General features: G+C 43.0%; 8 protein-coding genes across 12 annotated transcripts in view; 2 read left to right on the top strand and 6 right to left on the bottom strand.

The window, feature by feature from the left end:
• LOC115689897 (cytochrome P450 93B16-like) overlaps positions 1–2,145 on the bottom strand; it is a 2,447-nt gene extending 302 nt beyond the window's left edge. The window contains exons 1-3 of the mRNA XM_030616084.2: positions 1,412–2,145; positions 1,119–1,308; positions 1–349 (exon numbers count right to left, since the gene is read on the bottom strand). The exon at positions 1–349 is cut by the window's left edge and continues 302 nt beyond it. Of these exons, the coding sequence (XP_030471944.2) occupies positions 1–349; positions 1,119–1,308; positions 1,412–2,145 (1,273 nt within the window). The remainder of the gene's footprint in view (positions 350–1,118; positions 1,309–1,411) is intronic.
• A 19,973-nt stretch (positions 2,146–22,118) lies between these two features.
• LOC115689846 (RING-H2 finger protein ATL66-like) lies at positions 22,119–23,304 on the bottom strand. Its single transcript, XM_030616015.2, has one exon. The coding sequence runs from the start codon at positions 22,904–22,906 to the stop codon at positions 22,241–22,243; it is 666 nt and encodes a 221-aa protein (XP_030471875.1). The 5' UTR covers positions 22,907–23,304; the 3' UTR covers positions 22,119–22,240.
• A 127-nt stretch (positions 23,305–23,431) lies between these two features.
• On the bottom strand, positions 23,432–25,613 carry LOC115689845 (uncharacterized). Its single transcript, XM_030616014.2, has 2 exons — positions 25,464–25,613; positions 23,432–24,628 (listed from the first exon to the last, which is right to left on the bottom strand). Exons 1-2 carry the CDS (start codon positions 25,497–25,499, stop codon positions 23,708–23,710), a joined length of 957 nt encoding a protein of 318 aa, XP_030471874.1. The 5' UTR covers positions 25,500–25,613; the 3' UTR covers positions 23,432–23,707.
• Positions 25,614–38,999: 13,386 nt separating this feature from the next.
• On the top strand, positions 39,000–40,345 carry LOC115689898 (aquaporin TIP1-2-like). The gene is made up of 3 exons (XM_030616085.2): positions 39,000–39,207; positions 39,485–39,735; positions 39,832–40,345. Exons 1-3 carry the CDS (start codon positions 39,075–39,077, stop codon positions 40,204–40,206), a joined length of 759 nt encoding a protein of 252 aa, XP_030471945.1. The 5' UTR covers positions 39,000–39,074; the 3' UTR covers positions 40,207–40,345.
• A 524-nt stretch (positions 40,346–40,869) lies between these two features.
• Positions 40,870–44,412, bottom strand: LOC115689899 (uncharacterized). Its single transcript, XM_030616086.2, has 9 exons — positions 44,288–44,412; positions 44,077–44,162; positions 43,925–43,972; positions 43,420–43,508; positions 43,213–43,266; positions 42,322–42,389; positions 42,143–42,192; positions 41,898–41,995; positions 40,870–41,246 (listed from the first exon to the last, which is right to left on the bottom strand). The coding sequence occupies exons 1-9, from the start codon at positions 44,410–44,412 to the stop codon at positions 41,142–41,144; spliced, it is 723 nt and encodes a 240-aa protein (XP_030471946.1). The 3' UTR covers positions 40,870–41,141.
• A 3,087-nt stretch (positions 44,413–47,499) lies between these two features.
• On the bottom strand, positions 47,500–48,903 carry LOC115689840 (transcription factor MYB59). 2 transcript variants are annotated; one of them, XM_030616008.2, is made up of 3 exons: positions 48,658–48,903; positions 48,431–48,560; positions 47,500–48,288 (listed from the first exon to the last, which is right to left on the bottom strand). In XM_030616008.2, the coding sequence occupies exons 1-3, from the start codon at positions 48,767–48,769 to the stop codon at positions 47,769–47,771; spliced, it is 762 nt and encodes a 253-aa protein (XP_030471868.1). In that variant the 5' UTR covers positions 48,770–48,903; the 3' UTR covers positions 47,500–47,768. The 2 variants fall into 2 exon arrangements, with proteins under 2 accessions (XP_030471868.1, XP_056165243.1); XM_056309268.1 differs by lacking the exon at positions 48,431–48,560 and having other exon boundaries at positions 48,630–48,895.
• A 5,102-nt stretch (positions 48,904–54,005) lies between these two features.
• On the bottom strand, positions 54,006–54,452 carry LOC115689875 (transcription initiation factor IIB-2-like). Its single transcript, XM_030616059.2, has one exon. The coding sequence runs from the start codon at positions 54,450–54,452 to the stop codon at positions 54,006–54,008; it is 447 nt and encodes a 148-aa protein (XP_030471919.2).
• A 3,361-nt stretch (positions 54,453–57,813) lies between these two features.
• Positions 57,814–61,161, top strand: LOC115689848 (protein SOSEKI 5). 4 transcript variants are annotated; one of them, XM_030616020.2, is made up of 5 exons: positions 57,814–57,950; positions 58,104–58,368; positions 58,689–58,758; positions 58,877–59,821; positions 60,823–61,159. In XM_030616020.2, exons 2-5 carry the CDS (start codon positions 58,113–58,115, stop codon positions 60,860–60,862), a joined length of 1,311 nt encoding a protein of 436 aa, XP_030471880.2. In that variant the 5' UTR covers positions 57,814–57,950; positions 58,104–58,112; the 3' UTR covers positions 60,863–61,159. The 4 variants fall into 4 exon arrangements, with proteins under 4 accessions (XP_030471880.2, XP_056165034.1, XP_056165033.1 ...); XM_056309059.1 differs by having other exon boundaries at positions 57,932–57,954; positions 60,823–61,160; XM_056309058.1 differs by having other exon boundaries at positions 57,934–58,000; positions 60,823–61,161.
• The last annotated feature ends 8,483 nt before the right edge of the window (positions 61,162–69,644 follow it).

Raw genomic sequence — 69,644 nt, 5'->3', positions numbered from 1 at the left:
CCGGGCTGAACTCCAGGGGATTGGCCCACACCTTTGGGTCTCTAGCTATGGCCCAAATGTTCACAAACAGCAAGGTGTCTTTGGGGATTGTGTACCCTCTGATGTCGCATTCCTGGACCGACTTTCGCGCGATCATCGGGATCGGAGGGTGGAGACGGAGCGTCTCCTTTATGATGGCTTGGACGTACTGCAGCGATTTCATGTCGGATTCGTCCACTAACCTGTGACCGCCCACGACGGAACTTATCTCCTCCCTTGCCTTCTCGAGCACCACCGGATTGTTCATGAGCTCGGCCAGTGCCCATTCGATTGCGCTGGCCGATGTGTCCGTACCGGCAGTGAATATATCCTAGGATGAATTTTGTTTAATGTTAAACATCTCAATTTTACTTTTGTCAGTTTAAAATAATTTCTTCATATAGATAAACTGTACAGTTTAAGCTCAGTTACGCATGAATCAAGATGGCCATCCGGTTCTGATCATGCTACATGCATTCCGTGCTTCGCAGAATGCCCCCGCAATACATGCAAAGTTGGCTCAAAACGCAAAAGAAGCTTCGCTGCTTATCGGCATGTTTAAGGACGTCCTGAGGACTCGGCAAACACCGCATGTCGTCTGCTTTCACTAGTAAAACTCATTCTGTGAAACTACTTACGTCAGCCATCGTAAGTTTAGATTTCTAGGATGACTTTCTCTTTGATGCTGTTGCTTATTTGATAACCAAAACCCTAAACCATCTAGACGGAATAGTCTTTCAACCCTAGGACGTCTTCCTTCCCTCTCAATGCTCGAAAAAGTTTTATGTAAAGATAGTCTAAACTTTTCCTCGTTGAGCAATTAGAGATTCTAGTCCATTTGGCAAGACAAAACCAATTATGAATATGCAACTAAGTTAAGGAGAGGATCTATATCACGTGACATGTTGATGTAATGTCATTCATCTAACTAAATATTATAAAAAAACCTAAAAGACAATGATAATTGATCGATCAAATGACACCATCTAAGCATGCAACATAAAACCGTTTCATGAAAAAGACAAAGTTCAATCAACTTTTGGCTTTTCGAATCCAAGAGAGTTAATTACGAGCTAATTAAAGAATGGGTTTGCCCTTACCAAAACCAGTGCCTTAATGTGGTTTCTGGTCAACTTCATCTCCGAGTTCTCATCCTCGTAGATGTCAAGCATCATGTCCAGAAAATCCTTCACTTCTTCTTTCCCTCCTCCCTCCCCCGCTCTTTGCTCTCTCTTCTTCCTTCTCAGCTCCTCTCTATCTCCAATGATCTTCTCCAACAGCGCATCGTATCTGTTCATCAATCACAAGATGCGTGAACAAAATATGCGTGTGTAAGCATGTACAAGTATTTGTCAATATGATCAATTCAACTCAGATAGTGCAACCATCGTACCTCCTGTGAATGTCCTCGAACCGCTTCTTATAGCCCTGAAAATCGACGTTCTTGCAAAACCAGATGAAGTCGGACACATTAAATTCGCCGAAGATCTGAGTGACCTCCTTTATGAGGGTCCTCGCCTCGTCGGCCTGGCTGTCCACGCCCGAGCTCCGAATGCTCAGCATCATCTGAGAGATGATGTTGTTCGACAACTTCACCAACTCTTGCGTGACGTTGACACTCTTGCCGCTTAAAGATTTATCGTGCAAGACTCTGATGAAGTGTCGGAGCTCGCTGGTGCGGATGGGGAGGAACTGGTTGAGGGTGCGAGCCCCCAGGAGCTCGGTCTGGCTCAGCTTCTTGATGAACTTCCAGTACGGCCCGTAGGGCGCGAACGCGAAGGCCGACTTGTAGGTCAGGTGGTCGATGGCCGCGTTGTGCTTGCGCGCCGAGAACGTCAGCTCATGCGTCTTGAGGAGCTCCTGCGCGAGGTCGGGGGTTGAGGCCACGATGCACGGCACCGACCCGAGGCAGAGGCTGATCAGCGGGCCGTGGCGGGCCGCGAAGTTGCGGAAGGAATGGTGGATGAGGGGGCCGAGGAGGTGGAGGTGGCCAAGGACCGGCAATGCCTTGGGGCTCGGAGGGAGGTTGGGCCTCCTCCGCTTGAGGGCGATCAAGAAGAGGAAGGTGGCGACGAAGATGGGGACGATGAGATAGAACGGGGGCGTTGCCTCGAACAATGTCGTCATGCCGTTCCCAAGCGAAATATTTGTAGGAAATATGGTTAAAAGAGGACTATGGTAAGCTCCGACCCCTGAGCAGCCTGAGCTTGAGCCTGAGCCTTTATATAGTGCGCAAAGCCTACGATTGAAGCGTGTCTTTTCGGGGAAATGTGAGTGTTTCAAGTCAGGAGGTAACACTCGGTGACTCATTTCATGGATCAATTACGCGATGCTAAACATTGTGGGAAGAATTGGGAAACACTCGAGCGTGTGGGTAATTATAACTTGAGATAATTGTCTGGCAAGTCCTAAACACATTGTGTGACGGCAAATTTAGTTATAAACTTTTCAAATTGGCCATTTTAGTGCTCAACCTTTTTTGATGATTTGCCAAACATAATCCATCCGGCCTTTTTGATCGGAAGTCGCTGACGCAGACTCCAGCCGTCCTGTGTGACATGGCCGGCGCTAATCCCATATCAGATTTTGTTTGTCTATAAATCTATTGAAATCTTAATAAAGTAAATGCGTTCACATGACGATTTTATTCCATAAACGGGACAATCAGTTTATATCTTAATACCGTGTAAGATATAGATTGATCCTTTTAACTCGTTCGTGACACACTTAAACACGTTTAATGATGCATTTTTATCTATTGGCCGTATCAACATAACCTGTTCAGATATTTTAAACGTCTAAATTTGTTTTTACACGTTTATATGTAGAAGCTCAAACTTTGCATCATGTAACTCGCTTAATAAACGTGTCATGTTCGGATTTTAAAGTTATGACACGGTACATATACATACATACATATATATAGTACATGTATCTGTACACACATATATATTATATATTGCCTTTGGTTAGACTTAAATTTGACACGATAGGAGTAAATACGAACGCAAGAATTGGTGATTGACAAATGATCATTTCGCTCGTGATACAGCACTATTCTATATACGTGTTTTCTATATGATCAGGCGCTCGGAATTCTTACAAGAAGGTCAAAATTTGATTGAAATTTCTCTCTCCATGAATAAAGCAAGCCAACTGAACTATAACATAAGAGTTCTATCAAAAGATCACATGAGAGTCTATATCTGTTAATTACAATGAACTATAACCGAATTTTACCGTTCTCCGGATAGTATCATAGTCTAGAAGTGTCATAAAGAAAACAACAATGCTGCATATGCTTTAAGTCTCGATACCATATTAACGTGAATATATGTAGTCTCTTATTTTAGGGATAATGACACAAACAGTCATTGAACTTTGACCCAATATGCAATATTGTCCTTGAATTTTTAATGTATTCAATGTAGTTCATGAACTTTAACCTAATGTTCAATGTGATCCGTAAACTGTTAATTTGTTTAATATGGTCCCTGGACTTTTGATACATGTCAATATAGTCATTGAATTATATGAAAATGTTCAATGTAGTCCCTGAACTCGAATGAATGGAAGCACTATATTGAATATTTTCACATAATATAGGGACTAAATTGAACACGTGCCAAAAGTTCATAAATGACAATGAACAAATTAAAAATTCAGGGATCACATTGAATATTAGGCTGAAGTTCAGGGACTATATTGAATAAATTAAAAGTTCACGGATCACATTGTATATTAGGCCAAAGTTCATGGACTGTTTGTGTCATTTTTAAACAAACATCCAACAATTTTCCCCTTATTTTATAGTAACTTTTTTTTTGGCAAGTTTATAGTAACTTGAAATGATAATAAAGATAACAAAATGCACAACCATTTCCCGACGTCCAGAGCCAAAGAAGGGGGGGAGAGAAAAGACCTTGGCAAAGGGAAGAAACGAAATTGGCGAAGCTGCCAAGTCCGATTCTTTTCGGCCCAATTGGAATCAAGACAAGTGCCCAGGTGTCCTTAAAGTTAACTTAGGGTGTGTTTAGTAATCATTCTGTTCTCAAAAATAATTTCTATTCAGAAATAATTTTTTTTATTTCATGCCCGAGAGCAATTTCTAAGCATTTGAATGCGTTTGGTAACTGCCCAAAATTTCTATTATTGGAATAGAAAAAAACATAAATGTGTTTGTTAACCGCACAAAATTTCTTTTTATTAATAATATTTTAAATTTTCTAATATTTCTTTCTTTTTTCTTTTCTTTTTTTTTCTTCTTCTTCCCCTTCCTTGGCCATGGCCATGTCGCCGGCGCCCGTGAACGGCCACAAGCCAGGGCCGGCTCTATCGCCGCGGCCCTTGTGGCTCAGAGGGTGACGAGAGCAGCATTCGCCCAAGCCGCGAGCCACCCTCGCCCAGGCGGCAAGGTTCTAGCCCTCGCTCTCGGCGACCCTAGCCTGTGGCCGGTGACCGGCCACAGGCCAGGAAGAAGAAGAAAAAAAAAATTTCTTTTCCATTTTTTATTCTTGTTTCCAGAATCAAGAAGCAACTTCTTTTTGCTTATTGATTCTGTTCCAAAACTGATTCTGGAAACAAATTTGTGCAAATTTGTGCTCGGGAACAAAAAATATATCAAACGGATTTCTGTTCCAAAACTGATTATGGGAACAAAAGAATAGAGTCAATTACTATTTGGCCAGTTACCAAACGCAGCCTTAAAGCCAAATTTTGTACGCTGTTGACTTAGCCGCATGGCTTTTATTGGATAGGAACTCTATATCATTTATATTTCATGGTCGGATCCGGTGTCATAATCATCCTTAAACATGAATCTATGGTTTGACTTTGGTAGGTTTAGCAAACTCTCTTTAAAATTTCTTTCCATATTGGCTCTCGAGGAAGGGCTAGATTCTCCGAAATCACACCTCTAATTAGTGGGTCCCGAGTTATTCCGATCAAGCCTTCCGATCGCAATGTCCAATGTCATCCAAAAATTGACACCGTACCTTTCAATTACGGATCCAAGTCAAAAGAACGAAGTTTAATTAGTAAATTCTAAGAGTACAAAAACAAAGTTTAACAAAATAATATGAAAATTCCGTCAATGGTTCTTAGTTGACTTGTGGGTCATTCTCAAATTTCCGTTCCGTCGAATTTTTTCCTTTTTTCCAACTTGAATTCCTCATATCGATTTCTATAGTTGTGATTGCGGTTGTTAGCATTATTCAATTTAGCTCTGATTCTGACCCAAAAAAAGGAAAATTTAGCTCTGATGGAACGGGCCATGTGAGAAAGAGTTGACAAGAGATGATTTGATGTCACAATTATTTAGCAAGTGTCTGGCAAGTTTCATTAAAAAGAAGAACGTACGAGTATCAGATATTAAAGTTGCTAAATAATTTTCAAGTTGCATTTTTCTCTTATGCAAGTGTTAAATTTACTAATTGAAATTTGCCAATTCGATGTATTGCAAAGATGTTGCCCACGAAAGTCTATTGTTTTCTTATGCTCCATTTGTTTCACGGAAAAACAAATAATTTGAAAAATATTTCCCTAAAAATAATTATTTGTATCACTTAAAATAATTAGTCCAACAACAATTTATGTCTAAATATTTCCGTGGACAATAAAGACATTTTTTGTTCATTCACTTTTGTAAGCGATACAAGCGATAGTTTTTAGGAAAATATTTTCTGGGTCCTTAATTTTCCGTGAAACAATCGGAGCCTTAAATTCAATCTTCATCATGTAAATTAACAAACTATAGTAGGAAAACTTATTTTGCATAAAATTTTGAATAATATATATAGCTAATAAGAAATTAACACATATAAAATTATTATCATATATGGTTAGTACATTCTCCCTAAGCTTTTCAAAAGTAATGATTAATGGTATCTTGCAAGAAAGAGAGGCCATATTGAAATTTATAAATATTCGACCAATAAAAAATCTCATGAACACACATCACATCATAGCAACATAGAGGAAATTTTTTTTTTTGGGTCATAATAATTTAGAGAATCTTTTGAAAGAGTCTTTTGTTTCTGAGCTATCAGATGGATAGACCTTCCACTAGATCCGCTCCCAAGACGTATTAATCGGCTCCAATAAACAGAGAACCAACAGCTAAGCTAATCTCATTTACAAATGGCACTCATCCTAAGTTTCAAAAGAAAAATAAAAATAAATTGCCAAATGTATTGAAGACAGTATCCAAAACCCTTCTTATTCCTCTTGACCCCGGTACGAAATTCGGACCCAAACATAAAAAAAAGTTAATGGCTAAAATCAGGCCATGACAATACACTTACCCAATTGGTGGAATGTCTGACAAGCTTATAAATCATTGAGGCCGTCGCAATACAATTGGCTCACGAGGCTCACGAGGCCCGTCGATGGAGTACTTGACTGATGAGTTCCCGAAGGGCAGAGCTTAGTTAAAGTATATGAGACGGTGGCGAGGATTGATTGACTGGAAATATGCACATGAGTTGAGGATTAAGTCAAGGAGCAACCATGGATCAAGAAATAATGACTAAGGAATGCGGAGTAGTTACAAATCACCCTTAGAGTGAGGCACAAGTCAAGAAAGTTAAAAAGTTTTCAGAGAAGAATCAAAGTGCATAATGGAATGGCTCATCTAAAGAATTCAGAAGAATCAAGGAAGAACAATCATTGACAATCAAGACGTCACAAAATCACAACACATTAGACATAAATATTAAAAGATCATTCATAACATATCATTTTAGATTATATTATGTAACATCCCTGAATTAACTCACTCGAGATATTATCTGCTTTGACTTACAGATAGGTACTTTCCTAATAGGTCACCCATCCTAGCAGTTAGGGGAGAGAATGGTCCGGGTAAGCAGTTCCTATCATGGAATCGGGAACTGCCCACTAAGGACCGGTTATGAAAAATTGAAATCGAGAACCGCTTATTGGTTTTATGGATCCACTCAGAAACTAGATCGCTGGTCCGATCCGGTTCCTGGGTGAGTCCATGGAACCGATCCTACCAAGCTTCATGCAAATGGAGGTGACCGAGAGCGAGAGAGGAAGGTGATAAACGGCTGAAGACACAGCCATGAGTTGATGAAAGTTGAGAGTCGAGGTCATGAGTCGATAGGCGTTGAGCTTGAGAATTGAGACCATGAGTGAGAGATAGAGAGACGACTCAGACAAGATGAGAATGAGACGAGACGAGCACTTATTTGATAGGCGTTGAGCTTCAAATTAGGGATTTTAAGGTTTTCATTTTTCTTAAAAAAATTTCTTTTTTTTTTGTTGGAAATTTTTCTTAAAAATTATATATATTACCGGTTTAGTTCGGGTGGGCGGGTGGGCTATTCCATACCTAGAACCGGAAACTGGACCGGTACTCACCGGTTCTAGAAAATTGGAACCGAGAATCGCCGGTTTCGGACGGTTTCCAATTCCTTTGCACACTCTTACTAGTAGTGCTCTAACCTGAGCAGGCTTAACTTTGGAATTCAAAAACAAAGTTTGCTATTACGTAAAAAGACGCTCCCGAGAGTTAATTCTACTTTTCATATATATATTTATATTTCATGCACACTCTCCCTCTATTCAGTATATAATTTGGTTCATTTTCTGCCCTCTTCGCCATCTTAAAAGCTTGCTGAGAGCCACTCATTATTCGTGCCCTTTGGCACAAGCAACCACTCCCTGCTCTCGTCATACCGGATCGTTACATATTAGATTTTGCCTACAGTTTGAATTTGGATTTCGATTCAGGTTAAGCCTCGTTAATGCTTATGGCTACAGTTTGTTTGTGTAAGCGTGACAAATCTACCGGTCAGATTCCTCTAAAGAATTGTCCACTCAATCGGATGGCTTCGTCCCAACCCCTTTTGCCTTCTTAATTGTTCGAGGCGGAGGACATCGAAGTGTAATCCTTCTTAGTTCGTAAATATCGAGGATCATTGTTTCCATAGTCCCCACAATAACGACATACTCGTACTTTCTCGTAAATTCAAAAGAAAACGAAAACTCCTCTAAGAAATTCTCCTAGTTATTGATAGCTCGCATGTCCGGGCCATAAAAGAGCAATTTCATGAAGCATCTGAAATCACGTACCGTCAGCGACATAAAATGATTTAGAAGTATTTCATTAAATTTACTTACTCTTATATTTATTTTGTCCCACGTTACTTGAGAAGCTCTCTCCTGTTCTTTTTATTTATAGGACCACTTTACTAACTTGTTAACAACATGAAAAAAAAAAAAAAAGATGTTGAGTTCGCCCAAAAGAAGATCGAACTAAGGGTAAAGTTGGATTTGGCCTCGCCCGCGTGCGAAATTAGTCAAACTAGCCATTGTGATATTTGATCTGCGAACCAGTTTCGCATTACTTCTCCTGACAGTTACCTGATATTACTAGCTTTCTGTCAACCTATTTCTCCTATAAATATCTACCTTTTTTTCGTTGTTCTATACATCAAGAACATCATAAGAAACACTCCCATCCCCTCTCACTCTCTCCAGTGGTTTTACGCTTGTCGTTGTTCCCGTTTTGCTGAATAGTGAAGTGCACACTAATCAGGGCGTTATACCTTTTGCACTCCCCCGAATGACGAAAATCATTCATTTGGTGCTACTCTGAACATTCGCGACATAAATAACTTAATCCAATTTAACTTCAAATCAAAATTTGACCAAAAAAACAATATTCAGATCAAAAGAAAATGGACAGCCTTGCATTTTTTTTTAGTCAAGAAAGCCCAACTAGGGCGTTTTGGACCCAATTGCTATGGGTAACTGGCTCCGAAGAACTCTAGGGAGCCCAAATGGGACACAGGCAAACAAACAGGGAGTGGTCACTGAAAAAATCTATTGTTTCCTTAAATTCAATCTTCGTCACCTAAATTACTAAACAATTATAGGCACAATCATTTCGAATAAAAAAGTTATGAATGATCAATCTAGTTAAGAAGGAATTCTTACTTATAAGGCCTAATTTTGTTAAAAAGCACCAAATTTATGTTAGGTCCATATTCTAGTCGGAACTTTTTTCTGTCTAGAAAACAATCGCAAACTCCCAATCCGAACCCAAATCTTGGCCCCCTTTTTAGTTCCGTCCAATGTTGCCATTTGAAGGTCCCGCATGTCAATACCATGTGTACATCGCTAACGTGGATTTACGGCAATGTTCATCGTCATTGTCAATTTCACGTGTACATTAATTGAGTACGTGAGAAGTTGGGTTTGAAAAACACACGAGGCTTTCTTCAAAGCATTATAGGGCCGAGCCCTTATTTTGCGATGCAAGTTTTCTTGACACTGTTGATAGTGAAAATACACATAAATTTATGAAGCTAATATGGAAATTTTCTTTTTTTTTTCCCGACCAGTTTTTTTGATTGATGGGTTATAAGAATGAATATCACCTACATTTACACTTAGTTAATTTTGCATGCAAGCGAGGATCATCACATGAAAACTGCTAATTAAGCTGCGAATGATAACTATTCTATTTCTTTATTTCTATTCCAGAAATAGGTTTGGAACAGAAATCCGTTTGGTAACGCAATTTTAATTTCTATTTCTGGAACCAAAATTTATTCCAGAAATAGATTTGGAACAGAAATCAAAAATTAAAATTTTTTGCTTCTCTATTTTTGGAACAGAAATGAGAAGTTCAAATTCTTCTCATCGTTCGCCCTCGCTACAAGTCGGTCGTCCATCCGCCACCGACTTGTCGGCGATCGCCGCCCGCCGCCATCCGTCGATGGCCGCTGCCCACCTCCCACCGCCGTCCACCGGCCACCATCTCCCACCGCCGGCCGCTCTCCTCCCACCGCTGCCCGAATCCCCCCGCTGCTTGCCTCCCACCGCCGGCCATCGTCTCCCGTCACCCGTATCCCAACGCCGGCCACCATGGGCCGCCACCCGCCGTCCACCGGCCACCGTCTCCCGCCGTCGGCCGCCCTCCACCACCCGTTGTCACGCCCCGTACCCCACCAAGGATGAACATCCGCGTATAGGTCGAAATAAGATGCGACGCTCCCAGGTTACGTCACTGACCCGAAAACCCAAATCAGAGAAAACACGCTACATGCGGAAACGACGTATATATATATATATATATATATATATATATATACACCCAGACAATTTAAAAGCAACCATAAATAGCAACGAACAACAATATACAAATGATTAAAACGATATATACATTCATTGAAACCAGAGATACAACAAAAGGGCCACGAGTACAAAAAGAGATCGGTGGCTTAGGGAGATTGGCTAAACACTAGAGGGCTACAGTAAAAAGGTATCGGCCCTCGCTCCTAAAACTGAGGTCTACCCTAGGTATCCAGTTGGGGTCAGATCCAGACGTCTCGGAAGAACTCTCGGACTGCTCTGACTCCTCCTCTGAACTCATAGCCTCAAACTCTGTCTCGGGCTCAGTCTACTCATGGCCGGGGATCTGAAATGTCGGTTTTACCACAACCGTGAGAAAACTCAGCAAGTACAAACCACTAATCCTAAACTAGGCTAATGTGCACCTCCAAAAGGGTAAATAAAACGCATCAACCAATGAACCAGCACATCAACATAATTTCACCCGGGCTCACAGCCCAATACATTGTCTCATAGCCCTGCAGGTTAGGCATTTGACATTAACGCAAATCACGTGCAGTTATACCGACCCGAAGGCCCACAGTTGGAGATAACGACCCGTAGGCCCGACCCGAAGGCCACAGTTGATAAAATGACCCGTAGGCCCGACCCGAAGGCCAACAGTTGATAAATCGACCCGTAGGCCCGACCCGAAGGCCACAATTGATAAATCGACCCGTAGGCCCGACCCGAAGGCCAACAGTTGATAAATCGACCCGTAGGCCCGACCCGAAGGCCACAATTGATAAATCGACCCGTAGGCCCGACCCGAAGGCCACAATTGATTATAACGACCCGTAGGTCCGACCCGAAGGCCAACAGATGAAAATCGACCCGTAGGCCCGACCCGAAGGCCACAATTGATTATAATGACCCGTAGGCCCGACCCGAAGGCCACAATTGATTATAACGACCCGTAGGCCCGACCCGAAGGCCACAATTGATAAATCGACCCGTAGGCCCGACCCGAAGGCCACAATTGATTATAATGACCCGTAGGCCCGACCCGAAGGCCACAATTGATTATAACGACCCGTAGGCCCGATTAAATAAATCTCAGGTATGCACATTGTTGCACTCAATTCCCAATCAATCACAACATGGCATACAAATCATATACTCAGAAATTCATGCCAATACCCAAGCCAACATGCCGAACACACTTATTTACCAAGCCAATGAATTTAACACACCCTCGGCACCATCAATTTATCACTCCTCTAGTTCAATAAGTTCAACACTCATTTCCACGCATTCTTTCCAAAGTAACTCAATGCGCTAAAGGCCCGCCTTGGGCAAATCAATCTCGATAGTCATTCTCACTATTTCGGGGTCATTCAATAGGAATTTATACAAGTCCTAATCAACCCCTAAAAATGGCCAAACTCAAACCAATAGTCAATGAACCAACTAAGTCCCAATTTAAGCCATATAGTGCAATTCGGTTCTGGTAAACAGTACCAGAATAGAATATCCATTAGGCACTAAACCACACTTAAACAATCTCATTAGGGCCCAATCATATACCCTAATCATCCAACCACCAAATACACCTAATTAAGCCTCAATTAAGCCTAATTAGTCCCCAAAATGTCCAATTCAAAGTCCTTAGCAATTGAACCCAATTAGTGAAACACTTAGGCAAATTACACAATTTCGGTACTGTATGAACAGTACCAGGGCAGAACATACTTAGCCCATTAAACCACAATTAAACAACCTCATTAGACTCTAATCTCACACTCTATTCACCCAATAGCCAAGTACACCTAATTAAGCATTGTCCAAGCCTAATTAGCCTATAAAATGCTTAATTCAAGGCTTTAATCCATGAACCCATTTAATGTACAACTTAAGCCATTTTAATGCAAATTCGGTACTGGTGAACAGTACCAGGACAGAACACCAATTAGGCCATAATCCACCTCTAACTCACTTCATTAGGCACTAATTAGGTCCCCTAATCACCCCACACATGATTAGACCATGATTAGACCATGATTAAGCCTAATCAACCCCCTAATTACCCTCTAAAATGCACAAATAAACTAATTAAGGGTTTAGGGGTTTATACTCGCCTATTAATGACTCGGGACGACGATAACGGGCGGTCGATCACCGACGCACGGTAAGGATCGACGGCGGCGTCCCGGATGTAAGCCGGCGGTCACGGCGACGACGGGAACGACGATTCGCTGCTGGAATTTACTAATTGGGGCTGGAAACGGGGCTGAGGGTGGCTGATCAGGTGAGAGGAAGGTCCAAGGGTGTTGTGGCGACGGGCGATGGTGGCCGAGCGGCTCACCGGTATCGTGTTCGGAATGAACAGTGATGAGCGAAATGCCCACTACGGGAACCGAAACGGAAACAAAAAGGGAGAAGAATTTGGGGGAGCTCTCTGCAGAACAAGGAAATGAGAGAGAGAGAAGACAATCTGGTCAAATGGGTCAAATTTGGTCTTAGTGGAGTCCAAGTGTCTCAATCTAGTGCCTTAGGACAATTTTGCCCCTAATCCAAGGGCTCAAATTTGATCAAATCCAATAATTTAGGGGCCCTTTTGTCATTTGTCCTTAACCCAAGCTGACCAGACCTAGTTAAGCCCTAATCAACCTTGGTTAACCCCAAAATTTTGACCAAAATTCGGAATTAGCCAAATTAGCCCTAGGGGCATTTTCGTAATTTTTCGATCCCGAACCGAAATTCCAATTTTTATCCATACCGGTCCTATATATGCATGGCCAGCATAATACGGTGTCGGATCCTTAAAAATCACCCTTTAAGCCTTCGAAAATCAGTCCAAAAGTTTGGAGAGGCAAAACCGTAAATTCTCATTTTTCTCCCACCAAACGGCGTCGGATTAATTCCGATCCTTCACGGAACTTTCTCGCCATAAAATACTGGTTCCAAAAACCCAACTCGCGTCCCGAACCAGTCATCATAGCCCCGTGAACAGTAATTCACAGTGATTCGCAGCATCTGAACAGTAATTCGCAGCCCCTATTAATCCAAATTTCCAATAAATATTACCCAATTTAATTCCTAAGGCCCGCCATAAAATTTCCACTCCCCATTCACGTAATTCCGCACCTAATTCCATACTGATTTTGCCCAAAATCGCCCGTCGATACCCGAAGTCCAAAATTGTGTTTAGAGCGCGACTTACTAAAATCAAACGAGCATTAACATACACTTCATTGGTCCCGGTAACGGGTCAAAATTCAGGATGTTATAACTCTTCCCCCCTTACAAAAATTTCGTCCTCGAAATTTGTACTCTAAACTTGCTCCTCAAACAACTGGGGGTGTTGACGTCTCATGGCCTCTTCGCTTTCCCAAGTAGCGCCTTCTGCCCCGTGGTGCTCCCAGACTACCTTGACCATCGGGATTGTCTTATTCCGCAGTACTCGATCTTTCCGATCTTCAATTCTGACTCGTCTCTCCACGTACGATACCCTGTCGTCCACGTCTATTTCTTCATATCTTAGAACGTGTGTCGGATCTGGCTCATACTTTCTCAACATCGACACGTGGAAGACATTGCATACCTGGGACAAGTTAGGTGGCAGGGCAAGCCTATACGCCATATTGCCAACCTTTTCCAGAATTTCGAACGGTCCGACAAATCTCGGACTTAGCTTTCCCTTCTTGCCGAATCGTGATAACCCTTTCATAGACGACACCTTGAAGAATACATGGTCTCCAACTTGGAATTCCAAAGGTCATTGTCTCCGATCGGCATAGCTTTTCCGTCGACTTTGTGCTGTCTTTAGCCTTTCTCGGATAATTTCGACAGCTTCTACTGTCTGCTGGATTAACTCTGGGCAGTAATACTCCGTTCACTTTACTTCGTCCCAGCATACGGATGTCCTACATGCTCTGCCATATAAGGCTTCAAATGGGGCCATCTGGATACTCTGCTGATAGCTATTATTATACGTAAACTCCACCAAATGCAGCTGTTCTTCCCATTTACCCTGGAAATCCAGTACACAAGCCCTTAACATATCCTCGAGGGTCTGAATCGTTCTTTCTGATTGTCCGTCAGTCTGCGGATGGTAGGCCGTACTGAACTGCAACTTGATGCCTAAGGCCTCTTGCAGACTTTTTCAAAAATTAGCTGTAAATCTCGGGTCACGATCCAGTGTGATTGTTACCGGTACTCTACGCAATCAGATAATCTATTACATATACAATTCCGCACATCTTTCCAACTCGAAGTCCTTTCGTACTGCCAGGTAGTGCGTTAATTTAGACACTCGATTCACTATCACCCAAATAAAATCGTGTCCCCTCTGGTTCCCTGGTAGTCCCATGACAAAATCCACGGTGACGTGTTCCCATTTCCCTTCAGGGACCTCTAACGGTCACAACGATCCTCCAAGCTTACAGGGCGGTGCCTTCACTTGTTGGCACGTCAAACACTTGACCATATACTTGGCCACAACCACCTCGATTCCATTCCATCAATGACGCTGCCGAATTTTCTAGTACATTTCCGCGCTGCCCAGATGAATACTATGACTACTCCTATGAGCTTCCGCCAACATCTCTTCCTGAAGCTCTAAATCATCGGGCACGCACAAACGTCCTCGAACTTTCAGAATTTCATCCTCGGACACTTGGAAGTCCGGTTTCCTCTTAATGCCATCCATTTCTAGACTCTTCCAAATTTGAGGGTCTGAAGACTGCAACGCCTTAATCCTTGCTTGGATCTTCGATTCAATTCTCAATGCAGTCATTAGATTAGACATCAGACTCACCTCGAACTCAAACCCTGAGTTTCTTAACCTTTCCAATAAGATCTACTCCTTAACCATCGTAAGCGCCATACTTCGACCTTCAGCCTAGCGCATCCACTACTTGATTCGCTTTCTCCGGATGATACAGGATGTTGCAGTCGAAGTCCTTAAGAAGTGCTATCCATCGGCGCTATCAACTCTAAATCGAGCATCGGCTAATTCATCTCATGCGGTCTCAACTGGCGCGACGCATACGCGACTACCTTTCCGAGCTAAATCGATACACATTTTAGTCCTCTTAATGACGCTTTACTATAGACCTCAATCCTCCTGATCCAAACGGAATAGTCAAGATCGGGGCAGTTGTCAGCCTATGCTTCAACTCCTGACAACTCCTTCCACATTTTTCACCTCACTTAAACTTGATTTCTTTCTTAAACAACTGCGTCAACAGCGTGGCTATCAACGAGAATCTTTCTACCGAACGTCGATAGTAACCAGCCAAGCCCAAGAAACCTCGAATTCTCCGTCACTGATACCGGTCTTAACCACTTAGTCATTACCTCAATATTTGACGGATCCACAGAAATTTCATTTCCCGACATTACATATCCAATGAACGCTACTCTGTTAAGCCAAACTCACACTTATTAGACTTGGCACAGAGTGCGTGTTCTCTTAAGGTCCATAGTACCTTACTCAAATGTACCTCCCGCTCTTCTGAGCTTTTCGACTACGCCCATATATCGCCAATGAACACTAAGACAAATTGGTCTAGAACTCCTTAAACACCCGTTTCTTTAGATCCACAAAGGCAGCAGGGGCATCAGTTAGACCAAAGGGCATCACGGCGGATTCATATTGCTCATACCGCGTCCTAAAAGCGGTCTTAGGAATATTCTCTTTCCTGACCCTTAACTGATGATATCCGGTCCGTAGACCAGTCTGAGAGAACATTGAGGCTCTTTACAATTGGTCAAACAAGTCCTCAATCCTCGGCAGTGGTTACTTATTCTTAATCATCCCCTGATTCAACTGCCGGTAACCATTATACAACCTCAATGTCTCGTCCCTCTTTTCTTACAAACAGGACTGGCGCTCCCCATGGAGACACACTAGGATAAATGAAACTCTTGTCCAGTAGTTCTCGCATCTGAACTCTCAATTCTTTCAATCCTGACAATGACATCGCATAGGGCGACTTCGAGATAAACTCGATAACAAACTCTGCTCCTCTTCCTGGTGGCAATCCCGGCAATTCCTGAGAGAAAAACATCGGGAAATTGCACACCCTCGCCATGTCCTTTAGCCACACTTCCTCTGTCGTCCAATCTATCATACTTGCTAGGTAACCTTAACAACCCTCATCCAACCACTTGGTTGCTTTTACTGGCAAAACTTATGGGATCGAGGTTCCTCCTCAACTCCCCACTAACTCAGATCTAGGGTGTCCAGCCGAACTAAACTGAATCACCCAGCCACTGCAATCCAGCGCACCATTTTGGTTTGACTGGTCAATCCATGCCCACCCTTACCTTAGCATCACACATAGGCAGAACCACTAGGTCTTTCGTTTCTTCTCTATCACCAATTACGAAAGCGGTAGCCCTTTCTATCACTTCCTGTTCAATTGCCTGGGCCCGCTCACAAATCTCATTATACTCCTTCAGACTCAGTAATACTATCCGACTTCGGTGATCCGGCTTCAATCTATCACGGAACCTCCGGACCTTATCCAATGGGTCCTTCGTTATTTTTCGGACGAACCTGGATAACCTAGCAATCTTAGCTTTATACAGGTTCACTATCAGCTGTCTTTGATGAAACCTCATAATCTCAACCAACTTCTGCTCTCATGCCTCTCATGGTAGCACTTGCCTTCAAAGGCCTCAACAAATACAACCCAACTCTGAGCGGTACCAGCAGGAAATACTCTTCCTCTGGTGGCTTTCTACCAATCACTTAAATTTCCCTGCAGCTGGTATACTGCTAAAATCCCATTTTCCTCATCCACTCACCCCAATACCTCAAAATTCTTTTCCAATTCCTCTACCGAGAGTGACGCAACTTCATGGTCACCTTTTTCCATCAGACTTAAGGGCTTAAATCTCAGAAACTGCTCAACCATTGATACTTCTGTCTGATCACATTTCCTTGACCTCAGTCAGGATTTTCATCATCACTAATAGCAACAACTGCAGCGGCTTCAACAGCCTGAACTTTAGAGGCAGCTCGCTCTTGAGCCTGCCTACCTAGAAGGTTGCTGACTTCCTCAAATGTCCTCACGACCCTGACCACTCACGGGTCCATTACTGCTTGGTTCTTAAAACTTGGTTGGCCCTAAATATACCTACCTCTCAAGCTCAACCTATCTGGGTTCTCGGGCCCCTTGGCCCACTGCATTGGACTGTCCTTGAGTTTCTTGCCCCTTCTTCTACTCATTCTTTCAAGTCTGAGTGCTCAACTACCTGTTGTAATTCCGTTCAGGAATTAGAGACCTAAACCAACTATCCGGTCTAAGTCCTAGGCAGGTATCAACACAAAAGCAATCAAACACTCAGCATGCGGCTTAATACAACGGTGCCAAGATTTCACCCAAGGGCTTACACACTTACCTTGAGTCCTGCCGCACCTGAATAACACTGGTTCAATTAATCACCAAAACACTCAACACAAGCAGTCTGGAGGTACACTTAGCACACTAGGTCACCCTATGGCTACCCATGTCACTACTCCTTATCACTCCAGGGTTCGACCAGATTGGACCGAGATGTCCTTGCTCTGATACCAATTCGAACCGGGATGTCACGCCCCGTACCCCACGAAGGATGAACATCCGCGTATAGGTCGAAATAAGATGCGACGCTCCCAGGTTACGTCACTGACCCGAAAACCCAAATAAGAGAAAACACACTACATGCGGAAACGACGTATATATAATATATATATATATATATATATATACACCTAGACAATTTAAAAGCAACCATGAATAGCAACGAACAACAATATACAAATGATTAAAACGATATATACATTCATTGAAACCAGAGATACAACAAAAGGGCCACGAGTACAAAAAGAGATCGGTGGCTTAGGGAGATCGGCTAAACACTAGAGGGCTACAGTCAAAAGGTATCGGTCCTCGCTCCTAAAACTGAGGTCTGCCCTAGGTATCCAGTTGGGGTCAGATCCAGACGTCTCGGAAGAACTCTCGGACTGCTCTGACTCCTCCTCTGAACTCATAGCCTCAAACTCTGTCTCGGGCTCAGTCTACTCATGGCCGGGGATCTGAAATGTCGATTTTACCACAACCGTGAGAAAACTCAGCAAGTACAAACCACTAATCCTAAACTAGGCTAATGTGCACCTCCAGAAGGGTAAATAAAACGCATCAACCAATGAACCAGCACATCAACATAATTTCACCCGGGCTCACAGCCCAATACATTGTCTCATAGCTCTGCAAGTTAGGCATTTGACATTAACGCAAATCACGTGCAGTTATACCGACCCGAAGGCCCACAGTTGGAGATAACGACCCGTAGGCCCGACCCGAAGGCCACAGTTGATAAAACGACCCGTAGGCCCGACCCGAAGGCCACAATTGATAAATCGACCCGTAGGCCCGACCCGAAGGCCACAATTGATTATAACGACCCGTAGGCCCGACCCGAAGGCCACAAGTTGATTATAACGACCCGTAGGCCCGACCCGAAGGCCACAATTGATAAATCGACCCGTAGGCCCGACCCGAAGGCCACAATTGATTATAACGACCCGTAGGCCCGACCCGAAGGCCACAAGTGATAAATCGACCCGTAGGCCCGACCCGAAGGCCACAATTGATTATAACGACCCGTAGGCCCGACCCGAAGGCCACAATTGATTATAACGACCCGTAGGCCCGATCCGAAGGCCACAATTGATTATAACGACCCGTAGGCCCGACCCGAAGGCCACAATTGATTATAACGACCCGTAGGCCCGACCCGAAGGCCACAATTGATTATAACGACCCGTAGGCCCGATTAAATAAATCTCAGGTATGCACGTTGTTGCACTCAATTCCCAATCAATCACAACATGGCATACAAATCATATACTCAGAAATTCATGCCAATACCCAAGCCAACATGCCGAACACACTTATTTACCAAGCCAATGAATTTAACACACCCTCGGCACCATCAATTTATCATTCCTCTAGTTCAATAAGTTCAACACTCATTTCCACGCATTCTTTCCAAAGTAACTCAATGCGCTAAAGGCCCGCCTTGGGCAAATCAATCTCGATAGTCATTCTCACTATTTCGGGGTCATTCAATAGGAATTTATACAAGTCCTAATCAACCCCTAAAAATGGCCAAACTCAAGCCAATAGTCAATGAACCAACTAAGTCCCAATTTAAGCCATATAGTGCAATTCGGTTCTGGTGAACAATACCAGAATAGAATATCCATTAGGCACTAAACCACACTTAAACAATCTCATTAGGGCCCAATCATATACCCTAATCATCCAACCACCAAATACACCTAATTAAGCCTCAATTAAGCCTAATTAGTCTCCAAAATGTCCAATTCAAAGTCCTTAGCAATTGAACCCAATTAGTGAAACACTTAGGCAAATTACACAATTTCGGATCGTATGAACAAGCACCAGTAGCGTAACATACTTAGCCCATTAAACCACAATTAAACAACCTCATTAGACTCTAATCTCACACTCTATTCACCCAATAGCCAAGTACACCTAATTAAGCATTGTCCAAGCCTAATTAGCCTCTAAAATGCTTAATTCAAGGCCTTAATCCATGAACCCATTTAATGTACAACTTAAACCATTTTAATGCAAATTCGGTACTGGTGAACAGTACCAGGACAGAACACCAATTAGGCCATAATCCACCTCTAACTCACTTCATTAGGCACTAATTAGGTCCCCTAATCACCCCACACAACATTAGACATGATTAGACCATGATTAAGCCTAATCAACCCCCTAATTACCCTCTAAAATGCACAAATAAACTAATTAAGGGTTTAGGGGTTTATACTCGCCTATTAATGACTCGGGACGACGAGAACGGGCGGTCGATCACCGACGCGCGGTAAGGATCGACGGCGGCGTCCCGGATGCAAGCCGGCGGTCACGGCGACGACGGGAACGACGATTCGCTGCTGGAATTTACTGATTGGGGCTGGAAACGGGGCTGAGGGTGGCTGATCAGGTGAGAGGAAGGTCCAAGGGTGTTGTGGCGACGGCTGATGGTGGCCAGCAGCTCCGGCTGGTACTATTCCGGCGTGAACAGTACCAGGATGAGCAGAAATGCCCACGGCAGAACCAGAAACGGAAACAAAAAGGGAGAAGAATTTGGGGGAGCTCTCTGCAGAACAAGGAAATGAGAGAGAGAGAAGACAATCTGGTCAAATGGGTCAAATTTGGTCTTAGTGGAGTCCAAGTGTCTCAATCTAGTGCCTTAGGACAATTTTGCCCCTAATCCAAGGGCCCAAATTTGATCAAATCCAATAATTTAGGGGCCCTTTTGTCATTTGTCCTTAACCCAAGCTGACCAGACCTGGTTAAGCCCTAATCAACCTTGGTTAACCCCAAAATTTTGACCAAAATTCGGAATTAGCCAAATTAGCCCTAGGGGCATTTTCGTAATTTTTCGATCCCGAACCGAAATTCCAATTTTTGTCCATACCGGTCCTATATATGCATGGCCAGCATAATACGGTGTCGGATCCTTAAAAATCATCCTTTAAGCCTTCGAAAATCAGTCCAAAAGTTTGGAGAGGCAAAACCGTAAATTCTCATTTTTCTCCCACCAAACGGCGTCGGATTAATTCCGATCCTTCACGGAACTTTCTCGCCATAAAATACTGGTTCCAAAAACCCAACTCGCGTCCCGAACCAGTCATCACAGCCCCGTGAACAGTAATTCACAGCTTGTGAACAGTGATTCGCAGCATCTCAACAGTAATTCGCAGCCCCTATTAATCCAAATTTCCAATAAATATTACCCAATTTAATTCCTAAGGCCCGCCATAAAATTTCCACTCCCCATTCACGTAATTCCGCACCTAATTCCATACTGATTTTGCCCAAAATCGCCCGTCGATACCCGAAGTCCAAAATTGTGTTTAGAGCGCGACTTACTAAAATCAAACGAGCATTAACATACACTTCATCTGTCCCGGTAACGGGTCAAAATTTAGGATGTTACACCCGCCGCCCGCCTCCCACTGCCGGCCACCGTCTCCCACCGCCGGTCTCCCTCTTCCCGCCACCGCCCGCCTTCGGCCACCGCCCACCTCCCACCGTCGGCTACCGTGGGCCATTGGCCACCGTCCAACTGGCCACCGCTCCTACCTCCGGCCGCCCTCCTCTAGCCGCCGTCCACCTCCCACCGCCAGCCACCATGGGCCGCCGCTCGCCAACTACCGGCCACCGTCTCCTGCCGCTGGTAGCCCTCCTCCAGCCGTCACCTCCCGCTGCTGTCCACCGCCCGCCGTCCACTCACTGGCCACTTGAGAGAAAGAAATTTTGTGCCGTTATCAAATAAATTTCTATTTCTGGAACAGAAATTTTGTGTTGTTATTAAACGTGTTTTTTTCTCAGAAACTCCTCTAGAAACAGAAATAGAAAAATCAATTTCTAGCCAGAAATTGATTTCTGAAACAGAATGATTGTCAATCGCAGTCTTAGAGGCCTTGTAGAAGGAAACTATAATCCGCGTGGAAGTAACACTGCGTAAATTTTTTTCCTTTCCCTTCCTTGGTAATTCATGCTTTGATTGCCGGTGAGATCGTTTTGTGAAGACTATGAGGACAGAGGGCTTAACATGTTCTTTGCTGTGTCATTAGCCATTGGAGAAACAGAAGCCGATGGGTCCATGGGCTATCGCATCGGTGGCGGACGGTGGCTCCGCTTCATTTCCTCGACCAAATCGATCGTCGAGTAATGACGTGTCCCGTTCCCGCGTCATCGGGCAAAATTTTTGCTTTCGATTACTGCTCTTCCCGGCCCCCCGCAACCCCCCCCCCCCACCCACCCACTTCTCTTCTCAACCTATTTTTTCCTAGTGCATTCTTGATGCGACCGTGTAACTAGCATGATAATTTGATTGATGGAGAGGAAAAGAGAAAATCCGAAAGACAAATTCTTTGCTGTTGTGTCAACTGTGCAATGTACATCACATGAAGTCGTCTCACATTTTGGATGTTACACTTTCTGATCAATCTCAAAAGTTGTCCCATCCTTCATCTCTCTGATCAAATCCCACCGCTGTCTGTTTCTTCTACAGCTTGAAGGTTTGCCTCTCTGATCACGTTCTATACATTTTCAGGAGTTGGGTTCACCAGTGCGCCCCTCGCCATTGCCGAGTTCTGTAGGATCTGAGACCTCAGGCTCTGGTAATGGCTTTGGCTTGCCCTCTCATTGACGAAGTCTTCTCTGTCGAGCGTCCTTATCAGATTCCGCACAGACACGACGCTCTCACTTTGGACGTGCGAATGGCACGCCACTTGAGCCCTGCACAGCGGACAGCTAGAGTGGAGCTGAAACCAGGTGTCGATGCAAGCAACGTGGAACGAGTGAGCGCAGTCCGGCAAGTGCTTCAACCAGTCCCCTTCCTCGAACTCTCCCAAGCAAACCGCGCACTCGGCGCGGACGCTCCGCTTCCTCATCTCCGCTTCCTTCTTGCAGAACCGCGTGATTGGCAGGTTGTGCATGGTGAAGGAGTCCAAGCCGTGGCTGTGGAACTGGAGGGATGGGTCGTCCGGGTTGGCATCGTTCAGGAGCTGCCGCCTTGGGGCCCGGTTTCTTGAGAAGGTGGGGAGACGAAAGGCGCAGAGAAACTGTTTCAAGATCGAGTAGTAGCTGAAGAGGAGGAAGACGGCGCATGTGAACACGACCAAGGAGATCACCATCGGATTCCGATGAGGAGTGTGGCTGCCATCGAGTCCCGCGGGTGAGATTGAACCGGGACTTGAAGGCATCTTGTGGTGAAGTTTGTATCAGTTGCTGCAATATTATGCTCAGATGGCTTCCGAATGGTCATCGTACTAGCTCGCCTTCATTTGGTCGGAAATTATATGTCCCAAGTCCTCTCTATGCGGTGGAACATTCTGTGAAGCAATTAAGATTTTCATTTTTGGCTAAAAGAGTATGGGTCGATTACCCCGAGGTAACAACAAATGCAGTTCGAGTAGTGATTCTGAAAATCGGCGTATGCATCTATGTCTGCATTTGTTTGTCTTTGGTGTAGATGATATCAAGGTTCAATTTATAAATTATACACTTTTATCAGTTCTGAGGTGAACCTTGACAATCATCAGATTTTCGTATTGGCCATATCGCCTGTCATCATTTAGACATGAACGGCACAATCGCCGCTTCGATTCTGATTGTGAGAAATTCAGATTCTTTCCAGCATTGACATTTCACCGTGCAAGATCTTCAGAGAGGGACTTGTGCTTAACAAACTCATGAGACAAGGAAGTTCCAAGAAAAAATGGCAAATCTCAACATCCAATCATCATCATCTGTTCTATCTCAAAAAATATTCGTTCAGGCAATGTAAAGCAAAAGACCACGAAATCGGTGCAGCTTTCTGGTCTAAATTCAGAAATCTGTCAGCCAGATCAGATGCCTGAGAGCTTGATATACAAAGGACACCTCCATATGCACACACTAACTAGTAGGAAACTACATGCCATTCACACCGGGACAAAAAAACAAAGCTATGCATTTACACCTCATACCAGTATATGCCTAACAAAAGAAGGAAAAGCCTCCTGTCATTGGAACCTCTGCCTCTTTCCCGCTGGAATCTGATTCCCGACACTGCCGACCGAAGGCAATAGCCACCCATGACCCTGATGATACAGGCCAGCCCCGCCGGCGAACTTCAGCACCGAGGCCGAGCACATATGTGATGACAGGCGAGAGACATCAGGATGTGGGGATTGGTTCACAGTTTTCACCAGGTAGTTGCTAGGACTCGCACCAGGTTTGAGACAAGCATTTGCCAGGTCATAACTTTTCATTGTAACTGGCGGGATTTTGAATGGTTGGAGAGGAGGGGGGTTCCGCCACCGAGGCAGTGGCCCCGCCACGAGGAGAGTCTGGAGTAGAGGACCAGCCTCCATCACGGCCTGCAAGAGCCTGCCCTTCTGAGGCAGGGCTTTTCCCTTGACAAGGTCATCGATAATGACAGATGCTGGATCGAATTTAGCATTCACCAAGGAGATCGAACCGCTAGTCATAGCACCGCTATATTCCTGAACATAAGGCTGATTGATGAAGCCCATGTTACCAGAATCTACCGCGTTAATGCTCGACAAGTCGGGCGAAGAAACCGCATCCAGGAACGAACTCACAGGGGATGAGCCATGCGAGTGGTGATTGTTGTAGGTATCGGAGAGGCTGCTAGATTCAGTTATGCCCGAGTTCGCTTTCACCGGCACGAGGAAGCCATCAGGGTGTTTTTGTTGAGAGAACGAGGATGATATGTCATTGATGCTTTGAGAGGTGAGCTTGTTAATCAGCTTCTGAAGCTGGTCTCTGGCTTCATCTCTTTCTTGGTAAGCAGTCTTCAGGAGCTTGAGCAGGTGCTTCACATTGTCCTTGTACTTTTTCATTTCTTCGCTCGCTTCCATTTTCACTGCCTCGAGCTCCAGGCTAGTGCACAGGATCTTCTGCTTCAACTCCTCCATGTCCTGTTGGTTCAAAAATGAATTCTTTTAGCATGAAATCGAAAGTACAGAAGAAAGAAGCAGAAAAACCAGCTGATCCGGGGAATAGAAGAAGAGAAAGATGCGTCCAGAGGGACTTTAAATGAAAGACTCTGAAGCTATACATCCATAATTGTGGGGAATCAATCCTTTTAAACAAAGGTAGTTAGACCGACCGGATTGAAATTTTTTGGATTTTTCACCAGAAAAACTGTTCAAAAGTATTCGTTGGTAGATCCATTAATATCTTGAAATGGGCCCGCCAAATTATATCTAGATCCTATCTATCGAGGCTTCATTCATTTGCAGGAAAATAACAACAAATAGAGAAAAGGAAAAAGCATTGATTGGGGGAAAAGATGTGGGGTGGGCTCTATTAGGCTAGGCCTGAAAATATCTCTAGTTTACATCAAAACCAACATGACACTAGTTCATAACTTCTGAATACTCGTTCGATTCACCCAACCAAAAAGAGCCGCTGTCAGATCTTCAGGAACCGAATCATATCCAAATCGAAGTTCACTACGCAGAGAAACGTATGCAAGTTGCAAGCATTTGGTGTTCATGGAAAACCCGAGAACAAAGAATGCAAATAATCCCCATGAACTGTCTCAAAGTGACCTTTGAAAGCAATTAAAGACAAAAAAATTGTCATTCTGAATTACAGGTCAAGAATTCAGATTATCCCAGTATTAAATCAACTGCTTTTGCGCATCCAGGGAACAAAAAAAGCAGTTTGACATGGCAATGAAGTGCACATCTGAATCAAAGACAAGACTTTGAATGCCTAAAAGCAAGGGCTGGGGAGGAAAGCACAAACCTCTTGACAACTCCACAAGGAACCCAACTCATCCATGTCTTCTTCCACTGCTACCTTTTTCCTTCTCCTATGCTGACCACAGACTCACAGAGCAGAAAGGTGCACGAAGAAAATTCAAGGGAATTGGGGGAGTTAAACAAAGGTGACCAGTGACTCATTTATAAGAAGATGTGGGGCACATAAGACAAGCGAGAGAGTTGGCTTTACCATAAAGGTGCAGAGAACCAAGTCCACATCCAAACCTAAAAATTAAATTAAATAAGGAATGACAAAACCTTCCTATTAGAAAAAAAGGGAGGGAAAAGACAATTCCCATATTCCGTTTTCCACTCTCTCTGTGAAACATGGAATTTCATTGGAAACCATCCCACTCTTTAAGGACCCTTGTCTCTTATTGCCATAAAAAAGACAATTCATGCCCATAAATATAATGCAATCGTGTAAATACAGCTTCTGTATAATGGGTCAGGTCAATAACCAAATCCAGTTAGATTTTCCTTGTATATATTTTCTATCTCTTCCTTTCTTTCTTGTTCTTGTGTGGAAATGCCATTAGAGAATGTAACGGCTGGTTCCCTCAAAAGAGCCTATCCTAAGAGAGGGCTTAGCTGTTCTCTCTCTACGCGGTTTTTGTTACAATAAGTTTCCACCGATACCCAATTTTTTCAAATTTTATTTCCGTTCGGCGACTTTTTTGCATGAACTTCCAGGATCGGTTTTGTTTGTGGATTGGTTTGAATTCCACGTCTGTATATATTGTTGAATGTAGATGACACGAAATTTGTTTTACTGGCTTGTAATTAGGGGTGTGCAACTGGACCGGGATTACCCGGGAATTGGACCGGACCACCCAAAAAACAGGCCGAGGAACCAGTTCTTGTTTGAACTGGTTCGGGAATTGGTTCCATATTTTGGAAAGCGGTCCGGTTTCCGATTCCAAGTGAAGACCCACCCGGGAACTGGACTGACCGGACTAACCGAACCGGTTTTAGAACCAGTTTTTAGCTGGTGTTAAAAAAAACCCTAGATCACTCTATTACTATATTTTAAATTGTTGCTTTTGGTGGACAGTAATTCATATTGCTCATTTTAGGGATGGTTGCTTTTGGCGGATAGTGATTTTTATTATTCATCTTTTATTTTGAATCGTTTCATTGCTACTCATATTATATTGCTAGAAAAAATGAAACCATAAAGAGGAACAAAAGAAAAACAGGTTCTCGGGTAGACCCTGGAACCGAATTAAAAAAATAGGGCAGATTCCAAAATAGGTTCCAAGTTCCAAAAATTGGAAACCGATTATAACATTGTAGGTTCCAAGTTCCAGGTCTGGAACCTACCCACCCTGAAACCAATCACCCCTACTTGTAATGATCCAATAGGAAAATCTACATGTTTAGGCAAGACATTGGGTCAAAAGAAAAAGTAAAGCATTCGTAAGTTTGATCCCTCGTTAGGGTTTGGTTTTGGACCAATTGAAATGAAGCATCAAGATGATTTTTAAAGATGGAAAAGTGCTTGGAGGTTGGACAATTTTTAACGAGAAGTCTGGACCCATCTGTTTATACTTGTCGATTCATTTAGGGTACTAGATTGCCTGTGAACTGCGCTTTGGACAATTTTAACGAGGTCTGGACCCATCTGTTTATACTTGTCGATTCATTTAGGGCGGTACTAGATTGCCTGTGAACTGCCCAAGAAAACCGATCTCAACCATATAAATGTTTGACTTATTAGACATCATTCTATAATATATATTGCTATTATAGTCCATAACTTCTTCCCGTACATCTTCCCTTTCTTTCTAGCCTTTTTTACCTCGAGAAATTTCCACTTTTGAAGTTGACCACCGCTGTAAAAGGAATCGAAAGCTTATTTCGCGAGGCGGAAACTTTTGATAATTTGAAAATACTTTATCTTCTTGGCTACACCAAGTCACTACTATGTCAATCTATTTATCTGTTCAGGGCAAAAATACATAGGAAAAAGGAAAAAACGAAGATACAGATGTATCTTGGCAGTGGCAAACACTTCAGAATTTAATTTTTTTTGTTTATGAGTTTCTGCCATGCTTTTAGCCATTTAAAACGTGGCTCCAATCCACAAGTCACGAGAAGAGTCTTCTTCTGGCTCTCTTGGATCGGCGCTTTATCTTTCTCCTTCAAAATAATTTACTTCTTAATTATAAATTAAGAGCTCCAAACCTCCTCCTGACACAGACAATGAACATGAATCCTGACACAGACCGTGAACATTTATCAAGAATTCCAGCCACCACGAGCGGCTTCGGAACTCTGCATGCCAATGTTGTTATCTCAACCACCCAGTAAAGATAACTCCAAGTGTCGTAGAAATACAGTGCAACCTCGAGCTCTGTCATTTGATCTCCTAATAATGATGTTATGTGCATTGGAAATTATGCAATTAATTATTCTTTAATCCAACCATTAGGGTTGAAGAAGCATGCATCTACCCTACAACCTGGTGCTAAGAGTATATTATATTGTATTGCTGGTCCTCTTCTGAGTAGGGAGCGGACAAAGCCGCTAGATTTTTTAAATGGTGCCTCATAAACGACAAAAGCTGCCTACTGAGGAAAAAAAATAAGTTCTCTTGCGCTCTCAAGAGTTCAATGTATCTAACAGCTTATAAGTGTGTACGAGTGTAATAATAATGGCATGTTCGACTTCTTTCTGCATAATCTAATGATTTAGGTATTAAATAAGTTGGTAAGTGCATGTTCTCCTACTTTCTGCTTTATACTGTGGTCACATAGACAAAGCTACACACTTTGTTTTCGCTTTCTTCCGCTTTCACAAGATTGTGATCGGGTAACGTCATGCTAGATATGCGCCGGATACCCATTATTGTGATATATGCACCTCTTGTCCCGAACCAAGAGCCTATATGATTGGTTGTGTGGCTTGTAAAATCTAATTCTACGATTCCAAAAGTTGATCTTTTGGAAATTGCGCGATAAGCTCTATAAAGTCATGGCCCGACAATTAAGGGACAGCCGATATTTCTTGCGATTGGCATGACACGAGATCAAAGATGAAATCATACCCTACACTGCCAATGTAATCAAGTCTCTCTACAAGCAGCCTTAATATTTCATATATGCATCCATTTTCAGTTTAGTTATAGAAATCAGAAAACAAAACTTGTCTAAAAGTGATGTTCATGCGATACAAGCCTCGAGAAGCAACAATCTAGAATAAAATGTAATCGGGCGTCGTCGCACACATCAATCCTTCTCGATCCATGCGCGCTTCGCAAAGTCCCAGCAACATCCAAGATCAAGAGGCGCACGACATGTGCAGTGTTCCCTCAATTTCTTCCATGCGTGTGCAATAGGCGTCTTGATCGAGACTCGTTCATCCTATTATTCGCAAGAAAACGGAGACATCGATGTCTAATGTGCGCGCTAAAGCCGCACATGCGATTGGCCACACAATCCACTTAATTCTCACCGTAGGACCATGTGCGTAGGTTAGGCACGAAGCCCGAAGGCAAAAACAAAGATGAGGACGTGAAAATTGGGGAAGACTTAGCTCGAATTTCGTCCAGTATTCTATCACGTCGCTATGCTACGTTGGTAGGGGCAGATGGTGGCTAAAAAGGCAGCCGCAAAGTAGGGGCATTGTGGCAAATGCGAGAGCCGATTGCCCTTTGAAGAACGGTCCACAAAAGGGGAGACCAGTTACCCCTATTACCTCCTGAGCCTTTCCTAACTTGTAACGACTTTACCTGTCCGCCTAATCATGTGAACTCGTGAAAAAGACCAGGAAAACAAAATGCTTCGGTGCCTCGAAGAGATCGAACCCGCACAACGTATCTGAAGAGGATAATGGGAGGCTGCCAATTGGCTTGTCACCAGCTCTTGGGTGAGGGTTCTTCGAGTCCTGTTTTTGTGTGTTTTATCTCCTTATTTTGGCCCCATGTAAGCGTGTGCAGATTGGCATGAGTTGCTGTTCTGGGATTAGTCGCATATGCTAGAATATAGTAGGGGACGCATAAACTTACGATAAGGGATGAGATAAATGAGTTCCATAGACCTTGCTAAAATGGATGACATGGCAATCACGTTGGCAATTACCATTAACAAAGTTGTATAAAGTTAATGGAGAACTTAATTGTTCCAATTTGATAAGTTATGAGACTTAATTGTATTTTTTGAAAGTTTCATGACTCGATTGCACTTTCACCATAAATTTTAGGGCTTTCGATATACTTATCCCCCGTTGAAAACTCATGATTATATTGTTTTATGTCATTGTTTGACTCCTTGATAATATATCTTTCACCGAAAATCATTCTTCGATTTTTATTAGAGGAGACAGGTTATGTGACGATTCCAAACATGACATATTACAGGTAGACAAGAGAATCAATAACTTCACTTTTAATGGAACTAAACGTACACAAACTATGCCGAAATTTAATTGACGACAAAGCTTGAGAACGCGAAGATGTAACTCTAGAATTTAATCGACGACAAGGCACCCAGGATATACAGCAAAGTTACACGCCAGAATTTAATCGACGACGCAAATGTGGAAACTACAACTAAGAAACACGCCGGAATTTAATTAACGACGCGAGTACGAAAACAATAACTTCTGCACAGGAATTGAAAGATAACACCTTTGTTTGTTTGTTTGTGTGTGGGCTATCTTCATTAGACAAACACTGGTATTTATAATGTTTATGCCATAACCGTCTATGAGCACTTCTCCTATAGTTACAACCATCCCTTTACATCTCCGAGAATCTTGCTTTCATGCTCTCACGATGCCATGATCCCGTCTTTAAGTGGTTGTTTTGATCCTTCGTGCCCATGTTTGTTGCCTCGTCCATTCTTTCTCCACAAATTCTTGGACTTTGTTGCTTCATCCACAAGCGATTTCATATTCGAAATTTCATAAATGCATCTCGATGCCCTCTAGGTATCTGGCCTTTTCCTAGTGTTTCAATTGGAATCCTATCGATCATTTTAACCGTTATCCTTGTCAACAATCGCCAACCATATCTGATTAATGATCATCAATGTACATCAATATCGATAACATTGCTTACAATTGTTGACAATAGCTCATGTGTTTACTAACAACTAGTATTATAGTCGCGTGCCTATTCATATTGACCACCCAGTCAATTTTTGGTGCAAACAATCATCATAGATTTAAATTAATATGATTACGATTGTTCTCGTACATGCATAGTAGATGTTCGACTTGAAGCTCAAAGTACCCACAACCTATTGGAGTCACATGGCATATGAGCAAAATATTTACTTACCAAATTTGAAATATGAATGCTTGCCAAAAGCTTTCACCTAATTCGCACAATCAAATGTAGTATGTTTTATAGTATGATCTCCTGAGTTAAATCACTTGGATAGGATAGGAATAGTCTTGAATATAATATATCACGCCAACGTGATATCCCCTCATCAACGGAATCTTGTAGAATTTCAAAACCGAAAGAACGGAGCAACCATCGAGAGAACCAGCGTTCGACACAAACAAGAGACACGATTGTTGGATTGTCACGTCTTTGACGACAAACTTAGCAAAGAACTCACTAAATAAACACGAACGCTTCCCTTCCCTTCTTTCCTTCCTTCATTCTTTCTTTCTTGTCCTCTCGAGCTGGCGGCTGCTAGAGCGCTTCGAGCCCTTCACCAACATCAATATTCCCGAACAGAACACACTATGGAACAGTGCTTAAATAGGTTCGGATGGTGGACAAGGCGGCTTCTAGACCTGGGCGATCCATTTTGAATCAGAAGTTCAGCCAAAGGGCTGGTTACGAAAACAAACACGACATCAGCAGAAAGAGTGGGGAAAACGTTAACAACGCAATTCAGCACGTCCCACGTCGCATCAGTTTGAGGTCGCCGGGGGGGTTGCCGAAGGGCGAAGGGGAGTTTTGTCTCGTTGCGGAGGCCACCGCACATGGGTGGGGGGAGGGGGCCGATTAGGTACGGAGTCACATGCATGCGGGGGAGAGGGGAGAAGCCGTCGTGGACGGCGGGGGAACACGTGGACGGACGAAATCTAGCGATGCCTCGGGGGCCAAATCTCCACGCACGTGTCGCCCGCCCGCCCGCCTTTTCGGCCGCGCGCAACACTTGTCGGGAGGGGAGAGGGAGGCGGTGCGGCGGAGGCACATGGGCAAATGTGCCCGCTCGCGCGCGCATGTGCAGGATGGGCAAAAAGACTGCACGTGCTTCGGGTCTCATGTCCTTCTCAGGCCCAGCTACAACAACCCCAACGAACATTGACTCCCCCTAGTACCGGGATTATTTTCATTTTTACCTTACTACGAGGAAAGTCTATTTTAGATACCCAGCTCGTTTAATTGTCTCGTTAAGTTCGTTAATCAGACCGAATGCATGCATCAGGATTCCGAATTTTAATCTGATAGATGAAATGAGATCGCATTAATATAAGATATAAGATAATAACATCAATACCTCATCTCACGTGCTAGTCGGATTATGAGCGACAATTGAAAATTGGATTAGGGGTGGGGTCCCGCATTCGTGAAATGGACAGCACCGACTCTGATACCGTATTAAAAAGTCCAGCCCAAAAGCTTAAACTGATAGGTGGAGGAAGATGATGTGAATAGAAAAAGCAATCTATTATTAAGCGACGTGAGACAATATCCCGGCAAATCACTTATGCAATTCAATTTCGGAATTCAAGGCAAAGGTTCGTTCGAGGATTAAAGTTATTTTAATTGGTTAACTCAAACTACCTCTCCTGGAGCTGAGAGGATTCAATATTATCCAAACTCTGGTGTACTTCCGTCTGTCTAGCGACGCAACAACCTTAATTTCAAACTGAAATGTGGACCCGGTATTCAGTCAACTAAATGGGAAGGATTCGAGCCCGTCTAATAAATTCGCGGAACCAAAAAACTTCTGAAAGGTAGGGGGGGACCTGTACAACCATTTTCGGAGAGAAAAAGGTTACAAAAGGGCAATGCATGAATGGACAGTGTCATTCGACCAGAAAAAAGAAAATAATGGAGAGTGTCATATGTGTCGAGATAGCAAGATGTTGTTAATGCAGAAACGTCGGGGAAATTATTAAAGAAGTCCTAAACGTGTCAATTCAGTCCTGAGTTTTTCAATTATGACGATTGTGTTATAAGCCATTTTAGTCCTTTTGGCCAATTTTGACCGAATATTGTTGACGTGGACGCCGACTATCCTATGTGGTACGGCCGGCTCTGACGTGAACAATTTTTACAATAAATAAGTTAAAATTTTTTAATAAATATTTTTATTTTGTCTTCTCATTCTTTTTCTTTTTCCATCTTCCTAGGCCGGTCGTTGAGCCTTGGCGACTGGCCACAGGCGAGGCTGGTGAGGCTCGAGCTTGCCGGGCTTGCCAGATCTGGCGAGGTCGGCCCTCACCTATTGCTGTTCACCGGCCGTTGCCGAGGCCCGACTGGAAGAAAGAAAAGGAAAGAAAACTGTAAAAATTGACCACATCAATGTCGATCATGCCATATAGGACGTCCGGCGTCCATATTAGTAATTTCTGCCCAAAATTGGCAAATTGTCAAAAGGTTTAGGACTTAATTGGCACAATTGAAAAGTTTATGACTGAATTGACACGAGTTCAATAGGTTTAGGATCTTTTCAATTATTTTCCCCAGAAATGTCGTATCGCCTTGACAATTAAAGGCACAAAAAACATTTTCTTCGGGAGGAACTATTTGCTTCCAAATGAAACAGAAACTGCTCGATGGTTTGACAACTTTAGGGTTCGAAATGTTTTGTGAACGCGATGCATGATGCTCTTACGGGCATCTTCCAAAATGAATTTTAGCAGTTGAGACATTTGAATTGTGCGTATGGATTTTGATGTGTGTCTTGACCTATACGCCAGACCAAACTTGGCCTCCTTGAGAGGGATCCTGGGACTCTGTTTCTTTGGCTTTCTTATTTCAGTTCGAACCGTTCTTTACTTTGGACATACTCCAATGCTTCTCCAATCCCCTACTTCTCCCTTATTTTTCTGCTCCTTATGGCGCAACCTATCCTTAAAAACAGGCCCTAGAAGTTGAGTCTTCTAACTTAGCCATAGCCGATAGCATGTGGGATTATAGTTGGTGTTTTGAGGGTTACTCAAACGACTGAATCGCTTCGAATGATGTGCTGAATCTCGGAATTTGGCAGTTCAATCACTCGGCCTTTGGCTATGTCTAGGCACTAGATAGGGTTATGGTATTCGTACAACAATGGTTTCATACTTCCATTTTGATTGACTTGATTCAAAATATTGATGATAAACCGCTAATCGGGATTTCGCATTCATATAACCAATATGAGGAGTTGGATATTTGCGTGTGCAATCCGAAACATTCATACACCATGCTCTCACACAGCTCAATTCATCAAGAGGAGGCATGAAGTCTATTCTCTTAGACAATGGCGAGTGATTTCGAACTCACATGTCTACCAAAAAATATCGAATTACATGATATTGCATATTCTTGAATTCAGGTGGATCTCACGTTAGACTCGCTATCCTAAAGTCGCTTGTATACTTTGTCACGTTTAATAAGGTCTTGGAGACGAGTTTGGCCGGCCGTGAATGGCTAATGATGTAGTGGGCAACACACGGTTTCCAGGGGTTCAACACGTTACACATGGACAATGAAGTCCAACGAGTCATCCACCCCACTTTCAAACCCCAGTCAAGGTAAGATCTGCAGGTGTAATGCAGCCGAAAAATGTCGGCAAAGGTCAAGTCATGTCTCCTCCTAGACGTGTAGTAAAATCACTAATATAATAGCTGGGATTAATCATAAGATCCCTCTCTTTGAATTTAACCCATCACCATAAACAAGACTGGAGTCAAGTAATCTCTGGTCGATGCATAATGTCATGCTCGAAGCGACCTCACTTTTCGAAATGAATGTTGCTTTGACCGGTCATAAAAGGTCGTTGAAGTTCGCTGAGGCCCTTAATTATTAGCGGCAGATCGAAAAGAAGCTTGGTCCAAAGTTTGAACAGGAGTTCCTGTTGCTACAGGCAATTGGCTCTTTCACAAGTAAAGTCGGGGAGGGCGACTCGGTTTTATTAGGGTTAGGTGCGTGACGGCAAAGAGAAAGAGAAACGAGGGATTAGAGCATGTCGTTGTCTCTTTCCTTGCAAAAGATAAAGGGTTCTTCCCAAGAAAGCACACGCTAGACAGTTTGTATGAAGTTACCACCTAACTTGGACATTGTTTTATTCATTGAAAAGGGAAAGGGGGTCTTTCGAGAGGACACTCGGAGGGCCCTTTTTCTTTCCAGTCAGCAAAATTCAAGTCGTATCTCTTTCAACTGAATCATCATCGTCATAATGATGCCGGCAGGTGCATAGTTGAACAGAGTACTCACAGTCATAGCTTAAGATGGTACTTGCAAGTGGCTAACTGAAGTTTCTCACAGCTTAAGTTTGTACTACGAGATCTGACGAGATATGAAGCTCAAGTCATGACTGACCCACTTTGGATTGTCGCATTTGTTATCTAGAGTTGAAGTAGGAGTCTATCGATGGTAGAATTTTAATGGCTATACCCGTGATTGGCCCACTTTGGTATTCGCAGACGGAGAAAAAGATACTGAAGCCTGCAAATACATGCGTGCGTGGGGAGGGGGATAGAGAGAAAGAGAGAGAGGAGATAGGCGTCAGATACCAATATTAACAAAAAGGACCCCAGTCTTCTCATGCTCGATTCGATTGTTCTTTGTTTCGTAGCAATGATGACCGCGGCTAAAGTTATTTTGCTCTTGCAATGTATCAACTCGAGATTGGCAAGTTGATACTTCAAGCATATATTAATTCATTTATTATATACCTCCTAGCACATCGATGGGAATTCAGGGACGTGCTTGTTAATCTCAAACCTATATTTCGAGTGGTCTGAAATTAGTTACGGCTCAAATCAAGCATTCTACTTCGGTACTGCTCTATCTTTTTCTTTTTCCACCCCTTCGCTCAGCCAAGATCGGAGAAGAATAAACTCACGGGGCTCTAATGGCGTTCCTTTTTCCAACCTAAGGAAATCTTTTGTGAAGACGTACCATAGACTTAATAGGCTCGGCCTTGTCTTGAGGTTAGCAAAAGGAATAAACAAAAGTTGTCTGTCATAGAGAATAGATGGGCTTAGTTCAACCTAAACCGGGCTTCATCTCTCGGGCCATTTCCGTATGGTGATGGGTTTCACTTTCGAGGGTTGTGCTGTCTTCTGATTCTTCTGAACGAGGAGCTAAATCAGTCATGCTGCTCGGGAGTTGTGACGCCCTCGATTTAACTCATTCGAGGTATTATCCGCTTTGACCCATCTTATATCGAGGATCACGATTTTTTCCTTTGACAGATGGGCACCTTTTTAGGAGGTCATCTATCCTAATAGTATTCTCACCTGAGCATGCTTAACTTTAGAGTTCCAAAACTAAGCATTACCATTGCGTCAAAAGGCACATGTGTGAGTTAATTCTAGTTTTTCAGATTCTATATCTCAAAATCGCTCTTCCCCTATTCAGTGCACAGTTTAGTTCATTCTTACCCCTTTGCCATCCTAAAAGCCTGTCAAGAGTCGCTCCTTGTACAGGCCTTCTGGCCCCAACAACCATTCCCAATCCTCGTCGGACCGGACCGTTACAAGAGTCGCCTAAACTCATTCTTTGAGTGCTCAAACTCACCAATCGAGCTTTTCTTTCGAGTCCAAGGAACATAAAAGCACAAAGATCCTGATTTTGCCCAAAAGTTTCACATTTTTAGGAAAATTCCGACTTACCTGCTGAATGTTTTAGAAAGAGAGAGAGAGAGAGCATATCTAAAGTGCTAAGAAGTTCAAACGCAGTAGTTTAAACCAAGAGGCAAACCGACATTTTCCAAGAGCAAACACAAGACTCTCTCCTCTGTGGGTTTAAAGCGCGAGGTAAATATCTATTCATATGATTCAACGATTCAACTTACATCAATCGAGTGGATTTGTTGAATGTGCAATTCATTGCAGTCGCATTCTCCATGACGGTCCACCCAAGATAATACCTTGAATTAGGAAGAGAATATGGTGTGCATCCTTCAATAAGAAATATTTTGCCAGAGAGGGAATTCAGCCGTCCAAAAATTTAATATGAAAAGACAAGGACAAATTACATAATCAGAGAGAGAGAGAGAGAGAGAGAGAGAGAGAGAGAGAGAGAGAGAGAGAGAGAGAATTGATTTATGGGGCTATCCTAATTAAATAAAGAAATGGTGCTTGATCAACTATACTCAGACAAGGAGTAAGTAACACAAAATCCAAGAAAACATTGTCAAACGCGGAAAAGTCATGTTCTTAAATTTGCTTGAAAAGGGAGACAAATGCTTTGGTTATATGGTCGGTCATGAGAGTCCGCGTAAGCTTATCTAATCCAAACTTAAGAACACTAAGTCCAGCTCTGCCCCCTCACCTAATGCATTTAAAAATTACGTCATTATCTCGACAATTTTTCACTTTCCCATTAATAAACTTTGAAAGAGCTTTGGCCCGAAACAGTGTCGTTCTAGATAATTTCCAAACCACAGGGGGAGTACGTATGTTATCACCTAGTTAGATTCGTCATCACCGGCCCTTCTGGAAAATTAAGCATGTTCAAAATGAAATTCGCTTTATCAGGTTAAGTTAAAACACATGCCACTTTTCAAGCTTAATGAAATTGACTGGGGTGGTGTGATTTGGTTTTGACTTGCCATCAGCATGATCAAAATCAATAATAGTCAGTCTATTGAATTGCTATTTTCGTCCTGAAGAATTTGCATCACCTTAGTTGGGAAGCCCCTTTCTCTCTCTCTCTCTCTCACCAATCATTGCATGACAAAGACATTAATTTCAGTAGTAATAGCAAACCCTTCAAGGGGAGGGCCTACGCCATATCAATGCCTTCATGTCTCCCTGTATCTTTGTCTTATCCAAAGAGAGAGAATATCCTCTAGAAGTTTTACATCTCGAAATCCTGATGAGAACCGAGATAGAGTCTTTTAGGGACCTGTTTAGATCTAAGGCAGGGACAAAAGATGCCAAAAAGGAAACAGAAGGTGACTCCATTTCACTTCATTCACAAATAGTGCACGGAGACCAGTCCTTACACTAACTTGTACAATGGGACATCCTCAGCGATTACCTCACTAGATCATAACTTCTAAGGGATGAGAAATGGAAGGTTATTTCCATGAACATAAACAACATCCTGAGCATTCGACGCAATAACGCTGGATTGAATGGGGGTGGGGATAGGAAATATGCTAGTTAGATCATATCTGTTAAGTCATTTGCTATAAGTACACAATTTACCTGAATTTAGTAACTTAAGTTTTTATGAATTGATTTTTCTAACATAGTATCAGAGAACATGTCAAGAGTTAGAATTCTAGCACTCCCTCTAAATTTTCTTCTACCTATTTTCCTATTCCGTCAAGCGGTTCTATTCACGACTTGTCTTGCGCGTATAAGGATTGCCATCATAATCGAGAGGGAGTGTTAAGTCATATGTTACAAATATATTGTTGATCCGTTTTCTAGCGGCTTAAACTTTTAGGAAAAAACAGCTTGTCTAGTAATATTGCACGGTAAATTAACAATATAAATAACTTATGGACTGAAATGATTCTTTATCAAAGCTTTCTCATGTGATTTACAAAATAATATATTTGATTAGCAAGGAAGCAAAAGAATCGGGACAGGTATGTCCTTGGACAATTCATTTCATGTAATCTTTTTCTTTTTTGGGGGGGTGTTACTTTGCTCTTGTAAGTATTAATGTGAGCTTTATGTGTCCTATGCAACACATCACATGACCCTAATACGCAGAGAAAAACCCTAGCCGAGTAGCTAGTCAAATTCTCTTGGCACAGAGATTAGGAAATCTTCATTTCACATGTCTAAATAGTAAGAATGAGAATCCCATGCTGGGCGGTCTAACAACCACTCTAATGTCACGGGTAGTTGAAAATTTGAGATCCTCGCAATATTTGCCCGTGCTGGATCTCATCACTGTGCGTGATCTCCACTAAGCAAAATGCAAAATTTTTATAATCACGCCTTAATTACGTTTGCTCAGTGCATAATGATGAGATGAGGCCAACAGAGAAGCTAACCACCCCTCTGTTCCCATCTTGGCGATAAAACAATTCCATGGTCGGTCAGGCGAGGAAGCTTTAGATTATCATTGGAGGACCCACCCTGCACACCCTTCGGTCGGTGATGAGGAAATTCCGAGCCCTCGGATTGGCCCGTCGGAGCCGCATCGGCCCGCCATGCGTCGTGTAGGGAGCGGTCGGAGGCCCACAAAAGCGCCCTTCGTCCACAGCGACAAGTGGATTGCCCAAGGGGATGTTTGCTGTTTCATAGTTAAAAAACATTATGAGCTTCATGGATTGCCGAAGAGGAACCGGCCATTCCGGTTGCACATAACCTTAATTTGGTGTCCCTATATATAGTAGTTAGTACTCCAAACACCATCCAATTAGCAAGAAAACAGCCACATTTTTCCAAGGTCCTGAGTACAGAACTCCAAAAGGAAAAAAATTCACACGCACGCACTGCATAAACAATGCCGATTTCTAGGATCGCCATTGGATCTCCGGCCGAGGTTGGCCAAGTTGATGCTCTCAAGGCTGGTCTGGCTGAGTTCATTTCAATGCTCATCTTTGTTTTCGCTGGAGAAGGCTCCGGCATGGCATTCAGTAAGAAACTGACTTTAACTTAGTGTTTCAACTTCAATTCGCAAATTTCATTTGCTTAGCATGTCGTAACATCTTATAAAAGCAAGTCCTAAGAGCTTCCCGAAACAGAATAACCTCGGTAAGCTTCGTTAGTTTTATACTTTCGACATTTCTTTTGGTTCGATAAGTTGTGACTAGCTCGTAAGGGGTTCATATATGATCTATAATGGTGTGTGAAGCATAGTATATACAATAAGGGGCAAGCTTGCGAAGTGAAATGTTTTTGGTGTCTTGATAGATAAGCTCACGGATGATGGCTCGACGACTCCAGCAGGCCTCGTGGCAGCAGCCCTTGCTCATGCTTTCGCACTTTTTGTCGCTGTTTCAGTGGGCGCAAACATTTCTGGTGGACACGTCAACCCCGCAGTCACATTCGGAGCCTTTGTTGGCGGGCACATAACACTATCTCGGAGTGTCTTGTATTGGGCTGCTCAGTTGCTTGGCTCGGTAGTGGCCTGCTTGCTTCTTAAGTTCTCGACCGGGGGAATGGTAAGACATAAGCGAATAGAAGAAAACATTTCGCAGAAACAGAGAATCGACATACTAAGAAGAAACTAAAACTTACATGTCTCAATTATGATGCAGGAAACATCAGCATTTTCGCTATCATCCGATGTCAGTGTGTGGAATGCACTGGTCTTTGAAATAGTGATGACATTCGGCCTCGTCTACACAGTCTATGCAACTGCCGTTGACCCAAAGAAGGGGAATATAGGGATTGTTGCGCCAGTTGCAATTGGGTTCATTGTGGGTGCCAACATCTTAGCAGGTGGAGCCTTCGATGGAGCATCAATGAACCCGGCAGTCTCATTCGGGCCAGCTGTCGTGAGCTGGTCTTGGGACAGCCACTGGGTGTACTGGCTCGGCCCCTTTGTCGGCGCCGGCATTGCCGCAGTTGTCTATGACACCTTCTTCATCAACCAAACCACACATGAGCAGCTCCCATCAGCAGATTTTTAAAGTAATTAACTTTCAGTTCAAGCAGTGAAAAATGGTCTGCAGGTCATTGGGTTCCATTAGTTGGTGTCCTGGGTGTTGTGTGTATCTTTCTATCGTCAATTGTACCTTTCATGTGAAGTCTTTTTTAATTTTTGGTGCAGCTAGTCCACTTCCTGTTCAGTTGAGAAGTCACAGGATTAAACAAGCACCTATTTTCATGAATTGATGGACTCTTTAACAACTCCATGGATATTATAACAAAAATTGCACGAAATTTAAAATAACAGGACCAAGCCGCTGCTCTTTTGTGACGCCGTTCATTAAACTAAAAAAAAAAAGACAGATGAGAACAAGAATGTCACAATATAAACATCAAATGGATCAGGTACATAGATTCCCTAGTGTTTTGCTTTGGCCTCAACTTTCAACCAAAAGTCAATGCTATATAATATATGCTCTTCAAAATGCAATTGAGGCTGGATAAATTTCAGGCCCAAAGGAGAGACCTGTCGAAAGACTACACTGTCAAAGGTTAGGTGTGCTGGCTTATAACAACCATTATATATCCACTGCATTTTTCCATTCTAATCCTCCATCTAAGAGTTAAAATGGCAAATGACACTCTTATAAGTAAGTTCATTCTTCAAGAATGCAGGCAATATATTAATTACTACAACACAAACCTTCAGATAAATCATGTGTTATAGTTATATCAGTGTGTCTGCTTCATCCCTGATTCAGGAGAAATACAGGCACTTGAGTTTCCCTGAAGAAGAAACTAAAGAAAAATTGTGCACCCATAATAATAAACCCCCACTGTTAGGAAGGATGATCAAATAGGCCGCAGTGATAAATGGCAAGAGATGAGTGGGATTATTGAGGACAACAAATGGCTTAGCTAGCGTAGCCGAAAGTAAAGATTTACAACAAGCGGGTATCAGAAGGAGGAATTAGATTCAGTTCTTTTTCTTCTCATGGCGCTTCCCCAGTTTTGACCGCCTTTGCTTAAACAAATGCAGATAAAGTTTGAACCATAGGAACGGATAGACCAGAAGTAGAACCTGCCATAACATTCAGATGGAATGTTCATTAGCTTCGTGAGATAATAACCGCATGGCATTTGATTAATATATGCTTTTATTGTAATTTAATGAATGTCACACAATGAAAGGTGCAAAAATAGACAATAAAAAAGGAAAAACAAACACTAGTCCCAGAATGACTAAAGTAGCAAAATCAAGTAATACCGACCAGGAAAAGGTCAAAAGTGATTTATCTAAAGATGCTAGAGAATGTTCTTGTTCCGCGAAACTTCAAAGATATTTTTAATGAATCTTTGAGTGGACACTCAAGGTAAAATAGAACATTCCAGAACCCCCATATTAATTCTTTTTGGCCATCGACTCCCATATGAATAGGATGGGTATCCCGGACAATGACAGGTTTAGCGAAGGCTCCAGTAGAACCGTCAACTTTTGTCTCTTTCTCGGTGGAAAAACATAAGACCTGGTCTATCCTAGGTTTAACATATCCCGGAGACATGATTCCACATCGACAAAAGCATATGTCCCACTATCCCCGCAAAAAGATGTGAAGCAACTAGACACTCACAATGCAACATATTGCACTTCTTCCTCATGAATGTAGAGACTCAAAATCAAATGAAATGGGAAGGTAGAATCACAGACATAATAAAAATGTACCAAACATACCCGGACGAAATCATAATAATTGAAGGGAATGCTGGAAAAGAAATCCGCATAGAGGTCAGTCTTCTTAATGAAAGGAAGTGCCTGGAACATGAGCCACACTGCATCGCAACAGAAGAACAATGAAAGATACGAATGCATCAGCCAATCTGACTTTTGCTTTTGTGGACTATGGATTTCAGTGTTACTCTATTGCACTTGTTTCAGATGAGTAATTATAAGATCTTTATGCAGAAATTTACACTCACTTTCACCAGGAGCTACTCCTAATGGATAGAGCACAATAAATGTGGTGTACCTAGCGAAATGCGCAAGCAGTTAGAATCACCAGCATGAGTACCAGAGCAAAATAAGTAACGTGAGAATGTATGGATATATGTCCATATATCAACGTGGATATTTCTTTGAATGCAGAGAAAAAGAGAACCTGAGATAGGTAACCCAAGGTGGACAACATTTCAAGCAATTCAAAGCATAATGCAGGTACCTGATCACCTGCATGCATAATTATGATTGCCATTTACTCTCCAAGGTCCGAACTATATAGGTGAAACTGCGAGAGTGCAAAATGGATGGTACATAGGAAAGTAATAAATAATGACTTATGAGAAAATGTCAAATCCATTAGTATCTTGCAGTAGGAAAGATAAATTGCATGTGATTTTGGAATATACTTACAGGGAATTGGACAAAAAAATGAAGTAGAGCAAGCAGGAGGAGATAATAAAAAAAGTGAAGAAACCTCATCCCCTGTCTGTAAGCCAAATTGAATGGACATGATAATGACAATAACTGACACAGGGTTTAATTATGTCTAAATACCTCTTTCCGTGTCTCTAAGTAATGAAAGTACGTGCTCGAATTCGAAGAAGATGTGCTACCATCATTATACATGAGCTCAATAGCACTCTCAACCTCAGATCAACCCAATAATTCATTCCATTGGTCGGGCAACGTTATCAGACACGGAGAGTTTGCAAGAACTCATTGGAAGTTGCAGATGTTTGTTTTAGCGTACATAGTATGTAGAATGGGTAATAAGGGTTAAGCGGGATAATATCGGTTTGATTTGTATTCGATCCACTCAATCTCACCATACTCATCCATTTTCCACCTTTTGGACATGGCATGGTGATGAAGATCTGATACTTCTTCTTTAGTAACAGCATGGTAAAACCCGTTGAAGTTTTCAAACTTTTGACAATCTAATACTATGAGATTAATACAATTTAAGTTCTCAATTTCCCATGTTAGGCAAAATATACATGGAGTCTATCAGATTCTATATGTAGCAAAACAAAGATGTCTGAGAGCTTACATCACTTAGACACCAGGCAATGAAGGTTATGAAAACTGATGGTGATTCTTGGATCTGCAGATGACAAGAGGAACAGAACAGCAGCGTCAGTTAAAGCATGCAGTTTTCCCCATCAACAACTAATTAGACGAAAACCAGCGATGTTTCATCAATCCAGGTCTGCCAGTCTCGGAGGATGTAATTGAGCGACAGAAGTATGCAGCTGACCTCACTGATTCGACGAACAATTGCCAACAGAAAATGCGCTCTTCCAGCCCATTGCATCAGAGGAAACAACACCCCACTCGGAACAATTCCTTCAATTTTAGTTCTTCAGTAAGATGCACGGACCGATATGTACGAGCAGTGGCAGAAGGCAGAAAAGATACTAACGTAGAAGACGAATTTTACAAATGACCTACCTAGCTAAAGACCCATTTTCAGATTGCCTCTCAAACTTCTAATAACTCACAAAACAACCCACTTCAGCTTTGCTTCCAAGCAAAATGTTCACATTTCCAGTGATTTCGGCCGGAGATATCACATGCTTTACTTATGGAATTTATCAACAGCCAAGAAAATGATGAGCATAACACCCCCCGCCACCACCACCCAAAAAAAAGAAAGACACAGCTAAAACGCGCGAAAATTTTTTGCGAATTTTCTATATAAACATGAAGAGGTTCGTTGCTGGCAATGGTGTAGGAGTTACGCAGGCAAAACGCGAATTTACCTAATGCTCCGTGGAGGACTTCGATGCACGCAGCAGCTTGAAGCAGACCTAGAAGGAAGAGAAGCACGAAACACTTCAAAACGCGATTCCACTACTACTACTACTAACTCTAATGCCGAAAAGAAGGAAGAGGAGGAGAACCAGCATCTCACAGACAAGCTCTCCGGCGGAAGCGTAGGCGCCATTGACGGACTTGGCGACGGCGAGGCCGCTCAGAATTCGGAAGAGAGAAACCGACCTGCAATTTGCATTGGAAGAGGGGGGGCGGCGGGGCGCTACAATGTCTCATCGAGCCATGGTGCAGATAGATTGCGAGAGAGCGAGAGATTCAGCAGCAGATAGATAGATAGATAGATAGATTACCATCCGAAGGCTTGAAGAGAGTTGTAAGCGAAGAGGTAGGGCTTTGACAGTCGAGGCATCTGGCGACCGTGGCGCTCCGCCTCCATCGTTTCTTCTGCGCTCTGCCTTCGCGCGCTATCCTCCATCCATTTTTTTTTTTTGGCTTTGGGCACTCCCTTTTTGCTCCGTGCACGCCCTTCGTGATCCCGCCGCGGGCCTGGGCTTTGGGCCCTCCTCGCATGTTGGGCCTCGCCATCGAAACGAGAAAGACAATTTATTTATTTCTCCTTGAAGTTCTCTGAGATCTCTATATATATTCTATATCCACCAAAGCCGTAAGCCGAGAACGGTAAGAATATTAACGATTCTTTAACTATGGTCTTCGTTCGCATCCTCCGTGATCCCCCGAGTCATCATTCTTTTTGTGTCGCGTGACTTCAATCCGATGCTTTTAGCGTCTAATTTGACGAGGTTGACGCGTGGACATGGTGTAAAGATGGTTACTTTCGTTCCGAGTCAATATATGGGCGACTCTGATGAATATATGTGTTGCTTTGAAGTTTCAGATTGTCATTAACAGTGCAATTACAGGCTTAGGGAGACTGGTCTGGTGGTAGTCGAGGGATCCTCCAATAACTCCGTTTGATAAAGATAGAGAGACGACATCACTTAATAGATCGCGCTTAAGTTGACCTCAGCATAGTGTGCATTTTAGTTCGTGCTTCCCTGTACCAGTGATTCTATTATGGGAGATTAGGACAACAACGGATGACAAACTCTCCTTAAAGTAAATTTCTCAGGCCTCTCAAGTGTCTGACTCTCCTGTATGACTCATTCACTTGGGTTAACTGTTCTCTCACATGTAAGAAGACTTAAATTGCTCATTCGTCGTCGATCATGTTTTAATGATGTCGAGTCCCAAGAATTAACTGAGCTGAGATTAGAGACCCGGATGTTTGCACTATTGTGGAGACAGATGAAAGTTTCCTTAAAGGATGAGGAGAACCTATTATCGGGCAGCTTCGTCAGTTTCTCAGTTCCGGAACTCCCATTCTGTTCAGAATTCTCACAAGTCATAAGTTGGACTGAAACAACATCATGAATTGTCAAACCAGATTAATCATCATTGATACGAGTTATTTGTATATATGACTTGATGTCATCGACAACTTCCTTCTCTGGAGGTGTTCACAATGTCGTGGTTCATAATTGCGTCTTCAAAGAACTGTCATCGTGCATTTTTATGGAGCTTTGTACCATCATCGCTCTGGTGGCTAAGAAAACACCGCCCAACTTCTGTCGGAATCTGAATTCAAGATTTTAACGTGTGTCGACTGAGAAGTAACCGGGTTTCTTCTGAATGGTTGGAACTACAATTTTGTGGCTTGGCCTGCATGGTAGGTTAGCAATGGCCATGTGGAAAACCATACCTCAAACTTAAACGTATTGAAAGTGCTAATGTGAGTTTAAAAGAAGTTCCTTCAATGGGATGTATCTGGTAGGATATTCGTTCAGTCCTTCTGAACTGAATGCAACACATTAATAAGAAACTAATTTGGGTGGCTATCCACTTGCTTATTTTACTTCTGTGTCACTAAAGATTTTCTTTAAAGGCACGACATCTTTTGAAAAGCAGAGGTCTTCCAGTTTGGTAAGTGCGTGCCACCTGTTTGTTCCACTTGCTCTACAATACGCTTTGTTGAAAATGTTTTAACCTATACACGGTCGATTTTTTCAACTTTTAAGTGACCTACATCCTTTACTTTCCGGTGCTCAACAACGGAAAAAGTATCAAAAAAATCTTAAATCTTTTGCATTGATACCAATTGAATCTTAAACCTTTTTTTTTGCGCCAAATGAGTCATAAATATTTTGTCTTTGTGTCAATTCAATCGTTCCAGCTAATTTTAATCGGATTTTACTGATGTGAATGCCAGCCGGCCGACCTACGTGGCAAGGCCAGTGCTGACGTGAATAATTATTAATAATATTTTATTATTTTTTTCCTTTTTTCTTTCTTTTTCTTTTTTTTTTCCTCTTCTCCCTCCTTACTCCAGCCGGTCGCCGGTCCAGCGACCGGCCACTGGTGAGGCTCGCCCTCGCCAGTAACAGCAAAGGCGAGCCTCGCCATGGCCGGACGAGGATCGACCTTGCCAGATCCAGCGTGGAAGGGCCTCGCCCAGCCGCTGGCGAGGGCGGCCTCGCACTGTGCAGGCAAGGGTTGAGCGAGGCCGCCCTCGCCAGCAGCAGGGCGAGGCCCAGCCACGCCGGATCTAGCAAGGCTCGCCAGCCTAGCGCAAGTCCACCCTCGCCAGTAGTTGGGCGAGGCCCAACCTCATCAGATCTGGTGAGGTCGAGCCTCGCCCATGGCTGACGAGGCCGGCCTCTGGCGATCGGCAACCGACTAGAGTAAGGGAGAAGAAGAGGAAAAAAAGAAAGAAAAAAAAATCAAAAAATAATAAAATATGTTAAAATATTATTAAAAATTGTCTACGTCAGCGTCGGTCATGCCACGTAGGCCAGCCGGCGTCCACGTCAGTAAAATCCGGCCAAAATTAGCCGGAAGGACTAAATTGGCACAAAAACAAAAGGTTTATGACTCAATTGGCACCAATGCAAAAGGTTTATGACTTTTCTGATACTTTTCCCGCCCAACAACCATGGCCATATTTTTTTCCTCCAATGGCTTTTACTTAGATGCTAATTTACGAGTAAACGTGAAGATCTTGCAACCTCAAGCATTTGAAAAAATGGCTGATTGATATACTGTATATGAATGGTGAATGAATTTTTTTCCCAGTTTTCTTGCTTTGAGAAAGTATGAAGGGATCACCTTGATTGAAGAGCGTTTTTCATCTTGGCCGTGTAGTTTCTATAGATTAAAATTTCAATTCAGAGTAGCATGAGCTAATCGCTGGCTCATTTCCGATTGTTCGGACCGTTATACATAAGCTGCCAGAACATTAAGAAGAGCAGGCTACTGGGCTTTGCCTGAACTCTGTTGACTATTGAAGACATGACTTCTGAAGCCAAAGTGGTGGCTAAAGCTTGGCCACCGAATATCTTTAGCTCGAGCTCAGCCATTGTAACTTCCCTTTTGTCTTTATGTTTGCATTATTTCTTCCTTCTATGATCTTTCCTTTCTTGTTTCCTTTGTGGTTGGGTTTTGGGAGAGATCCTTCTTAAGTGATTCATATAAGACACTTTTGTCAATGTATATTAAGGAATGATCATACAGAGAAATAAACTGCGAGACTAATATTCATAGACACATTGTTTACACTGATTCCACACACAAACTAGTCTTGTCACTAGATACCTCGTTTTCTTTTCCTGTTCTGTTGAGAAGTAAAAGCACACATTACAAGGGGCATAGAGTGGCTGCAGTGGTTTCTGGGTCACTAATGGCCCTAGAGCTATAAGAGAACCCTTGCTATACGTGTTGCAGCCTCCTTGGGGATGCAGTACATATATCAACAAATGATAAAGAATGAATATTTGGTTAACCAGTTACGTAAGCTCCTTCATGCTCATAATTGGGAATAAACTGATCTATGGGGAGAAACATCTTGGGTTCTTCTTCGTTCATCTGCCACAGTGAGTCGGAGCTGTATTCCATTGTTGGTGAAGCCATGAGAGGACAAGAGAAATTGCAGCTTTCTTCACTGTAGCCATCATAAACAGGTATTATTCCATAACCGTCTGACAAAGCAATTTCTTTCCATATGTCATCGATTGAATAGACATTTTCACTTTTCCCCTGTTCTTCAATATTCTTTTCAGTTGAAGTTAACATATCACCAGGACCTCCTGTGTCGTAGAAGCTTTCTTTTCCAGTCTCTTGTGTCGTTAATGAATCCACTGAGGGGTTGTTCGATGAGGAAGATGAGATATTTGAAGAAGATGATGATGGGGATGGGGCATGCTTCTTTTCTTGAGCTTTTTTCCTCATATGAGTCCTCCAATAGTTCTTTATCTCATTGTCCGTTCGCCCCGGTAGCTTGCGAGCAATTCTTGACCATCTGCACGTAATAATTCCTTGTGAATTAGGCCAATAAAGGCAGATTATATGGAAAGACTATTAAATAGCAAAATCACTTATCTACTCAAATGTTGCATATTAAGATTTTGATAAAAATGATATGATTAACAAAGTTAACAAACCTATTTCCCCATTTGGAATGAAGTTCAAGCACTAGTCTCTCTTCTTGAGGTGTCATCTTCCCTCGTTTTAGGCCAGGATGCAGGTAATTAACCCAGCGTAGTCTGCAGCTTTTTCCTGTTCTATTCAATCCTAGAATAACGCTGGGCCGGTTAGAAGTTGCTCCTTCTAAAAAACCCCCAAGCTTTAAAATGAACATACCTATTACTGTCTCCCGCCACCTTCAAACCTGAAAGTTTTGCTACAAAATCCCATCGGCGATCCCCAAACAGTCCAATAAAGCAGACCAACTGGAAATCTTCTTGTTCTGTCCATGGACCCTTTCGGACTTCTTGCACCATTTTCAATTCCTCTGTGACTCTTTGCTTTCTCCTGAAAAGGAAACTCAAAACCGCCTACTTACTAGAACTTGAAGACCTATGTGTACTCTTGCAATTTATATATAAGCCAGTGCCTATTGTTGAATGACCATTTGATAACTCCTTATCATTATGAAAAGATTGCTTTTCTTTACCACCACACATATGGTGGACACTTGCTCGTCTCTTGATAGGCACCTTAGGCATATGACATCAGCCATTACGTTGAAATAACCAAAGTGAGAGATTGATCTGTAGATGTAACTTTCAACACGGTTCTCTTTGCGATAATGTAAATCACAAAGGCATAATTTAGAATATCACGAATAAAGTTGAGCGAACCGTTGTTCTTCCTCTTTTCTGTTTCTGAAATTATATAGCCCTCAAGTTACTACTTGTATTTGTTAGGATGATCGTTTGATCCTACCTGATATAGTTGTTGATATTTACTTTAAAAAGGAGGTTAACTAAACAGTGTTATTTCAAAGTGTAAAGTGCTTCAGTGGATCCATTCACATGAAATACAGTGTAAGAAGTAATGTATTATTTTATCCATCATCTTGGCAAAAAAGTGCAATAATTGATTTCAGGACACAACATGGGCTCACAGCCAACTGGACCACAGTGAAGTTCAGAAATGGAAGTCACCTCTCAAAAGATGTTCATCCCTTCTTATCAGTGTGGAAAAATTGATGGTTTGTCCCTTGCGTTCTTAAAGGCTATAGTAGAAGGTAAATGAAAGAAAAGGAAAGCCAAAAAAAAAATAAAGATTTGAAAACCAGGGATAGGGAAGGAACCTTTAGATTGTACGTAAAGTGACTTTTGACTCTATAAAAAATGACAAGATGCACTGAGAATTTGTTCTACAAACTTTAGGTTCAAGAGCTTCTAGACTAATTTCCTACATGCACAGGCAGGTTAAGAGGGCTCTTTCCTAATTTGAGTTGTCTTTGTGGATTTAAGTAAGTCATATAGGCCATTTCAAATCTATTTGATTTGACCATGTTCTCTGTTACAATGGCTATTAACGTAACAAGCCACTTCTCAGACTGAATAGGCAAGATGTCGATAGGGATTCTCCCTCGCCTACTTGCTAAATTGGCCTTGAAACCATGTCAATTTCTTCAGTGATGTGATTCCTCTATATGGCTAAGGCACGACTTAGTTACCGCAGCACTAGTGGTGCTTAGTTACTGTGCCACTAGGAATAATATGATAATATATATCTGCACAAAGTGAGATGTGATATCATATGCTCCTGTTAAAGCTAAGATCAATTTATTCGTGGCCTTGGTGTTAATGATATCCAGCATGAATATGACCTATATACCATAAGGAGCATTTGTGTAGAAAACGAATGGCTCGGTGGGTTCTGGATTCAAGAGCTCTTATAGTGGACAATACTGTCTAATCTGGAAGATTAGAGATAAAGATGTACCACTATGACGTGGATGCCACTAATCTATGGCCATTCCACTCCACTCTCTCTCTCTCTCTCTCTCTCTCTCTCTCTCTCTCTCTCTCTCTCTCTCTCTCAATAATATATATGAGGATATGCTAAGTAATTGTATAATATATACCCAGTCAGGAAGGGCAAAGAGCTTTTTTCACTGAAGATTAAATAAAGATGTAGTGCAGGGTCGGTCAGTGCGCACCGCTCAAAACACGAGGCATCTACATGAACACCTGCATAACCAAACATAATCTGGTGGTCGTCTTGCATGGATGTGATGCTTGGAGCTGTTTATCTAGTGGGTTGAGGTTCATATGCGTGATCCTTCTCAGGGGTATAGTGTTTTTTTTCCTAGGGCAGATCAGTTTGGCGCATGGTGGATTTGTGCTCTTTCCTTCGCCTTGTCTCTTCCTAGATGCTGATCAATATGCTACGGATGCGCGCGGTTCTAAGATCCGTGCTCAAATTTGTTTCATGGACCCCAAAACTTTCGCCCACTTGCAGCAGCCATGCATCACTCGTTCATCTCAATCTTTATGCAGTAGAGTTAGACTAAATGGCTCTAGATGCAATTATATTATTTGATACGATAAGATCTTATGTGATTTCTTTTTGAGGAAGATTAATTTACTGGTTACTTTATATCCTTAGGACCTCAATGGGAGGACTAGAAGCACCGATTTTGATGTGTCCCCCTTTCGGAAGTGGAGCGGGAGGTGCTTGCTACATTTATCCAATGGCGTGGAGAGCACAGGCCCCATTTTCTGGTATGGTTACGCATTGCTTTGCTTTGTGGCCCCATCCGTTCCCCTTGCGCAGTAGGTCATCGCTATTAAAAAAATGAAGCGCAGGTCGTATGATGCCCCAATTAGGACAGAATCGGTCCTCTCGGTACGATTGCGGAATAATCGTGCAAAGTACTCCAATACAATTGGCTTTCAGTTTAGGAAGATGCTTTGTTTGAATTGGGAGCGGTACTGTAAAGCACATAAATCTTCATCGCGCGCTCTTTTTCCTACTTTATTAGGAATCACACTAACACCCTAGTTGTCCCGAGCGCCTATTGGAATGGAAAGGAGATATGCCGGTCCATCCCGTGCTTAGATTAGAGAAGCTCACCCATTCAGCTCATTGTTTACACCAGCTTTGCAGCCTTGCCGTTGTCGGGCGTCCATTGATGGTGGCTAACAACTCATTAATCAACCTTTGACCTGTGATTTTTCAATGTTTGGTTGCTTGGTGCCGCCAGGAACTGTCCGAATCGAAATGACAAGGAGGGTTTAAATCCGCTTTTATTAGATAATTGTCCGAGCGAAAGCATTTCTTCCGTTTGGAGAGTTTCATGTCCTCCGCGAGTAGTTTCAGCTCGGCAGCTTCTGTGATGGACCAGCTGCATAAAACGAGTTTTTAGATTGGGAATGATATGAGGATCCTTCTTTTGTAGAGTAGTGTGCGCTCTTCCCACGGACTAGTTCTCTTAAAACGGACTACTCTTGTAATCGTTCTCTAGCGAAATTGAGGAAAATTATTCAAAAATTCTCAAACTTATTGTGTGGATGTCAATTCGGTTCTAAACTATTTAATTGTGCCAATTTAGTCATAAATCTTTTGATGATTTGCCAATTTAGCTCTCAACCTTTCAATTGTATTAATTCAGTTCTAAACCTTTTGATAATTTACCAATTTAGTCTTAAATTTATTAATTAGATATTTGGCCGGAAGGACTACTTTGCAAATCATAAAAAAGAAATATCAAAAACTTTAAGATTTTTTAGATAATTTTCCTAGCGAAATTGTTCTCTCTCCTTTTTTCTTTTTTTGTCTTTTCCTTTCTTGTGACTGTGGGAGAAGTAAAACCTCGAATCAGCTTAAGCCAGATGGAGGAGGAATTCCCCTGTTGGCGTACTGCTGTCTAGATTCCCATCCGAGCATTATCAAATGCATGGCCCTGGGTGCGCGATGGTGGGACCTGAACGGGCATTTCCTTGTCTGCCTCGTTATCGTGATGATTGCCAATTGTCAATTCCTTTTCCAATTCTGATGATACCATATGCTGTTCTTTCTGAAGAAGAAAGAATCTCCTAAATTCCAAATTCTTTTTGGTTTTTTTGGCTCAAATCCTAAAGTCCAACTTGAAGTCGTGTTCCTTCACCCCACAACAAGGCAACAATTCAAAGCCACAGAAAAAGCAAAGAGAATTCTGCTGCAAGCCGGCTAGCAAGAACGATAAAATTATAAAAAAAAATCTTAAATCTATTATAATTATATCAACTTAGTCTTAAATTTGTTTTTGGCCAGTTGAGTCTTAAATTTGTTTTTGGCCAGTTGAGTCTTAAATCTTTTGTATTTGTGCCAATTCAGTCGGTCTGGCCATTTTTGGCCGGAAATCGTTAACATGGACGCCAGTCCTCTTACATGGCGCGGCCGGTGCTGATGTAGATATTTTTAAATAATATTTTTTCGAATTTTTTTCTTTTTCTTTTTTTTTTCTTCCCTTCTTCCCTGGCAACCGGCTAGAGACAAGGGTGAGCCTCACCATGGCTAGGCGCCTCACCCAGCCTGGCCAGCCATGGCGAGGGTGTGCCTTGCCAGTGGCTAGGTAAGGTTGAGTTTGCCGGCCCTCGCCTTTGGCCGATTGCTGAGGTCTGGTGACCAGCTAGAGGAAGAAGGGAAGGAAAAAAAAAGAATAAATAAATAATTCGAAAGAAATAATTAAAATATTATTTACAAATGTCCATGTCAGGGCCGACCGCGCCACATAGGATGATTAGCATTTATGTAAGCGATTTCTAGCCAAAATTGACCGGATGAACTGAATTGGCACGATTGTAATAGGTTTAAGACTTTTTTGGTAATTCTCCCAACAGGAACTTGTGTTGGGGTGACATTTACCTTGCCTCGAGGTGATGTTATAACCAATGCGGAAACTACAATGAAATTGGAATTGAGAAGAATAAAAGAATGCATAGATTTACGTGGAAAACCCTTGCGAGAAAAATCACAGAGAGAAGTAAAATTCACTATAGAAATTCAAGGATTACAAAATGTGATTCAAAAAACATTAAAACTAATTTTGTCTTTACTTATTAAATCTAATAACTTGATAAAAATAATATTTATATTGCTCCAGTGTTGGGCTACGGGCTTGGACTCCCAAGCCATATGCTACCAACACTAAACCTTCATTTATTTTTCTCAAGTAACATCGCCACAAATTTCAATACGGGTATCAAAAATTACAGAATTAAAGACATACTAAAGAGGTGAAGAAGTGAAAAAGCTTTTCTTTTTCGCAAGCAGCCGAGCAATTGGTGTATGTCTTAGCATCAGGGGTGTCAATGGGTCGGGTCGGGTCGGGCCGGGCTTTCATTATACCCGACCCAACCCGAAATATACAGGGTCACGCTTGACCCGACCCGCCTCAACCCAAGACCCTATTCAGCATATACTCCAAAAAATAGGGTCGGGTTGAGTCGGGTCAATCCGAGTCGGGTCGGTTCGGGTTGGGTTTATGGTTTTTTTTTAAACAAGGACCAATCTTTTCCATTTCCGAGCTCCATCCTGCCCTTAGCAACAGAAGCTAAAGCTCATACAAGCTTAAAGAATCAACATCATCATTACTCAGAGCCATTGCTCTTCCTAAAATTTCTCACAATTCACACAACAAATTGGAAGATACAGCAACAAGAGCCAGTCGCCCGCATACCCACGACGATACCACGAACGCAACGTTGAGAATTTGACGCATGAGAGAGATGGGGGCGTTTACCTATCGGACATGATGGCAATGGACTTGAAGGCCTGGATAAGGTTGCGGTCGGGGTTGGCGCCGCGGCCCTGCCACTTGCCGAGGGAGGAGCTAAGGAACTTGCCGGAGGAGCCGTTGGGCTTGGAGATGACGGTGGAGAGGCCGCCGTCGGTGAGGAGGGGGTTGTAGGGCCCACCGACGCGGACGGGGTCGTTGTCGTTGGACTCGCTGGCGAAGGTCCACCACTCGGAGGTCTCGTCGATGGAGTGCGCCTCCAACACTAGGCCGCACTCCGAGCAGATCGTGTGCGCCTCTACTCCGGCGGAAAGGATCGACGGGGAGACGGAGCTCGCTAGGGAGGTGAGGCTCAGCGGCAGGGCCTCGACTTGGGCGGTCACGGCGAGCGCTATGAGGGCGAGGACGAAGGCCACGACGGCCATGTTCGCGAACTTCACGGCCGCCATTGCCACGAACTTGAATTCGAGCTCTCATGTAGAGAGAGAAGAGAGCGAAGGGGAGAAAGAGAGGGGGAAGGGCTGTTCTGGGTTATATTTGGTGCTAGGGTAAAAAAAGCCCAGCCCGGTCCGGCCCGACCCTAACAAATACCCACACCTAAAACCCTTACCCATAGAAGACCAAGACTTGACCCCAAAATATCCTAAAATTTCGGGTGGGCCGGGCCGGGACGGCCCGGGCTTTTTTGACACCCCTACTTAGCATGACTTCTTTTAGAGAGCAACGAAAGTGAAGTCGAAACTCAAACTGGAAAAGTGGAGATGTTCAAGGGAAAGTACTAGAGTACGGGACGAAGTACTTCCAAAAAGCTCTATCTTTCGATTCAGCAAAACCAAAAACATAAGGAGGGAAACCCACCCATCGGTGGCCGCGTTGGTTTGCACTTAGTTCCTTTCACGAGAGGTCCTGGGTTCAAACTCGCTCATCGGTGATTTAAGTGGGGGGTCGTGGCGGTGGGATGCTGCGCTAACCCCCCTCGAGGACTAGTCGGGCATCACCGCTGGTTTGGCCCTAGCTCGCCGGCCGCGCGGACACCTCGGTTATCAAAAAAAAAAAAAACATAAGGAGGGAAACAAAGAACGTCCGAAAGAGACGCAAGGTCGTCAACAAAATGTTGTTTGGACCGGTGCAATTAGAGGAAAACAGAACGTTCGAAAGAGGGACAGGATCGTACACCAGTGATGTTTGATCCTTTTTGCACCGGTCCATAGTGTTAGCCCGGTTGATGTGGCGCTGCTGCTGGTGGTGGTTCGGCCCACTGTTGCGAGGAACAGAAATGATCCCTTCTCCTTTTGGACCGAAGTCCATTGATGATGAAGCTCGTGTAAAGCAAAGCCATCGTCATATGAAAGTGGTTGGCGAAATCAGTTCCCGGCATTTACTTCATTGAACCGCTCCCATAGTAATGCAGTCGCTTTAGCGTTCTTCCCTTCCTTTGGGGTCAAACTTAAAAACTTTGGGGGTCCTCGAATCGAGAGCAGAAGTCCACTCCACACACACACGGGGCCTGCGAAAGTTCCGCCATGGAATTCACGTCCCAAATAAAAAATAAAGCACCGTTTCGTTTTCACAAGATTATCAACTTCTTTGGTCATTGCTAACTGCGAAGAGGTCTTTCCCCGTCTGGTCTGCTATATAGGACGAGGATTAGGTACTCCCAATACTCCACTTGTGATAATCATTAGATTCACTTTAATTATATATATACATAAATATTCATATGAGTCGTTGAATCGAAAACTTGATGAACAAATAGCCATTTTCCATATTTCGCAACTTTTCCATAACGGCTCGCGCGTCGTAACTTAATACAAAACATGATTAGTATTCGAATGGTCTATTGTTTTTACCCTCACGCCATGCTACAAAAGGCCTGCGATATTTTATCGTAACCCGACAACAAAACGCCCGTAAATTTACGACATTCCAGAGAGGCTCACGGAGATTTCGCCCGTGATACGGTGCTGTGTGTTTCTGAATCAGATTTCATCTTCTTTCACCGCGTGGAGGTGTGTGACGAGCGGGGCAAAACCACGTGCTTTGGACTTACCTCCCCCCATTCCAAATCGCGCGTACAGACGCCATGTGAACGGGGGGCCACGACCAGATCGCCGATAATTTGGACTACCGACTCCTCGAAAGCATCACCAACAACATAAGAAATAGGAAAATCTGTTGCTCTCTTTCTTTTTTGGAACTTTTCAGATTTCAATCACTGGCACCGCAAGAAATTGAAGGCCCATGTCGCTCGATGGGCCTCCTCTTTGCCTCTTTCGGACACCCCCCCGAGACCTTTCACCCCTTAAGCTTTCCCTCCGTCCCACGCCCTCACTTTTCTTTTATTTTTTTACCCACCCTTTTCGTGCTTCGCTATGCGCACACTTCGACGTACCCGAAGGCTGTTGGCCACTTCTGCCGCTGGACGACATGGGGACATGCAAGATCTCTCCCAAGCAAAAGATTTCGTTTCGTACCACACCGTGTGGTGGAACGAGAAGAAAAGAAACGCACGCGCAGGCCCTCCCCGTCGCTGATCGGACGTATAACCTTGCACTGGGGCAATCTCCATCTCTCTCTCTCTCTCCCCCTTGTCTTGCTTTTGGTCCGAGCTGCCGTGGGTCAGTCTCAAGATCTCGATGGCAAAAACAGGAATTGGGCATATCTGATTGATGGATGTGGGGGAGGAGGTGATGTGGTCAACGATGTTTTGCTTTTTGTTTTTTTTTATTTTTATAAGCAGGCTTTCCACATTGACTGTAGGGGTCCACCTCCACCTCCTTTTAAATTTACCCCTCAGTTCGAAAATCTCCCCTTTTTATTAGTTTTTCTTAGTTTAAAAGGGCCGAGGCAGCAGGAAAAAGGGGGGGAGATTTCGAGCTGAGGGAAGAAAGGACGCAATCATCGCGGGCAGATGTATAGGGTAGGGGGGGGGGGGGGGTCAGAACAGAAGTTAGGTGTTGATTGTTGACATTAGACAGACAGCGGTCAACTCTTCTTGAAAGCGTTTGAATTTAGGGGTAAAAAACAGATGTGTGCCCAAGATGCCGCACCAGCTCATTAGCTTGCTAACCCAACGTGGAAGCGACGATATTCCTTTTCGAAATGGGTATATGATTTTCGTAAAAAAAAATATCGAGCCTTTTGACTTTGAAACACGATCCTACGGCCCATTCCGCCAACGTGGAGGATGCAAGCGCAGGAATTTTGGGACCTCTAGAATCTTCTCCCGTCTTGAACTTCTACATCCGCCCCCCAAGCCAGAAGCTGAAGAGTCAAAACTAAGACCGAGTCTAATGGGGCGACTCCCATTACTATGAAACTGACAGTGATGGTCGATGCCTTGCATCCGCGCGGCAACCCTATATCCTAATTGAGATCAATTTCATGGAAACGTTCAATTTCACATCGCCACTAATTGATGACACTTTTATAACAATCGGAAGCTTTCATCGGTTTTGCTGTTTATTCTCACCTGGAAGAATGCATGTAAACAACTACTGAAAATCGTTGGAACCGTCTGTCAAAAAGTGTCAGACGTGTCTAATAATTAAATTTGAAAATACCATATATTTTAATGCGGCGGCTTCTGAGTAACGTATGTAATCTGACGTTTCGTAAAACCAAAAACACCTAATTTGCGAAATATCTTCACTAAGTGCCTCGAATATTTGTTTACAAGAGCCTAAAAAATAAAGATGAAGGGAGTAATACTAGGTTTTAGGATCTTAGGACTCACAACAGCAAGTGCTGAAGACCAAAACAACCAGTTTTTGTTCGGTAGCTGTTGTTTGCCGCATCCCCATTTTGAATTCCCCTGTTCTCCCCCCTCCTACCTCGTTCACATCTCTCTCTCCCTCCCTCTCTCTCTCTCTCTCTCTTACTATAAAACCAAAACCCACTCTGCCTCTCTTTTCCCCTGCCCTTCCTCTTCTCACTGTTCTCCCTGGGTGGGTACACGACTTTCTCTGAAGTTTCTGGCTCACTTTCTTGGAACAGAGTGAATTTGCACTGCACATGCACGGTCCTCGAGTCTATGTCTCGGCTCCTTTCATAGCGACCTTACTCTGTTCTCTTTGTTTCCTTCTTTTCTCAACATGCAGAGACAAGCAATGGCTGTCGCTTCCAGGGCAACAAGAACGACGGCGACAACACCACCGCCATCAGAGCTTCAGATCCCCAAGAGATGGAAAGACGGAGAAACCATCCCCGAGAGAACCAAGGTCTGGGCCGAGCCCTCCAAGCCCAGCAAGGCCGGCACCGAGAGAAGAGTCCCCGTCGTGTACTACCTCTCCAGGAATGGCCAGCTCGAGCAACCCCACTTCATGGAAGTCCCTCTCTCTTCCCCTGAAGGACTCTTTCTCTCTGGTAATTTACCTGGTTTCTTTCTTGTTTCCTTTTGCTTTGAGCAGTGGTGGCATGCTCTTCAATCTGTTTGTCTGCATTCACTGGGCAATGGCAAATGTTACAACCCCTGTTTTTAAACTATCGACATTCACGAGGGAAACGCACAAAACATAGACGCTTTCTCGCACATCTTCAAATGAAATTTTCTCTTCGGTTTGTTCATCATCTGAAGTTATTTTGTGGGTAATCAAACGGGATTTTTCCCTCTGGTTCCGTTCAGTTCAGAAATGAGCGTGATAAGGATACGCTCACAATGCCTGTTTCTCTGCTTCGTTTCTCAGATGTAATTAACCGCTTGAACCTCCTCCGTGGCAAAGGCATGGCTGCCATGTACTCCTGGTCTTCCAAACGGTTAGTTTTCTCGAGAAAAATATGCAGTACGACCTCGACTGATCTTTCTCCACAAGCCCTGTTTGATCGATCCTTGTGGGCTCATTACAACCTGAAATTCCCTGAAATGCAATTGCAGGAGCTACAAGAACGGCTTCGTGTGGCACGATCTGGCCGAGAACGATTTCATCTACCCATCGCATGGCAACGAGTACGTGCTCAAGGGATCGGAGCTCCTCGAGTCTCCTACTCCGTCGTCTTCCTCGACCGCGAGGCCTCTCGAGTCGGTGTCGTTCCGGTCCCCGAAGCCGATCAACACGCCGAAGTCGATCGACGAGTCGGACTTCCCGGTCATCGCCCGTCGGAGGAACCAGTCGTGGAGCTCGATCGACCTCCACGAGTACAAAGTCTACAAGGCCGAGTCCAACGGCGAGTCGACGCCGACAGCGGCGGCGGACGCGTCGACCCAGACGGACGACAAGAGAAGGCGAAGACGACACGTCAAAGAGAGGGAGAGCGAGATTCGCGAGCTTCGCGGAGACGACGGAGCGGACCAGGGTCAAAGTCAGAATCCCGGTCGAAATCAGACGACGGAGCTGAGCAGGGACGAGATCTCGCCGCCGCCGTCGGATTCCAGCCCCGAGACGCTGGAGACCCTGATGAAGGCCGACGGACGTCTGATAATAGGCGGCTTGAACCACGGAGGCAAAGAGGCGGACGGCGGATCGGATCGGGCGGCTGGGAACCTCCAGGGTGGCAAGATCAGGGCGTCCTCGGTGCTGATGCAGCTGATATCGTGCGGCTCGCTCTCGTTCAAGGACTGCGGGGCGACGTACATTAAAGATCAAGGGCTGTCGCTGATTGGGCACTCCAAGACGAGGCTGCGCCGCGGAGCAGGGGATAACAACGGCAGCAGCGGCGCCGGAAGCGGCAAACGGGCGGGGGCATCGGGGAAAATCCCGAACTTGGCGGGGTTAAGTTTGGAAGATAAGGAGTACTTCAGCGGCAGCTTGATCGAGACCAAGAAGAAGGACGAGGTGGTCGTCCCGGTATTGAAGAGATCATCTTCTTACAATGCTGATCGGTGAGGGACCGAGGACCTCTCGTGTGTTCATATATTACTTGTTCTTTCTTTCTTCATTTTCGTTGGAGCAATTCAACTTGAATTCACAGCTTTAATGTAATTTTTAGGGTCGGTGTAACTTTTTTGGAACTATGTAGTAGGCTCGTTCACGGTGCTGCAACGCGTTCGAAGGGGTCGAAAATTCGGCGTTTCCACTGGTTTTTCATCTGCTGCTTCAATCTTTCTATAGCAAGAAACGCTAGCTTATGTGATCTGATTTGCATCATGATAGATAAGCAAATTATAGGTACTAATGGCATATGAAGAGGAGCTGGGCGTCGGCGGGATCAAGAATCTGGAAATGCTTTTATTATTGCTGCGGCAGCAGCAGCATATTCTCTTAAGTTTGGCTTATTCTTGAGTCAGACATTACGCAAGAGAACACGGCAAGAATGATCCGAGGCTAACACTGTGCAGTCACGATGCGCGCGTAGCGTGCGTGGCTTCGCTGTTTGTTTTCGAGCAAATTGGTTCCTTTTCGCATTTGATTGGGTTATGTAACGAGAGACCCTTCTGCCCTCTGCTGTGGCCTCTCTAATCGTTTCGATGCTAGGTTCATATTTCGTACTAGGGTTTTACGTCGTGCCAGCCATTAGCTTTATTGCATTGCCATTCTTGGACTGAGAAACGTCCTATGTGTCTGTCTGGATGCGTTAGTGCGGTCACATTAACTTTTCGACTTGTCTTTTATATGATTAACGGGCCCAATAAATGATTGCCGTCCCCTTTATAATGACGCCGATCTAATGTTCCTCACTTGCTGCTCTGCTCCATGTGCGATCCAAAAGTGTTCGACATTTTCTTAAGCTCGATAAGAAAAGTGCTTTAGGTAATGTCAACATTCTGCACTGGGCTTATGTCTTCGTCGATATCGGTCATCTTTTATTTCATTGTCCACTCACAGTTCGGACATTCTCGTGTATTTTCTAACATTCACGCCCTTTAAAACTTCCTATGGATAGGATCTCGCCAAATGCAAATAACCGAAAAGGGGTTGAGTGAAAGTGGAGGCGAAACGCATAGCGAGAGATACAAACTATTGAGAAAGAGCGGGATTTACAAGGTCCAAAACAAGAAAGGTAGAATTAGAGGAAAGCGAAAGCCAATAAAATTGTGGTAGTTGTCGCTATATGTCATTGGTGGGAGTAAATCTCGTCAGAAGATATGTATGTGTAATTAAATAGTTCGCCTAAACTGAAACTGGACGCAGATAGAGAGAGATCAAGGACGCTTGTGGTGGATCCACTAAAAACGCGCAGGGAAAGGCGAAGAGAAGGGAATGTAACCCCAGAAACCGAGGCGAAGGTTGACTATGGCTGGAAGTTGTGCATTGCAATTTGCAAGGCACGGCGAGCACAGCAAGGCTCGTGTGCCGAGGCGCAAAAGTTGGTGGTGATTGTGCCACGGCTCTGCTGAAGGCTGTCTTATGTCTTATACGTGCCCTTTTTCACCTTGTAAGCTTTTGGTTATCCTCAACCTTTGCTCTTTCGGTATCTTAAAATTTTTTGGCGTTTAGTTTCGTTGCACTAGCTCTCTAATCGAATACTATTAAAACTTTGACGATAGGATTGATGATTTGACTTTGCAACATGGGTGGGTCTAGGGTTTATCACCCCCCCTCTTTGACTTCTCATGGGTTTTGTTTTGAGCACTCACGTGCGAGGTTGAAGAAAACAAAGAGAATAGGGGAGAATGCTCTGCTAATTTCCATGTATAGTGCCTGAATCGAGGAAGAGAGCTTGGAGATGGGGAAGGTTCATCGTCCCAAGGGTTCTGAGTTTCCATGGTAATTTTGAGTATCAAGACATCATGTATCTCTTCAAGAACATTGTATTGCACTCATCTCGCTCGGAGTTAGTCTTATGAGGATCGAGGAACGGTTGTAATTGTAATAATCCTCCGAGGAGTGGTACGTACCATAGTTGAAAAGACCTATTGATACGGAGCATGAACCCTTATCGATGTATAATAATTTTTTTTTAGTGTTGACTTTTTTAGAAATTTAAGCCATTAAATAAAAGCGTGATTTACCTACCTGCGCATGGCCGAGTTGGTGGGCGCTTTCCTTCCCTCAGAGAGGTTCTGGGTTCGAATCCCCGCTCGGTTCCGTAATTTAAGTGGGGGGCCCTGGCGGTGGGTTGCTGGGCTAGTCTCCCCTGAGGTATAGGCGCCCCGATTACCTGTGCGGGCTCGTTCCCGGGAAATGGTGGCGGATCCTCGGTTACAAAAAAAAAAAAAAAATGAAAGCGTGATTTTAAATATTTTAACTCACGCTTAGGCTGGACTTTGACTTAAACCTTAAGCATGGAAACATGAAAAACAAGAAGCAAATAGGGGCCTAGAAATATTCAAACTCACGACCACTGTGTTGAGATTTTGTTGAACCACTTCCACATAGGATTATGTAGTTGAGGAGGCAAATATGGGCCGGCAAATATTTGAACTAGTAACCTCATGCCCTAATGCCATGTGAGAGCGTAATTTGCTTGTATTACTCATCGTATAGTAAAAAATTCTTATACAAGGTATTGATCATTAGAGAAGAAAAAAGGAAGAATCTATCAAATATCTCTAACTAATTATAAGATATTTACAAAATGTTATGCTAACTAACGAACAAAAAGTAAATCCTAACTAACGATGAGATATACACCAAATATTAAAAAAAATAGAAATTAATTCTTCATCTTGCATAAATATTTGTATTGTACGATGAGTAATACAAGCAAATTATGTTGTGTCACGTGGTATTAGAGTATGAGGTACTAACTTCATTTCGCTTGATTGCTTTATGTGACTCTGAATGGGCGAGTGGCCCAATCACTTGGTGATCAGTTAATTTTTGCTCTGCTCAAGTTGAACATTGCACTATGGCAATTGCACCAGTGAACTGATTTATTTGTGCATTTTACTTGCCTCCCTAAGGGTATTGCTAGACAATAATGCGATGGGTTGTTATTGGGATAACCGAGTTGCCTTATACACTTCACAAACAAACAAAGAACGTCAAAATTGATTGTCACTTTGTTCAAGAACATGTACAGTGCAGGGCCATTAGAATCAAGCACGTGCCCATTAGACTTCAACTGGTAGACATTCTTAGCAAGACGTTGGGTCAAGATTGGTTTACATTTCTCGTTAGCAAGTTGGACATTTATGACCTCCATGCATCACCTTGAGGGGGAGTATTAGGGAACACTTGTTGAAGATTTACTTTATCTTTTTTTAATATTTGGCGTATCCCTATCATTAATCAAGATTTGCTTCTTGTTCGTTAGTTAGAATAATATTAGGGGTATGGTAGATTCTTCCCTTTCTTTTTCTCTCAAGCAATACATTTTACAAATGTACAATGAGCAATACAAGCAAATATACTGTTACATGATATTAGAGTAAGGGGTCTCAAGTTCAAATCTTTTCAAACTCTTATTTGGCTACCCAGTTACATATTTCCATTCTTCAAGCTCGGGCCAAATTCCAGCCTACATGTGAGGTGGGGTGTTACATGTATGATAATTGATATTCATCGCTTGTTTGGACTACGTTCGCTCCCTCTGAATTTTGTGGACGTATTTTGACTTTTGATTTGAATTTACGCAATAATTTAGTTTTTGCCATAAAAGGGGAAAAAAATACCCTTTTACCTTTTTCGAATTATAAAACAAATAGGGCTAAGAGTCTAGATATCCGAGATGACGACACCAGCAAAAAAATGAATGCTCGTGACTTTCTCGCCGAAACAATTTTTCTTTTTCCTAAATTTATTGAAGAAATCCACGTGACCTTAGATTTTCTATTTGGACCTGGCCCAGGCCCATCACCGAAGAAATTCGCTTCGTCAATTGTCACGAGTAGGTGCACCACGGCCCGGCCCAACACATGTGCCTTTTTGCGCTTTCGAACCCCCGGGCCTCCCATCGAGTGCAAGTCGCCTGAATCTTTTTTCAATTCCAATTCAATCTCTCCAGCATACGTACATACATACGTATTTAGACACGATTATCGTTCATTTATCCTTTTTAATTTGACTTTTTTAACATACATTTTAAATGAAATCGCGTGTTGGTTCGGTGGACTTTATTCTTTATGCCGACAATCGTGATGTGGATAAAAGTTGACATTAATAGAAATGGGCAATGTGAGGTTTCGGATTAACTCGAAGTCCATCGCTCTTCCATTGCCTCGAAAGGGACCCTTCTAACTCTTAAAAAATGAAGAAACTTAAAAATAAGATGTACATGGATTAACTTCATTAATTCTAATACCCGACACGGTTTTTAATGCTTAAAAAGCTAATCAAACAGGCCCCATCTTTCGCAGCTTTTTGGAACGACAACTTATTTATTTAATCAGTCGGAACGAGTCTAGCCAATAACTTTTTTCGCTATTAAAATTAATTCGGCCGTTATTTAAATTATTCCGATTGCAACTTACTTGTATTAAGATTTTCAGGGAGCTTAAGATTGGAAGTTTCGTTTCGTCTCGTCGACGTCATATTTGCTTCCCGTTGTTTTGAGCTTTCAAGTCTGACCTTCTTCGCGTATTATCTTACACAAACATTGAGCTTCAAGAAACCTCGTCATCCTAATCCTTGAGGCTTGTCTTTCTGCGAAACTGCTGGGAGTTGTTGCCCCTTTTCTGAAGCTACATAAGAAAAGTTAGGATAAGGTTTCTGACTGGTCCAAGCATACGAGTCCAGAGGAAAAACCCGTCCTTTTCCATCTAGAACTTGTCCAACACAGTTTGGATGGAAGAGTGCAGAGCGCGCATTATACAATAGAAAACGTGTCTACGCAGCATGTACGGCAATGACTAAAATATAGTCTACGAACCGCGTGTTATGTTCAACATGCATGTAGAAGTATCTGACTTGCTCCAGATAAGTAAGATCTGCTCAATAAGATCTTGGACTCGGGCATTTAGCAATGCCGGAAGAATGTAGAAGCACGACCGTGGTGGGAAGCTGCCATCCGTGGTGGGTGAAAAAAGTAAAACACACGCACGAGACTTGCGTTCGGGTCACAGCCGAAGCTACTTTCTTGGTATGAACACCAGGGGCCTAGCGAAGAAAAGTAACACCGTAGAAAACACGGGTGCGAGTCTCAGCGAAAGGCGACGTTCTTGGGGATGGATCCCGTTATCTAAATCGTAACGGTGGATCGTACCGTGGGATTAGTCTCATGTCTTAAGAGACCCAATGTATTTTGAGTGATTCTACGGTGGTCTCGTATCAATGGATCAGACGCGCTGCCAAAAGAGCAGCAGATGCTCTTTGCCAAAGGGGCACTCCGGATGGTTCTTTCTACACTTGCTTTTATTTTTCGTCCCCACCTTTTTGTTGCCGATGTAATCCTCATGTTAATCATAATTTCATCCCTTATCAACCCCCTCGCCCCTTCAAAACAGGGCTTCTCTCTCTTTTGCGACCAATGGGCCGGGTTAGGACGAGTTGGACTCATAGGTCGGGCCTGATTTACTGCCCAAGTTTGCCCGCGACCAAAAATTTATTGAGGGATCGAACCGCCAGACTCATGATCAGGTCTACTTGTGAAGTACCTTTATGCGTGATATCGAATCTAGGTTTGGCCGTTTCAACGTACAAGATAGATCGTGGGTTGGTTACGCTCTCGTGGGTTAGTCACGCTCATCTACTAACCGGTCCTTAATTTCATTTGCCCAACCATACATTTGAATCAAAACCAGGTGCTTCGATGTTGTTGGAATCGAAATCAGATAACTAAAGGTTTAATAATTAGCTGAAACGATAGAGGTAGACAACCATGTTACGTTGAGGATAATAACGCCGAAGTGAATAAAAAAGCCCATGGGGGCGCGCGAGAGAGAGAGATTCGTTAAATTTCAGAGAGCAAAAACGTCACATTTCATATTGGACCTTCCCCGAAAGCTAAGAACTCGAAGTCGTTCTCGTCGAAATGATAGACGATAATTCGTCAACCATCTTCTTGAAGTTACGCGCAGAAGAACAGTCTTCTGAGAAAAAACACGAGCGTTTCCTTTCCCATTAGGTCGGGACTCAGACTCAGTGTAAGAAGGAAACATCGTACGAAAGTGACTGGCAACGGGTCTATGTACGGTATCTATAAAGTGAGTGTGGCAGTGGGGAAACCAAAAGCTCGAAGGCGGTTTGGCAGTTGGGAAGAAGCTTCGCTCCCCCTACTCCATATGACCAGACAATGGAGGAGCAGTTGTATCCGCGTTTCAGACAACAAGACGAAGAAGATAGGACCACGAAGCGAGGAAGTACCACAAACATTCCTCGATTGAGTTCTCCGGAGCTCAGTCGCTCGCTTGGGGAAAGTGCTGGGTAGGTAGGTGAGAGAAACAAAGTGTTTTACACGGCGATGACTCGGACGACATACACGTAAAGGGTGATCATTACGTCAGCGAAGTAGGGAAGTTTCATTGATCGAATCATACCGCATCAGTGTCGCCTGTGATATCGGCGTTACGCAAGATTATATATAAAGTAACAAGTTGTCTCCGAAAGAATTGGTTCATGTTATTAAGAGCTTGGTTCTTTATTATCGCGATTATCTAGGTTTAGATCCGGTGGATCTCTAATTCAATTTACAGCTCTCCTATTGAGAATAATTTAGAAGGTCGCGCCTAGGCTTAGCACCGTGCCAAGCACGGCCTAGTTGATATTTTCCGTATGGGTCCTGAAATGTGGTTGCCGAAATAATGACAACTGTCAATTAGTTTAGCACCTCCAAAAAAATCTTGAGCTATCACCTTAGATAATGCTACATTATCACCTCCCTGGTCTAATGGCTATATGCCGTTTGCAATAGGATTTGTTTCTATGTATGGTGCGTGTGCTACTGCTCTAATTTGTGCGTGTAAGACGGTCTCCGCTAGTTGTTGATTCTATTATCATACATGGGTGGGTACGATACGTTAAATCCATCGTACTTGGAAATCAAGAGTTAGAGGTCCTCAACATGACACAAGGAAGGCAAATTGAGAACTTCCTCTAGACGCAAGAACAAGGTGGAATTCCACGTACAATATGTTGAAGAAGCCATGTGATGAGATAGGTGTGCTGATGCCATACTCCACTACTCATAGCATAAGTGCCGATTTCTCGCCGTTCACACCACAAGATTGGAGAGTTGCTAAAGTTTTCACAAACTTCTTGTAGGTCTTCAAAAATGCAAACCCATGCCTTGCGTTCAGCGATTCTCCTCCACCTTGCAACCCCATCATTCCAATGATGTCGCTCGAATTAGTAAATAAGGAGGCGATTTGTTCTTCAAAGAAGCGAAACTGGCCATTAAAGGCGAAATTCCTCATTTTTTTATAATTTTACACATCGCAATTTATAAAATTTTCTAATTTTTTATTAAATTTTTCTTCAGAATATTAATTTTATGTCCAAAAAAGGGCCCGGGCCGATCATGCCGGGCCTGACACGTGGCTCAGCACGGGCGACCAGCCCTAGTCATTAATATGATCTCGGATACGTGTGAAACGGGAAGCACGTGAGTCGTACATTCAAAAATTTTCTAGCAAATAGACCACTAACTTCAGCCTTCAGGTGTATCCAACTTAATAGGTGCGTCGATGTCGCAATTTACAAGTTTGATGTAACCGCGTTCTTAGGTACCTTCTGGTGAACCCTCCTCCTCCTTCCACTTTCTCCACCTCCTTCCAAATATGTTGGTTAGTTCCATCTGATTGCCATGATGGTTGAGAAATATCCACCTAATTTTTGTATTCCTTGATGTGTAAAGAAGTTAATTGACGAGTCGCATCGAGAAAGTGGAGTACGTCGACATATTTGAAACTATTGATAGCGGTCCTGCGAAGGTCCTGATTTTAAGTCATTCTAGGACTCCTTATTCGTCTCTCTTATTAAATATTTTTATGGTTAGTCTTGGATTAGAGTCTAACCTGCATGCGAAAAGGGGTATTAGAATATTAAAATATTAAATCGCGTTTTCATTCGGCAATTTAAATTTTTAGAAACGGTTGAAACTGGCCCCACCACTTAGTACGTAAGCCATCCCTATCTTTCCTAGTTTGTTGCAGTGTTAATTGATTCGATCAATTAGAATAAGTTTGGCCACTGCGAGACCTTTATCATGCATTAATCCCATTGGAAACATGTGATAAATTGAAATCTACCTTGTATTAAGATTTTCGGGGGGCTTAAGATTGGAAGTTTGGGACAAATGCAAAATCGTTGACAGCATAGTTTCCTCCCGTTGTTTTCAGCTTTCAAACCTTTCTTCTGTTCTATTCTTTTTCATATTTTGGGCTGCCGATCGAGAGCATCCAAGTCTTTACATTTGTCAATTTGGTTCCACAAAGGCAAGCCTGTACCAGCCTACGACCATTTTCACGTGTAGCTTGGACAAACATTGAGCTTCAGGAAACCTCGTTATCCTAATCCGTTAGGCTTCTATTTCTGCGAAACTGCTGTGAGTTATTGCCCTTAATTTCCTGAAGCTACGTAAGAAAAGTAAGGCTCAACGTTTCGACTGGTCCAAGTATAAATCCAGATGAAAACCCGTTCTTTTCCATCTAGAACTTGTCGAACACAGTTTGGACTTTGAATGCAAACTGCAGAGGGCGCATTATTTCCAAAGGTAGTCTATTATATAATAGAGAACGTTTCAAATGTATGAACCATGTATTTCGTGTAACATGCATGTTGAAATATCTGCCACTCGTAAGTTGACTTGCTCCATCAAGATTTGTTCCATAAGATCTTGGACTCGGGCATTCAATAAGACCGGAAGAATGTGAAAGCACATCAGCGATAATCACCAAAAAAGTCATAGACCTATTGTATGGATGCCAATTCAGTTTTGAACTTTCAATTTGGCCAATTTAGTCATAAATATTTTGATGATTTGCCAATATAGTTATTCCGACCAATTTTGGGTGGAATCACTGATGTGGAAGATTTTTTCAATTTTTTCTTTTTTTCCATTTCTTTTCTTTCCTTTTTCCTTTTTCTTTTTTCCATGATTCCCTCCACCGGTCACTAGCCACAGGCGAGCATCGACGAGGGTCACCAAGCAAGGGCCACCTTCGCTAGCCCTCGCCGAGGCCCTGGCAACCAGCGGAGGGAAATAGGAAAAAAAGAAAAAAATGGAAGCAAAGAAAATGAAAAAAGAAGAAGAGAAATTCAAAAAATTTATAAACAAATTACGAAAATTGTTTATGTCAGCTTTTGTCGGCCAAATTGGCCAGAAGGATTACATTAGCAAACTGTCAAAAAGTTTATGACCAAATTAGCCAAATTAAAAAATTTAATATTAAATTAGCATATGTACTATATTTTTATCACTTTTTTTTTTTGTAAGACTTGGGTTCATTATAGCATCACTCGTGATAGAGACTCACTTTCATTACTTGCATGTGGATGACTTGCGCCCCTTTTTTTACGGTGATCCCGTTTTAATGGATTAGATGCGTTGCTAAAGCAGCAAATACTTTCTTCGAATGGGCACTTCGACACAGACACAGACACGGAAGCAGTATCAATTCTTTACGGGACTTATAAATTGAGGTGATCAATGGGCGAGCCTTAGACGGCTCATTGGTCGAGCCTAATTTGTTCCTATGCCCGCTTGCAGCAAAGAATTTATAGGAACAAAATTGTCGGGCCGCGCTGTGCCGCCAAGTCCATAATTAGGTCTATTTGTGATCGCTTTTCCACTGATCGGGTGTTAACTTCACTTTCTCCCCCATACATCTTAATCAAAATTACATGCTTGGATGTTGTTGGATCGAAATTAGAAAGTAAGTCAGT

The sequence above is a fragment of the Syzygium oleosum genome, unplaced genomic scaffold, assembly GCF_021117445.2.
Source record: "Syzygium oleosum isolate NSW1041296 unplaced genomic scaffold, Sole_v2.1 Sole_v2.03, whole genome shotgun sequence".
Classification (NCBI taxonomy): Eukaryota; Viridiplantae; Streptophyta; class Magnoliopsida; order Myrtales; family Myrtaceae; genus Syzygium; species Syzygium oleosum.
Note: the sequence above shows the minus strand (reverse complement) of the source record. Positions and strands in the feature narration are given on the sequence as shown.

Excerpts from the sequence above, each read along its gene's own strand:
- LOC115689848 (XM_030616021.2), top strand. The coding sequence starts at position 58,098 with ATGCAGAGACAAGCAATGGCTGTCGCTTCCAGGGCAACAAGAACGACG. Across the intron at positions 58,369-58,688 it reads TGAAGGACTCTTTCTCTCTG|ATGTAATTAACCGCTTGAAC; the intron begins GTAATTTACCTG and ends TTCGTTTCTCAG. Across the intron at positions 58,759-58,876 it reads TACTCCTGGTCTTCCAAACG|GAGCTACAAGAACGGCTTCG; the intron begins GTTAGTTTTCTC and ends ATGCAATTGCAG.
- LOC115689840 (XM_030616008.2), bottom strand. The coding sequence starts at position 48,769 with ATGGTGCAAGAAGTCCGAAAGGGTCCATGGACAGAACAAGAAGATTTC. Across the intron at positions 48,561-48,657 it reads TTTTGTAGCAAAACTTTCAG|GATTGAATAGAACAGGAAAA; the intron begins GTTTGAAGGTGG and ends GCGTTATTCTAG. Across the intron at positions 48,289-48,430 it reads CATTCCAAATGGGGAAATAG|ATGGTCAAGAATTGCTCGCA; the intron begins GTTTGTTAACTT and ends TATTACGTGCAG.
- LOC115689898 (XM_030616085.2), top strand. The coding sequence starts at position 39,075 with ATGCCGATTTCTAGGATCGCCATTGGATCTCCGGCCGAGGTTGGCCAA. Across the intron at positions 39,208-39,484 it reads AGGCTCCGGCATGGCATTCA|ATAAGCTCACGGATGATGGC; the intron begins GTAAGAAACTGA and ends GTGTCTTGATAG. Across the intron at positions 39,736-39,831 it reads AGTTCTCGACCGGGGGAATG|GAAACATCAGCATTTTCGCT; the intron begins GTAAGACATAAG and ends ATTATGATGCAG.
- LOC115689846 (XM_030616015.2), bottom strand. The coding sequence starts at position 22,906 with ATGCCTTCAAGTCCCGGTTCAATCTCACCCGCGGGACTCGATGGCAGC.
- LOC115689845 (XM_030616014.2), bottom strand. The coding sequence starts at position 25,499 with ATGGATGAGTTGGGTTCCTTGTGGAGTTGTCAAGAG. Across the intron at positions 24,629-25,463 it reads CCTTGTGGAGTTGTCAAGAG|GACATGGAGGAGTTGAAGCA; the intron begins GTTTGTGCTTTC and ends TTGAACCAACAG.
- LOC115689875 (XM_030616059.2), bottom strand. The coding sequence starts at position 54,452 with ATGGCGGCCGTGAAGTTCGCGAACATGGCCGTCGTGGCCTTCGTCCTC.
- LOC115689899 (XM_030616086.2), bottom strand. The coding sequence starts at position 44,412 with ATGGAGGATAGCGCGCGAAGGCAGAGCGCAGAAGAAACGATGGAGGCG. Across the intron at positions 43,973-44,076 it reads TTCCGCCGGAGAGCTTGTCT|GTCTGCTTCAAGCTGCTGCG; the intron begins GTGAGATGCTGG and ends TCTTCCTTCTAG. Across the intron at positions 42,193-42,321 it reads CCTTGGGTTACCTATCTCAG|GTACACCACATTTATTGTGC; the intron begins GTTCTCTTTTTC and ends GCATTTCGCTAG.